Source organism: Telopea speciosissima, chromosome 8 (assembly GCF_018873765.1).
Source record: "Telopea speciosissima isolate NSW1024214 ecotype Mountain lineage chromosome 8, Tspe_v1, whole genome shotgun sequence".
Classification (NCBI taxonomy): Eukaryota; Viridiplantae; Streptophyta; class Magnoliopsida; order Proteales; family Proteaceae; genus Telopea; species Telopea speciosissima.
In genome coordinates, this window is record NC_057923.1 from 39,665,327 (window position 1) to 39,737,415 (window position 72,089).

Sequence of the window (72,089 nt, forward strand, 5' to 3'; positions counted from 1 at the left end):
CGCATTAATATCAGAGTGCGGGAGATAAGGAATATTACATATCCAAATCAGACTAGTATTACGGAAGCGTATATTTAAATAGTTACAAGATGTTCACTGGATAATGATAATAAGTACTATACCTTACACATCACCTATGACTATCAAGTGACTACAAAATGGTATAACAGAAATGTTTATACAAGGGCATGATGCCACCAAAATAATAAAAAAGGGGAAACAAGTCCCACGCATCAGTACGACCTGTAGGCACAATCATCGTAAGGACATCCTTCGCCGTGCTCCTCAGTCACAACTTCTGGATCCTTGGCGCCAATGTGATCATACCCCGAGGTCTGATCCTCGAGACCAGCAAAGTAACCACTATCTGCATTGTAATCTAAAAAGTGTGTACACAAGGGGGTTAGCACCACTGAGCTAGTGAGGGGATGGGGAGTGCACATACAAACAATTCAAATAGTCCATGATGCATGTAATTATTGTTCATTTTGCACCTAACACTCAAATCTAAGTTAATGGAATGTACTACTGCAATAACTCAGGAGACACTGTGGGTCCTTCCATTTTTGCCACAATGCAACCTCAGTTATTACCATGGGGACTGCACTGGTCGAAGCTCCAATACCACCCAGAGGCAGACCCTGATAACCATCACAAACCTTGGCCTAGCCTTTATACTTTCCATAGGTGGCAGGTGTTTTGGCTACCCAACACCTAAACCCCTGTTGGTAAGGGTCGTAGTATAGGGAATCGAACCTAACCACAGATATACTACATGCAAATCCTATCATCCCAAGAGATATTTTGGGTGTATCAACATCCCATACCATCTAGTACCTAGGTACCAGCACGGCACAGCACATACAGGCCAATATACCAAATAATAGTAATTTATTCTATGGGCTCCCTGTACCAGCACACTCGACACTGTAACCCGGCATAAGTAATAATATACAAAATTCACATAAATTTTGGTACAATGTTAAAGTAAAACACATATCCACATTCTTATCAACTCATAAATCAAGAAGTAATATGCAAACATGCAACATGCTTGATAATGATGCAATAGCATGAATAGTATATGTTTAGTAGTAAACAAACTCAAACAATTGCCCAAAACACACTCACCTTTTCTAGCATTTACCTGTTCAACTGGTTGTTGGTTCTTGATCGTACTCTAATACTCTTCGATGAGCAAAGTGCTATATCTTAAGATTGATTGCATAAAAAACAAGTATTAAAAATTGTTTAAGTGGACATAGGGTCCAAGGGTACCCTTGGTCTTAAATATAAACCAAGGCCAAACTCAAATTGGAGAAGACAGCAACAGTGATCGATTGGAGTAGTTGATCCAATCGACCAATAGTGCTGGAAGCAGAAAAACTGAAAGGGATTTATGGAATTTTACATGGTTTCTCACCACAGGGTTTTCAGGTGATGTGCTAATGATTCCTACATAGTTTGGTTAGGTTTTCATTCAAGGGTTTTGCACTAGTTGATTGGATTGGTTGATCCAATCAACCCGAGTGAATCAACCTGTCACCCAAGGATAGCAACAGGGCTGGAAGGTCATGGGTTCCTAGTTGACTTACACAAATAGCCCTCTAAATGATGCCCCGGGCCATAGGGTGGTTTCGGTTCAGATCTGGCTCAAAGTTCTATCAGTGGTTGATTGGAGTGGTTGATGCAATCGACCAGTAGGAATCGACTAGTACTGTACAGCCCGAGAAATTTTACATGTAATCAATGTTTTGGCTTGGTTTTACTGATCTAACACTGATGAAGATGATCAGGGATCACAGGTAAGCTACATCTATGCCAAATTTCATGATCCATAGGGAAGATTAAACATGCATGGGGGTTTGGGGGTTTATGGCTCACATAGCCAACACGAATGGGTTTCAACACATGGGGTCTATAAAGTATATACAAGGAAGGATTGGATTAAGTCTATATTAGTTCTATTATAAGCTTTAGGTTAAGGATTTAACATGCATGCAAGGAAAACATGTCCTACACCATAAAGCTACACTCTAAGCTTATTATATAGTATGATAATTGATCACCTACAAGCTGGAATGGTAGCCATAGTAACCTGGACATGGGAAGAATTAAATGAAGAGTCTAGAATGACAAATTTTGACATGCATGCATAGATCTCAGTTCCTAAGTGGGTATACTCATGAATTACATCACATAGGTATGGTGGATCATGGCTAGATAAGACAAATTAGTAGAATGATCATAATCTGATCAAGAGTACAGCATAAACAATCAGAGGAGAAGAACTTATGGAGTGTAAGAATTTCCCTAATGATCCAAGTGCAAGAAGTAGAATCCAAGCTTCTTCTCCTTCCCTTCTTCTTCTTCTTCTCTTCTTTTCTCCAACGAAATGAATAGGGCTAAATTCAGAGGTTTAAGTTAGATTATATAGGGGTTAGGCTTAGAGTCTGTTTGGCTAGTGGAAGTCTTATGAAAAATACATTCTATTGCCTTATTCTTAAGCACAAGATCCTATAAGGGGGGCCCCACAAGGTCATATTGCCGGGGCAATATTTCCACAACTCAATTTAGGTGTGGGAGATGATTCAAGGTGTGAGACACTGGGCCCCACACACTAGGAATGGAATTCACACAAGACAGCAATACTGGTTAATCGAACTAGTTGATTGGATCAACCAGTGTGGATCGACCAGAGACAGCAATAGCAGGAAAATTTGGGTTTGAAGTGGAATTTCAGCTCACTTGGAGGTAGAATTGGAAAATGGTTTCTTCTAACAAAATGAAGTCCTATGACTCTAGTTTCTAACAACTCAAGAACCAAGGCAATTGAGGTTCATATGATGGAGTTATTTAATTTTATTGAACAAGGGTCAATCTACCAGAATTGAAGGATTCAATCCATTATAGCAAGTTGAAGTGAAATTCAAGATCACTAGGTCACTGCACCACAGGTTGGCCCAGAGCCCCAGAACTTTGAGTGGCTAGTATCAAGTAGTAAATAGGGTCAATAACTTAGCCTTCGTCCATCAGGGTTTTTCCTCCGTGACCTAAAAGAGTTTTCTCACAGCGATGCTAACTTCATCAACAGACGAAGTGTCGATATGGCACGACACGGGTGTTCCTTTTGGTACTCCCCACTCTTAGGACTTGTACTAGGAGAATAGTCGGTGAAGTCACCATCGACGAATTTCCCCCATTCCCGATTGAGGAACCTCTCCTTGATGGGATAACCCGTGTCAAAGTCAATGATCTTATGGCTGGGCTTGACGACCATCGCAAAAAGCTCACCAGTATACATGGTAGCACCCTGTACACATCACAAAGATAAGGATAAATATTTAGGATCTCCGATGCGGTTATAACATTCCCTAACCTTACAAGAAATTTTGTCCTTGAAATTTGATGTACCTTCAAGGTCACCAAGGAAAGGATACTTCGCCGCATCTCCGCTTCGATTCCCAAGATGGCTCTTCTTCTGGATGATTGCACCATTTCACCTTCATATAGAAGATAGGCCGGTTGTGAAGGTGAACAATCTTGTTGTCCAGAATCTTCTGGGGCTTCTCTTTATAGGTCATGTTAGCTGTGAGTTTTGGTGGTTCTTAAGACAGAACATGACGCGGGTCATTAACATACTTCTGTAACATGGATACATGGAATACGTCATGCACACTTTCCAAGGAGGGAGGGAGTGCCAAAAGTTATGCCACTGGCCCGATTCTTTCCAGAATCTCATAAGGTTCGATGTACCTCGGGCTCAGCTTACCCTTCTTATTGAACGCATCACCCCTTTGGTGGGCGATGCCTTAAGGAAAACCTTATCACCGATAGCGAACTCCAAGTCCCTATGCCTCAGGTCTGCATAACCCTTCTGTCTAGACTGGGCTGTGTTGATTCGTTCACGAATCAAGTCCACCTTGTCATATGTTGCCTGGATCAACTTGGGTCCAAGAATACACCGTTCTCCCAACTCGTCCTATTATAAAGCTGTTCGACACTTCTTCCCATACTGAGCTTTAAACGGTGCCATACCAATTGTAGCTTGGTAGCTGTTATTATAAGCAAACTCAATGAGCAAGATCTGCTCATCCTAGCTATCTTGCATGCCAATGGCGCAGGCTCGGAGCATGTCTTCCAATGTCGTATGGTCCTCTCTCGCATCGTCCGTGCTGCCGAGGGTGGAAAGTTGTACTAAAACTCAACATCGTACCCATGGCCTTTTGGAATCCACCCCGAACTTGGATGTAAACCTAGGATCATGGTCGGTATGATACTAACTAGGACTCCATGCAAATGGACTACATTATCAATATATAAGCGAGCCACTTGTCCATTGTGTAGGTGATCTTCATGGGGATGAATTGGGCTGTTTGTCAACTGTCTACAATAGCCCGTCGGTATCAACACCTCTAAGTGTACAGGTTAACCCGGTGAAGAAATCCATGGTGACATGCCCCCACTTCCACTCTAGGACGGGCAATGACGTAATGTGTCATGCCCCCATTCCAATAAGGAATAAACTATAAATAAAGGGGGTGACTAGGATGACACGCGTTGTCCTACCTCGACCAGGATCACGATACAATGTAACCATAGTCTTAAACCAATATTAAATTACTACAATAATTTATAATGTACCACTTAGTCGATTGAACATACTATAACTAGTGTACGAATGCTTCCGCTTTATTCGATCTTGGAATGTAATATTCCCTTTTCTCCTGTACTCTAATATTATTGTGTAATTTAATATTGGTTTAAGACTGTGGTTGGGACACTGTATCTGTGATCCTGGTAGAGGTAGGACGACGCATGTCATCCTAGTTACCCCTTTAATTGACCTTTATTCTATGTTGGAATGGGGGTGTGACAAGATGGTATCGAGCATGATACTACTGCACCAAAGCACAATCTAGCGGTCATATTTGATTTATTCTACACAATTAGGAATCAATATAAAAGCTTTTAAGAGAATAATTGGAATGTGTGCGAAACCTAGGAAGAAGACTAGCTAGGGTGAAACCCAAGAACGATAGCAAATAATAAACAACCTGGGAAAGAAAAGACATATAATTAACCCAGCTGAGTTTTACTTTTGGACCTCCCTTGGAGGTGAGTACCATGTTCAAGGTCAAAATACAAAATTTTCAGCTAAGATATATAAGTTTCTACATACTTTACACTGAACAAAAAAAAAAAAATAGAGAAACTGAAATTAAATTGTTCTGGTGAAATAAGGAAACTAAAAGTTATCATTTATGCTATGGAGCCTAGTCCTCCATCACGCCTTCATATTCCTCCCCGTAGTCTTCCTCATCATCACCCTCATAAGTCACATAGCTGTAAATGTCATGGATGTCCTTCTTCATCCTCTCAAAACAGCTGTCATACTATGAAAACTGTCCCTACATACCAGCAAATCCCTGCACCATGTTGGTGTTGAGCTGGGCCATGTTGAGGCTCAACTGCCCAATGGCATCTAGAACAATATCCATACTTTGGGAAGGGGCAGCCGAGGAAGAAGCACCTCTAGTGTGTATCTCGGGCTGGAAGTCCTCATCCTGAATCATCCCCTCTTCTTGAACATCCTCTAGAACAATTGGTTCACCATCACTGTAGTTCTCTGGATCTAGTCCCATCCTTGCTATAGAAGTAAAACTAAAAGCCTCCTCTATGATAGTCACCCGCTCTTCACTGGTAAAGCTAATCCCAAAATGAGTAAAGACCTTGGTCAAGAGCCTTCCATATGGTAAAGAAACATGATGCCTAGGAGAAGTCATGACCTGAGCCATAGTCATGATAATGGCAGAGGGAAGACACAATTCCTCGCCAACATAAAGAGAACTCACCAAGTAAGCCACAAAGATAGATGGCTCTATACTATGCCCCCCTTGGGCAGCAGATTGGTCTCCACCAAGCGGCTAAGGACTCTCTAGGACAAACCAAATCTGGTCTCCTTCACCCTGATCTGAAATCGATTGTTAGTGAGAGACTGATAGAGCTCCATGTAACCTTGGGGGGGAAATCAGACTGTTTGAATCCCTAGCTTGTGGCTTGTAAATCCTATCCGCTCCAGAAGCTCCTCAAGTCCAAAATGTGGTGCCAGTTTAGGCAGATGCCTCCAAACTCTCGGAGAAATTCTAGAAGCATCGCCCTCCTATCTTCTACAAAATGGCTCACGATTCTATGTTTTCAGCTACATGGATTAGGGATCTGGAAAGGATCTTTGAAGTGCTGCAATGTAATGACACTGACAAGATTAGGTGTGCCACTTACCAGCTCCGAGGCGACACCGATGCTTGGTGGCGTTCCTCTAAGGAAAACTTTTGAGCCAAGTACTCTAATACGACTTGGGCACAGTTCACAGAGGCCTTTAAGGACTACTTTCCACAAAACTTTCGTGATAAGAAAGAAGCCAAGTTTAGGAACCTCAGTCAAGGGTCCAAGTCGGTCCTTGAATATCAATAGACCTTCGAGGATCATTTCTATTTTGCTCCAGAGCACATGAAGACTGAGGAAGTCAAAGCAAGGAAGTTCGAGAGAGGGCTGAGGGCCAATCTCAATAATTTTGTGGTGCTGCACAAGTACCCTACTTATGCAGAGGTGGTCCAGGCTGCTAAAGTTATCGAGGACTAGCAAAGGGAGAACTATAGGGCTATACAAGCTAGCAAGAGGCCCATGTCTTCTTATGATTCCCGAGGGCTTAGCAAGTTCTAGAAGAAGGGACCCTATATGGCTACATTTCCTATTCAGTCCCATAGACCTGATGTGGCCCAAGCACCCAAGTCCACACCGAGTCCTCACTATGGGACCCAGACCCTAATATGCTACAACTGTAAGGAGTCCGGCCACATGATCAAGGATTGCCCGCATCCACGTCAAACAAGTTCTTGGCCAACTGTGTCCTCTCTAAGGCACCCCAAGCAAAGGTAGCTATTTGCTCTCTTCTTCCCTCTCCAGCCAATAGAATTCATGGGCGAGTGTATTCTGTTACTAATCAAGAAGCTTAGGCTGATCCTGGTGTCGTCATAGGTATCACACTCGACTCTTCATAACTGCTTTTTTTATGTTGTGGTTTTTATAATTGGTTGTTTGGTGTCTGTCAGGTACATTCTCTGTTTGTTCTCTACCTACTTATGTGTTGTTTGACTCGGGGGTGTCGCACTCTTTTATATTCCCTTCATTTGCCAAGTTACCTATCATACCGGCAAGTATGGTGTAGAAGTTGCTAGTCAGTACACCGACGGGTAGCAAGGTCGAGCTTGACAAAAATTTTAATTCTTGTCCTGTGCGAGTGTGTGACCACGGGCTAGAGGCTAGTTTGATAGTCCTGGACATAAAGGACTTTGACGTAATCATGGGAATGGATTGGTTGTCCACTCATAAGGCCATCCTAGGGGCAATCCTATAGGGGACCTTAGACACTGGAGCAGAGCCAAGGTACTAGATCTATCATGAATTCCGTCTCTCGATCCGGTGGTAACCATGTGAGGTCCTTCAGAAAGACGTCTAGGAAATCTCTCACCACACCTATCTATTCCATATGTATAACCCTTGCTTCGGTATCTACCACAGAGTCTAGGTAACACTGACAACCCTCTTCCATCAACTTTTGGACTTGGAGAGCGGAGATGATGGCCTTCTTGGGCTTCTCACATTTGTTGCCTTTGAACACAAATTCCTTGCCTTCCCTTGGCTTGAAAAGGACTTTCCTCTCTGCGACAGAGGTAAAGGAACTATAGGAACAACTTAATGACCTGTTAAAGAAAGGCTTCATTAGACCCAGTGTTTCACCATCGGGTGTACCTATTTTGTTTGTGAAGAAGAAGGACAGTAGTATGTGGATGTACATTGACTACCGTGATCTCTACAAACTTACAATCAAGAATTGGTATTCGTTGCCTAGGATCAATGACTTATTCGATTAACTACAGGGTGCTAAGATCTTCTAAAAGATCGGTCTCGGGTCGGGGTATCATCAGTTGAAGATCAAGGGTAGTGAAATCAATAAGACAGCATTCAAATCTTGTTATGGTCACTACGAATTCTTGGTTATGTCCTTCGGATTGACAAATGCCCTAGCAGCCTTAATGGAGTTGATGAACCAGGTGTTTCATGACATTCTAGACAAGTATTTTACCGTCTTCATTGATGACATCCTGGTCTAATCCAAAAGTGAAGAAGAGCATGCAGACCACCTCCGCCTCGTACTGTAACATTTTAGAGAGAAGTAATTGTACGCCAAATTCAACAAATGTGAGTTTTGGTTGCAACAAGTTGCATTCCTAGGACACCTTGTCTCTACCAAGGGTATTGAAGTAGACCCCGACAAGGTGAAGTTTGTAGTTGATTGGGAGACACCCAAGAGTGTCGCAAACATTCGTAGCTTCCTGGGTCAGGCTGGCTACTACAGGAGATTCATTGAGAACTTCTCAAGAATTTTAACTCCTATGACTCGACTGACCTGGAAGGGAGTGAAGTTTGAGTGGTCCGATGCTTGTGAGAAGAGCTTTCAGGAGTTGAAGCAGAGGCTGATTTATACTCCGATACTCACCATTCCAAATGGTACTGGAGGGATGGTAGTTTATAGTGATGCTTCAAAAGATGGGTCTTGGTTGTGTTCTAATGCAAGATGGGAAGTAGTAGCCTATGCCTCTCGTCAGCTGAAAGATTATGAGAAGAATTATCCAACCCATGACCTGGAGCTTGCAACTGTGGTCTTTGCTCTGAAAATTTGGAGACATTATTTATACGGTGAAAAGAACAAGATCTACAGTGATCACAAGAGTCTCAAGTACTTTTTCACCTAGAAGGAACTTAACATGAGACAGAGGCGATGGTTGGACCTAATGAAGGACTATGATTGCACCATCCACTACCATCCCGGTAAGGCAAATGTAGTGGCGGATGCCCTTAGTCAAAAATCTCAAATCTTATCCCTAGCATCCTTGGTTGTAAGTAAGGAACTCATTGAGGAAGCGAGGAGGATGGATCTAGAATTACTGGTAAAGGGTGTTACACTATCTTTACCAGTCCTATCGATGCAGCCAACTTTAGTGGAAAGGATTCAATTTGCCCAGGCCTCCGATGAACATTTCTAGGAGATTATTGAAGCTATTCAGGGAGATACATAGTGAGATCTAGACTTTACATTGATCGAGGGTGGTGTCCTCATGTTTAGGGATCGATAATGTGTTCCCAAGGATGATCACCTAAGGAAAACAGTTTTGTCAGAAGCCCACGACTCTCCTTATTCGATCCACTCAGGTAGTATAAAGATGTACAGCGACTTAAAAGGGACTCTATTGGTGCAGTGGAATGAAGAGAGATGTAGCAGAATTTGTGGCTAGGTGTCTCACTTGTCAACAAGTGAAGGCAGATAGGCAGCGGCCCCATGGCCTTTTACAGTCACTGCTCATGCCAGAATGGAAGTGGGAGCATGTTACAATTGACTTCATCACTGGGTTGCCCTGTACACCCAGGGGTGTTGATGCCTTATGGGTCATTGTAGATAGATTGACAAAGATAGCTCATTTTATCCCCATTAAGATCACTTATTCGATGGATAAGCTAGCTCGCTTGTACATTGATAATGTGGTTTGCTTGCACGGAGTTCTAGTTAGCATCATCTCGGACCATGATCCCAAGTTCACATCCAAGTTTTACGGCAGATTCTAGAAAGCTATGGGTACCTTATTGAAAGTATGGCCTTCCATCTGCAGACGGACGGACAGTCAAAGAGGACCATACAGACATTGGAAGACATGCTCCGAGCTTGTGCCATTGACATGCAGGGCAACTAGGATGAACATATCTCGCTCATCGAGTTTGCCTATAACAACTGTTACCAAGCTACCATTGGTATGGCATCATTTGAAGCTTAGTATGGGAAGAAATGCCAAACACCCTTGCACTGGGATGAAGTAGGTGAGTGACGTATCCTTGAGCCCGAGTTGATCTAAGCGACTTATAAGAAGGTGGACTTGATTTGTGAATGGATCAAGGCTGCCCAGTCCAGACAAAAGGGCTATGCGGACCAAAGGCAAAGGACTTAGAATTTTCCATTGGTGACAAGGTGTTTTTCAAGGTGTTGCCCACCAAAGGTGTGATGCTATTCAGTAAGAAGGGTAAGCTGAGTCCAAGGTTTGTTTGGCCTTATGAGATTCCTGCAAGAGTCGGACCGGTGGCGTATCGATTGGCACTTCCCCCATCCTTAGAGGGCATGCATGACATTTTTCACGTGTCAATGTTGTGAAAGTCTATTTATGACCCAAGTCATGTCTTATCGCAAGAACCACCGGAGCTTGCGCTTGATATGTCTTACAAAGAGCAACCCGAGAAGATTCTCGACAGAAAGGTGGTAAATCTTTGCCATGGATCTATTCACTATATAAAGGTGAAATGGTGTAACCATCCGAGGAAAAAGCATGTTGGGAAGCCTAAGTGGAGATGCTAGCAAAGTATCCTACCCTTGGTTTCTTACAAGGTACGCCAAATTTTGAGGATGGGATTTCTTGTAAGGTGGGGAGAATGTTATATCTGCACCCGAGTTTCTAATTAATTATTAATTTCTTGCTCATGATGTGTAGATACTGCTGCCTTGTATGCCGGTGAACTGTTCTCAATGGTGGTCAAGCCAAGTTACAAGATCGTCGATCAGTTCACAGGTTTACTGATCGAAGAAAGGTTCCTCAATCGGGATTAGGGGAGATTTGTCGATGGTGACTTCGTCGACTATCCTCCTAGTAGGAGCCCTAGGAGCAAAGAGTACTGGAAGACTTTTTCTGTGTCGCCACATTTAGACACTTCACTCAGTGATGAGCTTAGCATTGCGGTTGGGAAACTCTTCGGAATCACGAAGGACACATCGTGACGATCGAGGGGTAAGTTACTGACCTTGAATGTGCTTGTGCATCCTCTTCTCTATGACCTTGAGGTGTGGGTCTAAGTCCCAAGGCCTCCTTGTGTGTTCCTTCCCTTTCAGCTACAACAGATTTACGAACAGACCCACTACTGGTGAGTCTGTCTAATAATCCATTCGTGCTGATTGGCCTGTGGTGTGTTCCTATTGTGTGGGACCTACATACGCATGTCTCAGATACAACAACCATACTCCCAGACATGGTGGGACCTACCCTTAACCTCCTCTATGTTGTTGGGCCATGGTTGTGGGCCCATAAGGCCCAAAATCTATTTTAATATGTACCTTGAAGGCCCAAGCCAAACAAGCCTTAAGTGACTACTTTCTATAAATAGAACCTAAGCCATTCATTGGCCATTTACTATCTACACCAACCCAAAACCAAGCATTCAAGAGGAGAAGAGAAATAAGAGAAGGGAAGAAAGAGAGGGAAGGAGGAAGGGATTTGCCACTTGGAGAAATACCATTCGCTTCACACCTTGTTTAGGTAAGCACTCTTACCACCTCTTTCTCCTTCATCTCTCCCCATTTAAAAAGTCTGGGATCGATGGTGACCTAGGGTTCCATTGAGACCAAGACTGAGCTCAAGGCCTTATGGTAGTCCCCACCTCAAGCCCCAAGAACTACATCTAGCAACCCAAGTTGTTGTCCTGCTATCCCTATGATCTAACCTTATGAAATGGACTTTGGAAGGATTCCAATCCTTCCATTCTTAAGACCGAGCATAGGAGAGATCATGGTGACCCTATGGACATAGGAATTAACCTTTTGAAGCCCTAAGACCCTAGGATAACTAAGCATTTGGATTGGGAAGCAAACAACTTAAGGAATTCGTATGTTGGTTCAAACAGATTCACGAATGGACCCAGGCATCGGTCCTCCGTTCAGCCTTTAATGATTTGAAAACTTAACTTTGGCCTGAACGGATTCACCAACGGACCTAGGGTCCTGCCTCCGTTCAAAAATCCGTTCAGCCCATTTTCACTCTTTACTCTCGGGTCTTTATTTCTTGAGAATGGATTCACGAACAGATCCACTAGGAGAGCCTCCGTTCGAGGTCTTTTGTGTTGTCATGAATGGTAGCTTGTGGGAACTCTTTGTGGGGCCCACCTACACTTCTCTAATACTTTTCTCATGCATCCCTAGGCAATCTAATTTGTTCGGGGATATGTATCTGGCAACCTCTTCTAAACACCTGAATATTACATGAATCTTCGATGTGTGGGTATTGGGAGATTGTTTGGGTTTGTTTATTATTAAATATACATTTATCATGCTACTTGTATCATCAATAAGCATATTGCATATTTGCATTATTTATCTTGATTATGAATTGATACGAATGTGGTTATATGTTTTGCTTCATTGTTGTATCGGGTTTTGGTGCTGGGTGTATCGGTATCAGAACCCCAAGAATGTTTATAAACTTTTATTGCTTGTCATTTTGGCCTGTATGCGCTGTGTCGTGCTGGTACCTGGGTACTACATGGAATGGGACGTTGATGCACCCGGAATACCTCTCGGGATGATAGGATTTGCATGTAGTAAATTTGTGGCTAGGTTTCATTTCCCTTATAATACGACCCTTACCAATAGTGGTTTAGGTGTTGGGTGATTAGGGCTCCTTGCTTGTGGGGGAGAGAGGCTAGCTCAAGGATGACTCCTGATCATCGGGGTCTACCACTGGGTGGTTTTGGTGGCTTCGACCGGCGTAGGCCCCCATATGATAATTATGGTTTTACTGTGACGATAATATAAGTGACCCATACTAATTCTCGAGTTGTCATAGTAGTATATACCTGGACTTAGAATATGTGCTAGGTGGAAAATCTATTGACATCTACATTCATCTTGGACTATGTGTGATCTATGCGTATGTGCATTCCCCATGCCCCCACTGGCTCAGTGGAGCTAACCCCCTTTGTACATCTTCTTTGATGCAGATGATGGTTACTTGGCTGGTCTCGAGGTCCAGTCTGCTGACTACGATGGTACTGGTACCGAGGAGCCAGAAGCTGTGTCAGAGGAACACAGTGATGGATGTCCTTGCGGCGATTGTGCCTACGGGCCGTGCTGATACTGGGGATTTATTCCCTCTTTTGATTCTTTTTGGGGCTTTTTGCCCACTTCTAAACCTTGTCTATATTACATTATATTTTTCTGAGTAGTTATATGATGGCAGTCGGATAACTGTTAAGACTATAATGTACCACTTAGTCGATTGAACATACTGTAACTACTGTACTAATGCTTCCACTTTATTTTTTATCTTGGAATGTAATATTCCCTTTTCCCCTGCATTCTAATATTATTATGTAATTTAATATTGGTTTAAGACTGTGGTTGGGACACTATATTTGTGATCCTAGTAGAGGTAGGACAACGCGTGTCATTCTATTCACCCCTTTAATTGTACTTTATTCCTTGTTGGAATGGGGGTGTGACAATTATGATGAGATGTGATGATCATTTATATGGATTTGAGTTTCATTGCTTATGCCGGGTTACGGTGCCAGGAATGCCGATATTGAAACCCCTCGGAAGAAGTTGCTATTGTTTGTCATATTGGTTTGTTTGCACCGTGTTGTGCTGGTACTCGGGTGTTAGATGGAATGGGACGTTGATATACCCTGAATACTTCTCGGGACGATAGGCTTTCATGTAGTATAACTGCAGTTAGGATTTCGTTCCCTATTCTATGACCCTTACCAATAGAGGTTTAGGTGTTGGGTAATCAGGACACCTGCCGCCTGTGGAGTGTGAGAGAGCCCTGGAAAGGGTTGATCACTGGTTATCAGGGTCTACCTTTAAGTGGCATTGGAGCTACGTCCGGCATGGGCTCCATGGTAACAATTAAGGTTTCCCTATGGTGATAGGTTAAGTGACCACAGTGTCTCCCGAGTTATTACAGTAGCATATACCTATTAACTTAAAACTGTCTGCTAGGTGGAAAAATGGATAATAATTATGTACATCAAGGACTATATACGAAATGTTTATATGTGCATTCCCTATCCTCTCGCTGAGCTCAGTGGAACTTATCCTCATTGTGCAACCCTTTTTAGTTATATGCAGGTGATGTTTTGATCGTGCTCCTCCTTTTGATGTGAACCGAGTGGAGTCGGTGATCTAGGACCTGGATGTTGGTGTACACATAAGGCATATGCCACTGGGGCATAGGTTTATCTTTTGTTATTTTGTTTATCATTTTGCATTGTATAAACCTGGCAATACTATAGCTATTTTAAGTTCAGTTTATCTTTTGAGATAAAATGCAATATATTTAATTATCTATCACTTAGACTTGAACCCTCATGTTATTGTAAACACTTCCGCACTCATGTTTCTATATTTGCTTTTATTGTAATAGTATCTCTTCCGCACTTTGATATTATTGTGATTTAATATTGGTTTATGATTGTGAGTTGGTCATTGCATCAAGATTCTGGTAGTGATGTGGGATGACTCGTGTTGTCCCAGTCATACCCTTTTATTGTACTTTATCCCTTGTCAAGATGGGGGTGTGACAGCTTGTGTTGTGTAGGTATGGCTTACCCGGTTGATCCAACTGGACCTTCTTGTCAATGCCACAAGTCATACCCTTATGGGGTGGCTGTTATATGGTATATATAACAAGTAGCATATTAGTACCATAAGTGTTTTATTATTGCCAATTTTTTAAAAAGTGTTATTGTCAACTGCCTATTTAATTGCCTACAAATCCCTACCTGTTTTATTGCCTTTCCCGACCTTACTAAGGTTGACATGAGTTTTGACTTTCTCCATTTTGAATCTCCCTCTCTCACTCTCTCTCACTCTCTCTCGTGAAGAATAACTGCTTTGCAACTCCGCTTGTTTGCTTGTTTCTTCTTTGCTTGTTTGTGTGTTTCGTCCTCCATGATTCTTCTTCCATGTTTCTTCTTCCATGATTCTCCCTTGATTTTTCTTACAGTTTTCCAACTTATTGTTCTTTGAATTCATGGCTTCTACTTCCTCATCTTCCCATCTCTCCCATGACCGTTCTGTGGAGCAATCTCCATGGACATCCTCTACATCCCTTCCACCCCTACACATCTCCTCTCCATCCAATAATCTCCATGGACATCCTCCTATTTCAGATTCTCTTCAACCGATCCAAGCCACCAATCTCCATGAACATCATCCTGTTTCAGATTCTCTTCATCCGATCCCAACCATCGATCAACATGGACATCCTCCTGTTTCAGATTCTCTTCAACCGATCCCAGCCATACCATCAACTATCTCCTGCCCACTCCATTCCCTATTTCTGCCTAAGTGTGGTCTGTTTGAGTTAAAATAAAACCGCAAGCATACGGGTCAATCATAGCTACGGGTCAAACACGAGGAGATATACGCCACTCTATTTAACTAACTTAAAAGTAATGCAAAGCGAACCAAACTAAAACATTAAATTAAACTAATTAAACTAACAAAAATTAATGCATCCTAACTCACAAGCATCTAAGGGATTAAATTGGCACCCTAACACATTAGCATCTAACCTATCAATCGAACGCAAATTGAAAAGAATAAAAGAAACCTATCAAACTAATGCAAATTGGAAGTAATAAAAATTTGGAAGTAATAAAAATGCAGCCAAACATCCACAACCACATAAACAAAATAACCACATAAAAAAAATAAAAGAAATAGAGGGAGAAGAAGAAGAAGAGAGAGAGAATGAGAAAGAGGAGAGGGAGAATAAGTTTAAGAGTTTAGCTAGTAAAACCTGGATGTGCTTGCATGAATGTAATTGAAGAGCTTGAATACTTACATAAACTTACCATGGCTTCTTCTTCTAAATCTCCAAGTTTTGTCATCAACTTAAGAGCTTAGACTAGGAAGCTTAAAACCTATACTAAAATTATTACAACCATATTGAAGACACGAATTGAAATCAAAGCATAAACTAAACCTATTACAACCATTAAACTAATCCTATGAAACCAAAGCATGAATCAAAAGCATTACAACCATAAAATAAATATCATAAAAGCAAACTAGAACTAGAAAGCCAAAAATCACTAATTGAGAGGAGAAGAAGAGAAGAAATTTCACTAAGTGAATGAGCAATTTTTTACAAGAGAGGTAGGGGGTATTTATAGGGGGAAGGGAGGAGAATAGAGAAGAGGGAAGTGTAGGAGAAATATTCCCTAAGAAAAGAGAATATTCTCTTCTCCTTCCTCTTCTACAATGCTTGACTCCCAAGAAAAAAAAGAAAAAATGGAAAGAGGGAGAGAAGAGAATATTACATAAACCTTCTATTTCTAGAAAAGTAAATTTCTAATTCTAACTTGTGTTTCCTTTTCTTTGTAGATATCTTCTCCAAGCAATAAAATCAAAGCATCTTTGATTTTTTAACCTTCCATAGATGAGAAAATATCTTTCAAAATAAATCTATCCCAAGTGAAGTTCCAGGAGTGCCCTTGAAAAGTTGGAGGAGAGAGAGAGAGCGATGACTAGGATTCCACTCATAATTAAAGAAATACCAAATCTATCCTTCAAAAAACGTGAAGCATGGGGTGGTTATATAGGCCTCACCATTGTGTTCCTTCCGAAAAATCACCCAAAATAGACCCAAATTTCGTCCAATTTGGAGTTGGGGAGCCCAAGATATCTCAAGTTGAAGTTGGACTGTCCAGAGCCCTCCAAATGGAATCATTCGGGTATAGAAAAGTAACTTCTGATAATTATGTTGAGGCCCCTGGAATCTGACCTTCCGCTTCACTTTGTCCCTGGCCGACTGTCAATAATTATAAATAAACCCCTGTAGACCATTTTCGCGCGTCGTTACGGAAACGGCCGTAATTTCTTCGTTTCAACCCGGAATCAAGTGCCTTTTGAACCGTTGCTAAGCTGACTCGATGGGCTACGCATCCATACTATTAACACCTCTAAAAAGGTTAAAAACATCTCCTTAGCATCATCTCCTCCATTTTTATAAGAATTCACCTAAACCCTGAAAAGCACAAGGAAGCACCAAGTAACCCTGTCCAATGTGGTAAAATGTATGTTTTATGCCCTAAGATTTCACACATAAATGTGCTCATCAAATATCCTCACACTTGAACGTTACTTGTCCTCAAGTAAAGCAAAAGAAAAACTAACCTATAATACAAAAAATCCTAACTCACTTTCATAGGAATCACGGTTGCACTTAGCATGTGCAACAAGCCTTTCAACCCCTAGGTTACCCCTAGTGGACGAGTTGTGTCTCGTGGGTGTTTGCAGTGAATATACACCCAAAATTCAATAAATAAAAAAGAATGATGTAAATTTTTCTCATGGCATAAGTAAGATAGCGCACACAATCTCAAAGAAATACTCAACTAAAGATTAAGGAGCCAAAGGTTCCCGCATAATTGAATTTTATCACCCAACATCAATTCAAGTAACAAGCATGCATCAAGGTCAAGGGATCTCCTCATATTTTCTGAACACTATTCACCTTCAAGTAAACCACTCATAGCACCGATGGAACCAAAGACTTAGGCATCGAGTATTTTTTACCATACTTTCTTTTCCAGGCATTGAGGCAAAAGCTTTATTTTTTTTTTTTTCTTTCTCAACAACACCTACTCCACTACTGTTCTCTGAATGACATGGTGGAGCATTCACCAGACACCCAAATACTTGGTAGCTTCATTTTTGCATGTATCCATAAGGCATTGAGACATTGATCCAAGAGTTTTTTTTTTGAGTTTCCTTCCAAGGAATTTCGATCAAGTCACCCTGCTTCATGAGGCACAGTGCCCTGTCTAGTCCCAAGGAATTTCACTTTTCTTTTTGTTTCGCTCTTTTTTTTTTCATTTACTTTCACTTTCATGCCTTGCCACAAACAAATTGGTCTCAACTACTAGCCAAAAGATCAAAGGGGTCCATAAACACATAGGGGAATCTAACCATCAAATGAAGTAATACTCATATTTTCAAACTCAATCTCCATCACCGGATACAAATTAACTACCGTCCTTGAAAATGGATTTTTTTATTATTTCACATGCTAGGGCACCTAATTCCCTCTCACTCTCACTTTGTAAATCGAAGAGACTTAAAGTCCAACACCCCCCCCCCACACTTAATTCATGCAGTGTCCTCAATGCATGCAGAAAAGAAAGAATAAGGACAAGGGAGGTGATACATACCAGGACATCAGGGGTCAAGGTAAAGAGGCTCATGGAGATCCATGACCTCTTCGTCAAGAATTTGCTTGATCTGCCTATTTGAAACCTCAACCTGGCCACTGGTCTGGGGATGGCAGAGTGTGACCAACTTATGGACGACACCATACTTTTTCATGAGGGCCTCAAAAGGTCGATTACAAAAATGCTTGCCCCGATCACTAATGATAGCCCGGGGAGTACCAAAACGGGAGAAGATGTTCTCCTTCAGAAATTTCACAACCACCTTATAGTCGTTGGTCTTACAAGCAACTGCCTCAATCCATTTGGACACATAGTCCACAGCAAGTAATATGTACAAGTTACCAAAAGCGTTAGGGAAAGGCCCCATGAAATCAATACCCCATACATCACACACCTCAACCACCAGAGTTGGGTTGAGGGGCATCATATTCCTCTTAGTGAGATGCCCTAAGGATTGGCATGAAGGACACGCCTTGCAATAAATAAAAGCGTCTTTAAACAGACTAGGCCAACAAAATCCACACTGTAAAACCTTGAACGCTTTCTTATTGGGCCCAAAATGGTCTCCACAAGCCTGATCATGGCAAAAAGATAAGACAGATTGTTGCTCATGATCAGGAACACATCTCCGGATTACCTGATCCGGACAAGTCTTAAAAAGATAAGGATCATCCCAAAAGAAATATTTAACCTGTGAAAAGAAACGATTCTTATCTAGGGTGGACCAATGTGCAGGTGTCACACCCATAACCAAATAATTAAGAATGTCAGCAAACCAAGGTTCACTAGACACTGCCATCAGATACTCATCAGGAAAGTTCTCGTTGACTGGAGAGTCGACAGTCAAAGAATTAGGTAGCCGGGATAGATGGTCTGCAACCAAATTTTTACACCATTTCTTATCCCTAATTTCAAGATCAAATTCTTGCAACAAAAGGACCCACCTAATGAGGTGAGCCTTGGCATCTTTCTTCTGCATAAGATATTTGATAGCTACATGGTCAGTATAAACAATCACATGTGATCCAATCAAGTAGGGCCTAAACTTCTCTAAAACAAACACAACAGCTAAAAACTCTTTCTCAGTGGTGGTATAATTAAGCTGTACATCATTAAGAGTCCTACTTGTATAATAAATCACATGGGCCAATTTATTGATTCTTTGCCCAAGAACAACCCCTATAGCAAAATCAGAGGCATCACACATAAGCTCAAATGAAACTGTCCAAATTGGAGCTTAAATAATGGGGGCTGAAGTCAACACTCTTTTCAATTGCTCAAAACTATCACGACACTCAGAAGAGAAATCAAATGGGCAGTCCTTTGCCAAAAGAGAAGTGAGAGGTCTAGCTATCTGGCCAAAATTCTTGATGAATATTCTGTAAAAACCTGCATGACCAAGAAAATATCTAATGTCCTCCACACTCTTGGGTGGTGGTAAATTGGCAATAAGGTCCACCTTAGATCTATCAATCTTTATCCCTTCTTTGGATACAATGTGACCAAGAACTATGCCTTGCTTCACCATGAAGTGGCACTTCTCCCAATTTAGGACGAAGTTCTTTTATATGCATCTTTTAAGAACCAAAGAGAGATGATGCAAGCAATGAGAAAAGGTAGAGCCATGAATAGAGAAATCATCCATAAACACCTCTAGGAAGTGCTCTACCATATCAGAAAAGATATTCATCATGCACCTTTGGAATGTAGCAGGGGCATTGTAAAGCCCAAAAGGCATACGCCGGTAAGCGAAGGTTCCATAAGGGCATGTGAAACTGGTCTTGTGTTGGTCCTCTAGAGCAATAGAGATTTGGTTATAGCCTGCATAGCCATCAAGAAAATAATAATATTCATGACCAGCTAGTCTCTCTAACATCTGATCAATAAAAGGCAAGGGGAAGTGGTCCTTCCAAGTTGTCGCATTCAATTTCTTGTAGTCAATGCACACTCTCCATCCTATTTGGATACGGGTTGGAATCAATTCATTATTGGTATTCTCAACTACAGTAACTCCTCCTTTCTTAGGTACAACCTGCACAGGACTCACCCATTGGCTATCAGAAATAGGATAAATGATGCTATGATCCAAGCATTTTAGGATCTCTTTCTTGATTGCCTCTTTCATCATAGGATTAGCCCTCCTTTGGGGTTCCCTAGAAGGTGTGGAACTCTCTATCAGATGTATATGATGTTGAACCATGAAGGGGCTAATACCTTTGATGTCAGACATGGTCCAACCTATGGCTTCCTTATGGTCCTTTAGAAGCTTAATCAACTCTTCTTCATGAATAGAAGTCAAATCAGAAGCAATAATAACAGGAAGGGTATGATCATGTCCTAGGAATGCATAATTGAGGTTGGAGGGCAATGCCTTCAACTCTAATGTGGGGGGCTCAATAATATAGGATTTGGGAATGGAAGTGGATAGGGGTCCAAGGGGCTCCAAAGGTGGTTGGATGCTCCAGACCTCAGATAAGGGAGTATCATCAACACCCTCCAATTCCTACATATATTCTTGAAATCCCGAATCAAAATCAATCTCAAAGAACGTATCAATATCATCGAAAAATCCTTGAAGCATATGCACCTCTTCATCCATGTCATGCTACTTGCCCAACCTAAACACATTGAAGTCAACAGAAGTATTGCCAAAAGATAATTTCATGAGACCATTCCTGCAATTGATTAAAGCATTACTGGTAACTAGGAATGGTCTACCCAATATGATTGGGATTTGGTCCTTGAAGTTGGCAGTGGGTTGGGTATCTAAAACAATAAAATCCACAGGAAAAATAAATTTTCCAACTTTCAACAGGACATCCTTAATCATTCCCTTAGGAACTTTAACCGATCGATCTGCAAGTTGAAGAGTAATTTTGGTCAGTTTCAGTTCTCCCAATCCCAGTTGTTGGTAGACATGAAAGGGTAAGAGGTTCACACTTGCACCAAGGTCCAATAAGGCATGATTAATAGTGGTATGGCCTATAGTGCAAGAGATGGTGGGGCTTCCAGGATCCTTATGCTTGGCTGTTACTAGCTGTGAGATTAGAGAACTAATGTTAGTAGCCAAGAATGCCTTTTTGGGTACATTGGTGGTCCGCTTTTGGGTGCATAAGTCTTTGAGGACTTTTGCATAAGCGGGGATCTAGGCTATGGCATCCAATAAGGGGATATTCACCTGAACCTGTTTGAACACATCCAATATCTTCTCCACATAAGGAGACTTCTTGTTAACCAACCTATTTGGGAAAGGGGCCGGTAGGGTATAAATTCTTTTAGGGTTGGTCTTTTTAACTTCCTCAACAGAATCCTCTTTGGTTTCCTCAGCCAAATCATCTGGAATATCTTCAGGTTCATCAGACGAACCTAGAACAGTAGGCACTTCAATGGCCTCTTCAGAAGAGGGAGAGTCAACAAGAGTATGAGATGGTAAAGACTGAGGTGCACTAGCCTGTTGATACTCATGGCTACTCCTTAAAGTATAAACAGCATTTACCTGTCTGGAGGGCCCTTGGTGCTGTTGGCCTTGTGCAATATTGGTTGGAGGAGCTTGGGTACCTTGCTGAATATGAACCTGATGCCTAGGATTTGGCTTAGGTTGGCTAGGTAACTTCCCTGTTTTCCTCTCATGCAGGATCATAACAAGCTGGGTGAGTTATTTTTCTATGTTATTGTGGCTTGTCATGAGAAGAGCTATCTTGTTGTCCATCTCATTCAGTCTTGTTGCCTCTCCTGTATTGGTAAACCCTGGGGGTTACTGATAAGGTGCAAGAAGAGGAGGCCTAGTAGAATTAATAGAAGGTCCTGGATGAGGACGAGGGGGAAATGGGTTAGGAGACATTCCTTGGCTTTGTGGTGCATAGTTGGGCCTTTGGGCACCAAGCTGGCCTTGATGGTTAAAGTTGGATGGGCCTGCTTGCTTCCCTTGATTCCAAGAGAAATTAGGGTGATTTCTCCATCCTAGATTGTAAGTATTGCTACATGGGTTATTTTGGTAGAGAACACTTACATTCTCAGTGCTGGAATTACCCACCAAGGTGTTGGGGGCATTCCTTAAAAAGGTGTCTAGGGGTTTGGCACCAACTGCATACCGACACATGGTTGACCTGATTCATCGGATTAACTGGTATAGACTTTTTAAGAATTATGGACTCCAACCATTTTATGAGGCTGTCAAGTTTGGCCTCCTTGGCTGGCATACCCTCAATGAGATACCCCTTAGTGGTCCTTTTAGCCTCTTGGGAAGATTCTCATTCCCTAGTCTTATCAACCAAGTTGGTTAAGAATGTCCATGCATCATTCTCCTCAGAAAAATAAGTAAAGCCTGCTGGACTCATGGACTCTATAAGTTGCTTGGTCTGATAATCAATACCCTCATAAATAATTTGACATAGCTGCCACAAGTCGAAACCATGGTGAGGGCATTCTAAGAGGAGGTCCTTGAATCTTTTCATGAATTTAGAAAATGACTCAAGTGGTTTCTGCCTGAATTGGAGTATGTCACTCTTGAGTTTATTGGTCTTGTAAAGAGGGAAAATTTTTCTCAAGACGACAATGGTAAACTGACCCCATGTGGTAATGGAATTAGTAGGTAGCCCATAGAGCCATTTCTTGGCCTGATCTTTCAAGGCAAAGGGTATAAACCTAAGCTTAACTGCATCATCAGTCAAATTCTGGACCTTAATTAGAACACAGACCTCCTCAGATTCCCTAAGGAAGAGATATGCATCCTCATTAGCCATCCCATGAAAATGGGGTAGCATGCTGATGAAGTTGGTCTTGAGTTCATAGTTATTCCCTGTAACAACAGGCAGACTAATGCATGAGGGTTGTGCAGCCCTGGTAGGGTAGAACCTATCCTTAAGAGTCTTGGGTTGGTCACCCATGGTCAAAGGTGGGGTCAAAAGTGGTAGAGAAGTTGGTCTTCTAATAAGACGATTACTTGAATCATGAGTCCACACCTTAGCCACTTAAACAGATATGAGGTCTCCTTTAGAAAAATTAAAGAAAAATAAAAGACAAAAAAAAAATACTAGAAATAAGAGGGAGTCCAAGGTAGATAGTGGATCTATCCCTCAAAAAGTGAAACAATGGTTCAAAAGCTGTAAGGATGCCATATAGGTTGACAGCAAGGGAACCCGTTTAGTCTTCTATAGCCACCTACGTGCGACTCCAATGTGGATTCTGATGTAGAGTGGAGGTCTACTATACGTTTATGTTTCCAATGCTCTCACTATATTATTTTCCTGCTATCAAGAGTGGTCACCTCCAAAGATAAGTCACATGTCAATCTACCCAACCAAGTCAAGATGTAGCATCATAGGTAACTTAATCCTATGAGGGACACTAAAAGATGGAGGGTTGAAGTATATGAAGGACTTTAGATTGGGCGCATACTATTTGAAATAGAAGAGAAACAATAAGAGGTTTTCAAAAACTGATTTTTTTTTTTTCAGAAAAAGAAGAGGAAATAATAAACTAAAACACTTCGAACTACTTAAAAATTAGAAAAATAAAATGGACTATAATCTCCCCGGCAACGGCGCCAAAAACTTGTTTGAGTTAAAATAAAACCGCAAGCGTACGGGTCAATCATAGCTACGGGTCGAACACGAGGAGATATACGCCACTCTATTTAACTAACTTAAAAGTAATGCAACGTGAACCAAACTAAAGTGTTAAATTAAACTAGTTAAACTAACGAAAATTAATGCATCCTAACTCACAAGCATCTAAGGGATTAAATTGGCGTCCAAACACATGAGCATCTAACCTATCAATCTAACGCAAATTTGAAGGAATAAAAGAAACCTATCAAATTAATGCAAATTAGAAGTAATAAAAATGCAGCCACACATCCACAACCACATAAACAAAATAACCACATAAAAAAAATAAAAGAAATAGAGGGAGAAGAAGAAGAAGAGAGATAGAATGAGAAAGAGGAGAGGGAGAATGAGTTTAAGAGTTTAGATAGTAAAACCTGGATGTGCTTGCATGAATGTACGTAATTGAAGAGCTTGAATACTTGCATAAACTTACCATGGCTTCCTCTTCTAAATCTTCAAGTCTTGTCATCAACTTAAGAGCTTAGACTAGGAAACTTAAAACCTAAACTAGAATTATTACAACCATATTGAAGACATGAATTGAAATCAAAGCATAAACTAAACCTATTACAACCATTAAACTAATCCTATGAAATCAAAGCATGAATCAAAAGCATTACAACCATGAAATAAAAATCATAAAAGCAAACTAGAACTAGAAAGCCAAAAATCACAAATTGAGAGGAGAAGAAGAGAAGAAATTTCGCTAAGTGAATGAGTAATTTTTTACAAGAGAGGTAGGGGGTATTTATAGGGGGAAGGGAGGAGAAGAGAGAAGAGGGAAGTGTAGGAGAAATATTCCCTAAGAAAAAAGAATATTCTCTTCTCCTTCATCTTTTACAATGCTTGACTCCCAAGAAAAAAAAGAAAAATGGAAAGAGGGAGAGAAGAGAATATTGTTTACATAAACCTTCTATTTTTAGAAAAGTAAATTTCTAATTCTAACTTGTGTTTTTTTTTTCTTTGTAGATATCTTCTTCAGGCAATAAAATCAAAGCATGTTTGATTTTTCAACCTTCCATAGATGAGAAAATATCTTTCAAAATAAATCTATCCCAAGTGAAGTTGCAGAAGTGCCCTTGAAAAGTTGGAGGAGAGAGAGAAAGTGATGACTAGGATTCCACTCATAATTAATGAAATGTCAAATCTGTCCTTCAAAAAACATGGAGCATGAGGCGGTTATATAGGCCTCACCATTGTGTTCCTTGCGAAAAAGCACCCAAAATAGACCCAAATTTCGTCCAATTTGGAGTTGGGGAGCCCAAGATATCTCAAGTTGAAGTTGGACTGTCTAGAGCCCTCCAAATGGAATCTTTCGGGTACAGGAAAGTAACTTCTGATAATTGCGTTAAGGCCCCTAGAATCTGATCTTCTGCTTCACTTTGTCCCCAGTCGATTATCCATAATTACAAATAAACCCTTACAGGCCATAACTTCTTCATTTCAACCCGGAATCAAGTGCCGTTTGAACCGTTGCGAAGCTGACTCGATGGGCTACGCATCTATACTATTAACACTTCTAAAAAGCTTAAAAATATCTCCTTAGCATCATCTCCTCCATTTTCAGAAGAATTCACCTAAACCCTGAAAAGCACAAAGAAGCGCCGAGTAACTTTGTCCAATGTGGTAAAATGTATGTTTTATGCCCTAAGATTTCACACATAAATGTGCTCATCATGGTTCGACCCCAAATTCTGAGGAATCTATGCCGCCTGTAGTGCATGATAATGTGCCACCCGCAATGAATGAAACTGTGTGATCAGATGATGATACTTTCTCTCTGGGGGATGAGTTAGAGGATCGGATTGTTGCCGATTATGCTTTCTCCCTAGTTGGTAAGATAAATGTTGATAAGCCGTATCGCAAGCAGTCTGTCTATGAGGGGTTACTTCGTGCATGGAATACGGTTAAGGATGTCCTAGTGCATCCTTTGGCCACTGATCACTATTTGTTTAAATTTGAGCATGAGATGGACATGAAGAATGTTCTTCAGAATGGCTCGTGGTGTGTGAATGGGAATTTATTGGTTCTTGAATAGTGGCATGGCACTTTGGATAATGCTTTCACCCATTGTGATTTTTGGGTGCAATTTTTAGATGTTCCTGTTGATCTTAGAAGTACTGAAGTGTTGTTGGGCGTTGCCCGGAAGATTGGTACTCCACAATTGTTAATGGAGACTAATTATTATATTGATGGTTTGCGAACGATTCTATACCATGGATATTCAGAATTGTCTGCGTCCAATGATTCATATTAAGAGGAGGGGTGGGGTTCGTATTTCAATCCCCATTGCTTATGAACGCCTGCCGCACTACTGTTTTTATTGTGGATTGATTGGGCATGATGCCCAGAAGTGTATTCGTTACTATGTTGATAGGAATGCACATTAGCAAATGCATGGCTGTAACGATGTGGAGGTGTGTGCTTCTGGTCCGCAGAATCGATATGGAGTCTCCATGAGGGCCCAATAGATTTCAGTTTGAGGTGTGTTGGAATATAACAGATTTTGGCATGCCTTCTACGATCTTGCGCCTTGATATTTCATAGGTCGGTGTTGGCCCTGAAACTCTTTAAGATTTGGGTGATCTGTCTGAAATTTAAATTAATATCGCAAGCGCACGGATCATGTTTAGTTACGGGTCAAACACGAGGAGGGATGTGAAATAGAATTCAGCTCAAACATAGGCAAAGTGCAACTAAAAGATGAGATTGCCAATATGTTAAACCTACCCCAGACTGACTAGGATTTTGAATGAAGGATAGGGACTTGTAACCAGTTACTCAAACACACTGTGGAGCATCACCCCAGTGGTTGAATTCAGTGGAGAACCTCTGAGGATGTCATCCAGCATATTTGTGAGAAGATGGGTTGTAGACCCATGCAGTTGCTCTGCTCACAGCCTGATGTACAACTCCAGCTTCACGTAATTTCTCTCCTACCCAAATATGTGGGGCCCACACCTGTTCAGATGTGTGTTTGGTCTTGGAAGGGGTGTTGGTGCAGTGCCAAGTGATAGGCCTAACACCTGTGCAAGCCTACGGCAAAAATAGCAAGATTGCATTCTCTGGGCGATGCACTGGGCCATTGACCCAAAGGCCCGGTGAAACTCCCAGAGTGTCTGAAACTGACTTATTGGACTCCAGACACCTAGTAACCATGCATATAGCCTGTGAACACCCTCTAGGGGTAGATGGGAATTTTAGAAACCATTACCCATCTCTGGAATCATGTGGACCCCACCTATGCAGCCACAATGGCCCAGAATGCACTAAAAAAAATGCATTCTTGGGAGTAGGGACCTATGCCAAACAGGCCTTAATTGCCCTATAACTACAAATAGGAAGGGACCAGCCCTCCATTCGTCTCTACTGCTACTATTGAAATAGAAAGAAAGAAAGAGAAGGAGAAGGAAGAAGAAGAGAAAGAAAGAGAAGGAGAAGGGGAGGAAGCAGAGACTAGGGCTGCCTTTGACATTGATCTCAGCCTGCATACAAGTTGAAAGGTAAGATCTCTATCCCTATACACTGCTGTTCACTATGATAGACCCTAGTTCTCAGGTCAGACATGTGTGTCTCTGACCAGTAGAGCTCAGAGCACCACTTGGATGCCTAGGGTTGCTTGGGATCTTGCATGCATGAGCATTGCATGCAAGATCTAACCATCAAATGGGTTTGATCTATTGTTGCTACTATAGTTGAGACTGAAGTCAGTCTCTGAGAAGAGCTGCACTGCAAACTTGCACCCAGAACATGTTGTATGGGCATGGATCTCTGCATGCAATGAGATTCTTTCACACCTTAGCATAAGACCAGACTTGTCTCATGTAAATATATGTAAATCAAGCCTTGCATACAGCCAAAGCCGGATCCAAAGCCTGAGCTCAGCCTGGACAGCCATTCTCTGTGTTGTCAAAGCTCACCCTAGCTTCCAGATAGGTAAACCAACCTTGAATCCATTTGGACCAATGCATTTAGCCTTATTTTTGGTCCATGATCATCCTATTTGCATCCTTGATCGAAACCATGGCCAGGTTTGCTGTAGAATTCAAGAAACCAAGCTGAAACTCATGTCGAACAGGCTCTGGGCGATTGGCCCAAACGCTCAGAGATGGTATTTGGGCTTAGATATGATTTTTGCTTTTTGGACCTTCACCTATAGGCCTAGGACAGCATGGGGAGGATGTAAATGACCAAAATACCCTTCCCCATTGATCATTGTTGTCATCCATACCTTGGATGCTCAAGTGGGCCCCACAAGGCCAGGTGGCTATGCACAGAACTAGTTCCTGTTGGGCTGTAAACCTTGGTACTAGTTTATGAGGTTGATAGGGCCATGCATGGGCATATCATGCTATGGAAACATTGAACTGGTGAATCCCACACTTTTTGATGATGCACCAGGAGATAGACTCAAAAGCCCAGTGCAAGACCCAAAGAATTCTAGGTTATACCTGTATAAATACAAAGCCAATATAATTAAGCCTAGACCAACTCTAAGACACTAATGTAATCTTAAATTGTATTTGACACACTTTTATGATTTGGCTAACTAGGTTTAGATCCCGAGTTCGAGGTGTTGTGTCAGCTACCAGCCGGGACTGAGCCAACAGCTAAGCCAGTAGGACTAGAGCAAGGTGAGTGAAATTACACCGTGTGTGTAAATGTAACATGGCTAACGAGTCATGACAATTACAATGATTCTATTTACTCTGTTCACTTATTTCAATTATTGTATATTTTGTTAAGTAAGGAATGCTTGACTGGTGAATACTGAGAATGAACAATGAATGTTTGTATGTGAACTGCTAGACTAGATGTCGTAGCCTGCTTGGACATGAGGCCTGTGGTAGCTCGTAGAATGGGATGCGGCTGACACCACCCGACTCATACTATGCCATATAGAATGCATTGGGCTAGAGTATCATCACCTGTGCTACGCACCCTTGCGAATAGGGGTTAAGGTGTTGGATGCCTGTGGGAGTACCCATATGAAAGAGAAAAAGAAAAAGAAAAGAAAACGGAAAAAGAGAAAAAGGAAATGAAATGTTTTGCACCGAAAAGGAGATTATATGGTTATAAGCCTGCAAAAGAAATATGTTATGATGAAATGAGGATGGGTGCCTCACAGGTTAATCCCAGAGGGCTGGTCGGGCTGACCTTGGTGACTGATGTGGGAGCTGATCGGTCCTCTCCGACAACTCAATGGGTGTATCACGGGAAGGGGTTAAAAGCCCACACCAGGGATACATGTATTGGAGATTGTAGTAGCACTTAGCCACCTTAGTTGTGATGTTAGGTGGCTAATAAATAAAATGAACTGCATTTCATGTAGGACTCATATGGTTGTGCTTGCATGTGCATGCATGATTATATTTCATTCACGGGCTCGGTTAAGCTCACACTCTTTTGTATATGCTTTTGTTAGATGATCCTGCAGGTGGATGTCTCCGTGGCGGGGAGGCTCATCTTGTGGAGATGGGCCATGGTTATTATAACAGTATTGGTGTGGACCCGAACGGAGGTCATACCTCTGGTGTGAGTCTTTTCAGTGATAGTTGATGATGACCCGTGATGGGTGGGCAACTGGCTTTATTTCTAACTGTGGGATTCTTTTTTGTTATACTAGGGATCCCTCTTTTGTATAGCTTTGTTTTGGGGCTCTAGTTGCCTTGCCCTATTTATATTCTTTTGTAAAGCTTGGTCGGATAGAGTTGGGACTGATGATGTTCAGAGAGAGAGAGAGAGAACTAAAACAATGATGGTTGTATATATGCTTTCCCTTTTGTTTCCTTAACAGCTTAATGTAAATATTAGTTTTCCGCAACACTTTGTGTTTTACATCTTGCATTATTGTGGATGTGTGTATTTGTGAATGGATTAACAGCTTCTAGATCCTTGGGGTTTGGCGGATTGCTACTGTGCAATTCGGGTCACCTACCTAATCCTCCCAGGGGGTGGTTTGGGGTGTGACAGAGTATGGTATCAGAGTGAGAAGCTCTTCTTAAATTCACAAACAACGGAATAGGATTAATAACTTGCAAGACGCTAAACACATAATAATTAAATTAACATAAGACAAAATGTAAATAATTAACCAGGGGGGAAGACAGGACACAAGTAAATTAGACTCAATAAAATTTAAAAATATGGTGGACGCCATTACATTGATTTCCAAGTTTGGAAGTACTACTTCCAGTTACAAACAGTAGAAAAAAGAAAAGATAGAGACTGAAAATAAAGAACTACATAAAGCACGACAAAAAAAAAGAAGCAAGGCTGAAATAAAAGACCAAGTCCTAACCGAGACACCGAAGCTGGAAGAACTACTCCTGTGGAGGATCATCGTTCTGTGGAAGCCGAGCCTGTCGTGAGTCAACCTGATAGTAGAAGTCCTAGAAATCAAGTCTCCCCTCCAGGGAAGTGAAACCATGGTCCATCTATATAGACATCTGGGCAAGCTGAGTGTGAAGACCTCAGAATTGTACCATCATGTCTGCCCAACCATAGGACTCAGGCGCCTGAGGTGGCACTTGTGAACTAGAAGCTCCTGTGGGCTCATAGGGAGGCAGACCTCCAAACAGTGCGCCAGGATCCACTGGGTCACCCTCCTACTCACCCGCTCTAACCCCCTCTGCTACCTCGTGTCCCTCCTCCATCTCCTCTTCCTTGAACTCTGAATCGCTCTCTAGCTCCCCTAACATCCTCATCTTCTTAATGGAAGTTTTGTTGATAGGCTTCAACCTATCTCCTCACTCATACTCACTACCAAGAGAAACCATGAATTGCAGGAACACCTGGGTCAGGAATCTCCCATATGGCAGATTCCCATCAGTAAGGTTCTGAGCATGATAGAGCATAACCTGCATAAGTAGATAAGGAAGGTTGATCATTGGACCTCCCTTATCTGGTCTCAGCAAGCAGTATGTGATATACGCTTGAAGCATAGAAATGCCACCCCGGTTCCCACCCTTGGGGTAGATGTTGTAGGAGATGCACCTACTCAAAATCCTCGCAGTCGGCTTGTAATCCCCCTCAGATTTTGGAGTCCTTTCAACCCCAGTCAGAGCTTTGAAGACCATTCCCTTAGTCTCCAATGAAAACATGTCAGAAATGTCAACCCTAGGCTTGTAATAACATCTGTCACCTGTGTCTGGTATCCCCAAAATCTCGGCCAAGGTAGTTGGAGTAAATTTCATATCCACCCCTTTGACTCTGCTCTCTAAACCAAATCCTTCAGGTGTCGGGCACTAGGACCTTAGATACAATAATGACGTTGGAAGGCTTAAAAAACTAGGCATTAGGACGTTGTGCAGGGTGACTAGGCCATGGGAGACTTCGGGGGTTTGGGAGGAAATGGGTTAGGAAAGGCGGATTTGGGGGACCTAGACTCTGGACAGAGGGACGAGGCTCGAAGGCTCAAAATCGGACTAGGGCAGGGCCCCGAAACTAGGAAAAAGCGGAAAAAAGGAAAACTGGAGCTCTGGGGGTCCCCCCTCTCCTCAACTTGGAACTTGTTGAAATGAAAGGTGGGGGTATTTATAGGAAAAAATCCCGTCTGGTGGCTCGGTCGGGCAAAGAAAATAGAATTTTGGGTCCCCCGCAGCACCGTTTGGTTGATTCTTAGCTGGGTGCGGCACTGCCGTGCGGTGTCGTGGCTATACGCGGCGCTGCCAGGCCGTGGCTTTGGGCGGGGGCGTCATGTGAGGTTATACCGAGGATACAGGGGACTGTAGGGGGAAACGAGGTGGAACAGGGGGTGTTCGAGTCACTCTGAAGAAAAAGAGCGAAGTGGGCATTGCTAGTCTTTTGCGTCCGGTTGTCGTCATCGCTGGTGGGGTGGCAAAATTCAGCATCTACAGGCTTGATGAGAAAAATGGCTGACCACGGGAGACAGATGTTGAGAGACGACTACGAGAGATCGGCGAGCAGCTTGAAGGCTTGAAGCAACGGTCGGCAGGAGATACCTACTGGATGATCGGGCAACACCTTATCCGTCGGAGATTATGAACACTCCTCTTCCTGTGAGGTTCAAGCAGCCTCCCTTCGATAGGTATGATGGGACCACCGACCCTATTGACCTTATTAATTACTTCAATTCTATAATGAACATGTGCGGTGGAACGGAGATTGTCTCATACTGAGCCTTCCCCTCATCTCTCAAAGGTGCTGCTACATCGTAGTTCTTGTGGTTGCCGCCAAACTCCATCACCAGTTTCTCCCAGCTTTGTCAAGCCTTCGTTACATGCTTCTAGAGCAGCATGAAGCATAACAAGACGACGGTTAACCTTTTAAGCGTAAGGCAAAAGCCTGACAAGTCCATTCGAGCAATGGCCTCTCAGATATGGATCTCATCAAAGATCTAGCTCGGAAGCTGGCCAAGAATATGATCAAACTCTTAGAGAGGTGCAATGAGTTCGCCAATATGGCGGAGGTACTATAGGCTCGGAAGGCAAATGAGGGGAAGAGTCAGAAGAAGAGGTCTGCGATGGATGACCATAAATATGAGGAACGCCCAAAGAATGATCATCGATCTGAGAAGACGGACTGACCCCAAAGGCCCGACTACACATCTTTGAATCCATCCCAAAAAGAGGTTTTGATGCAAATCCAGGATGAGGGGTACATCCCCCGACCTCAGCCGATGTAAGTAGGGTCATCTCGGAACCCTAATAAGTATTGTCAATTTCACAAGGACACTGGCCATGACACCGAGGATTGTTTTTAGCTAAAGAGAGAAATCGAAGAGTTGATAAAGGCAGGACATCTAAAATGGTACGTGAAGGGAGGGCGCGATGAGCACAGGGTCGGCGAAATGAGGACCAGGGTCAGAGGAAGGACGAGCCGAGGCGCAAAAAATAGGAAAGCCGACGGCAACAAGGCCCGGCCAAAAGAAAAGGAAGACTATTCAGGGCTGAGCAACGCCAAAGGGGTGCCCATATACACCATCCTCGAGGGCCCGGGGTAAGAGTCAACAAGAAAAGCCAAAGCCAACGCCCGGTTCGTGGTGGTTGCGGAGATGCCGAACAAGATAGTAAAGACCGAGACCGTGATCTCCTTAAACGACTCCGATTTTGAAGGTATATATTTACCTCATGACGATGCCTTAGTTGTGTAGGTGGAAATAGCTAAGTGACCCGTCCATCGGGTATTGATAAACACACGGGGGCCTCGGTCGACTTGATGTCGCTTGAAGCGTACAAATAATTCAGATTCGGAGATGACATGCTCAAACCCAAGGAAACCTCCATACACAGATTCTCGAGAGCCTCCGTAATAATCACAGGATCAATTGAGCTACTGGTCACACTCGAAGAGTGGCCACCCCAAGCAACAACAAAGGTCAAGTTCATGGTGGTGAGGTTGGTCATGGCCTTCAACGCAATACTCGGGCAGCCGACCCTTACTGCTCTCTAAGTTATCATCTCACCGATCTACCTAAAGATGAAATTTTTGACCAAGAATGGGGTTGGAGAAATCCGAGGCACCAGAAGAAGGTAAGAGAATGCTATGCGACGTTCATAAAGCAGAACTAAGGTAACACCCGAGGGATGGCCATGTTTGTGGGAGATCTCCTCGGAGACCAAAGAGATGAGTTGGCTGAGCACCGTGGAAGACTTGTGGAAGACCTCATCCCTTTCTCACTCAACGAGGATGACCCCACAAAGACAGTCCAGATAGGTTCACTGTTAGGCAAGGAACAAAGGACAAAGCTCAGTAACTTCCTAAGGGAGAACTTAGACATGTTTGCGTGGTCACCCTCGGACATGCCAAGGATACCGAGGCACATTGCTGAGCACCAACTACATGTCGATCCAACCCAAAATCCCGTTCAATAGAAGTGGACGAACTACTCCCTCGATCGGTAGTCGACGATCAAGGAAGAGGTAGAAAAGCTCCAACGGTCAGGCTTTATTAGGGAAGAGAAGTTCCCAGCTTGGCTAGCTAACGTTGTTATGATACCTAAGCCGAATGAAAAATGGAGAATGTGCATCGACTATACTGACCTCAACAAATCATACCCCAAGGATGAGTACCCCTTGCCTCGGATCGACTTGTTGATTGACGCCACCGTCGGTTATGAAATGCTTAGTTTCATGGACACGTTCTCGGGTTACAACCAGATCCTAATGCACAAAGAGGATGAGTCGTACACAGCCTTTCGGACCGACCAGGAGAATTTCTATTACCGAGTCATGCCTTTCGGACTGAAGAATGTCGGAACCACATATCAAAGAATGGTCAATCACATGTTCCAGGATCAGATCGGCCGAAATATGGAAGTATATGTGGATGGCATGCTGGTGAAGAGCCTCAAGGCTGACCACCATTTGGCCGACCTAGAGGAAGCATTCGGAGTATTGAGGAAAAACCAGATGACTCTGAACCTCGCCAAGTGTGCTTTTGGTGTGTCCTCGGGAAAGTTTGTAGGTTTCATGGTTTTGGTCCGAGGCATCGAGGGCAATCCAGCAAAGATCCGAGCAATCCAAGAGATGACCCCTCCTAGAACAATTCGAGAGGTACAGAGATTAAATGGGAGGATAGCAGCGCTGATAAGGTTCATGTCTCGAGCTGGAGATAAATGCTTGTCGTTCTCCAAAACATTAAAGAAACTTTGGAATCCGAAAGATTTTGTGTGGATGGATGAGTGTTAGAACGCTTTTGAAGAGCTGAAGAAGTACTTGGAAAATCCGCCCCTCCTTGCCCGACCCGAGCCAAATGAAGAACTAATGCTATACTTAGCATCAACAATGGTGGTGGTCAGTGTCGTACTATTGAAGGAAGAGGCCAAGCAGCAAAGGCCAATATACTATGTCAGCCATGCACTAATCGACGCGGAAACACAACACTCCAAGTTCGAAAATGTGGCATTTGCCTTAGTAACATCGACGAGGAAGTTGAGGCCGTACTTCCAAGCTCATCCGATCGCAGTACTCACCGATCAACCCCTTAAGAAAATACTACACAAGCCAGATGTGTCGGGTCGACTGATCACGTGAGCAGTTGAGCTGAGCGAGTACAACATCAACTATAGACCTCGTATGGCGATAAAAGGACAAGCCTTGGCTGACTTCATTCCTGAGTGCACCATAGCTGGCCTTGAGGATCGAGATGTTGAGCCATCAAGTGAAGAGACCGAGGCCGAGGCCGAGCAAGCATGGATCATGAATGCAGATGGCTCAAGTAATGCGGCCGGCAGTGGCGGGGGTTGATGCTGGTCACCTCGGAAGGATTCTACATCCAATATGCTTTGAGGTTCAAGTTTCCAGCCTCCAATAATGCTGCCGAGTACGAGGCCCTACTAGCTGGACTCCGAGTTGCCAAGAGTATAGGCATTACTTGACTGAAGGTACGTAGCGACTCACAACTTGTGGTCAATCAGATCAATGGCGAGTATGAAGCGAAAGACGATCAGATGGTAGCCTACCTCGGCCAAACCCAAGTTATGATTGCTGAACTCGAACAATTTGAGATGACCAGGGTACCGCGAGAGGAAAATGTCGTAGCCGACTCTCTCTCAAGGCTCACCGAGGCCGAGTTTTTGAGTCTGGCAAGCTCGGTGTACATTGAAATTTTGGATGGACTATCACTCCAAGAAAAGAAGGTCAATCATATAGAAGAAGAGGGTCCAACATGGATGGACCCAATCATCAATTATCTGGAGAATGACCAACTCCAGGAGGATCGGGATCAAGCTAGAAAAGTCAAAATCCAAGCTGCCAAGTACACCATGATTGACGGAGTTCTATACAAAAGGGCAGCCTCAGCCCCACTACTCAGATGCCTCGGACCGAATGGAGCTGAGTTCGCTTTGGCGAAAGTACACGAAGGGATATGTGGCAGTCACATGGGTGGCCGAGCACTCGCGTACAAAGTACTTCGGCAAGGATTCTATTGGCTAAAAATACAGGAAGAGGCCAAGAAATATGTGAAGACTTACGAGAAATGTCAGTTGTTCACTCCAGTCTCACACCAGCCCGTGACGTAACTGACGCGATGTTGAGCCCAATACCCTTTGCGATGTGGGGGATGGACATACTCAGAGATTTTATCCCGGCCTCGAGGAATAGGAAATTTCTGGTGGTTGCAATTGAGTATTTTACTAAGTGGACTGAGGCTGAACCATTAGAAACCATCACCGAGAAGAGCATGGAAAAGTTCTTCCGAGAAAAAGTTATCTATTGATTCGGCCTTCCCAAGGTGCTGATTACTGATAACGGCAAGCAATTTAATAACCCAAACTTTTGGGAATTTCATAAGCATTTCTACATAGACTTTCGCCCGGTGGCAGTGGCTTACCCAAAAGCCAACGGACAAGTTGAAGTATCTAATAGAACCTTACTGGCAGGGGTAAAGAGGCAGTTGGATGAGGCCAAAGGAAGATGCTTGGAAGAGCTGTCAAGTGTGCTATGGGCCTATCGGACAACTATGAGATCATCGACTGGCGAGAGCTCATTTAGATTGGCATATGGGACCGAGGCACTAACTCTGGTAGAGGTCAAAGCCTCATCCCACCGAACACTAATCTTCAACGAGAGAACATACGAAGACGGCCTAAAGGCAAACCTAGACTTTCTAGATGAAGTAAGGGAGAACACAGTACTAAGGAATATGGCGTACCAGCAGAGAACGACCAAATATTATAACTCTAGGGTGAAAGAACGACTATTCCATCAAGGGGACCTCGTCCTAAGAAAGGCTAGTGAATCTCAATCGAGGCAACAAGGAAAGCTCGTGCCAAATTGGGAAGGACCGTACATAGTCTCCAAGCAGATCCGACCAGAAACGTATCGCTTGAAGACTCCGGGGGGCAAGAAGATACCCCGACCTTGGAATTCTGAGAACTTAAAGAAGTTTTATCAATAGAAGATTGTTAGAATTTATTTTGGGAAAGTTTGTTTTTCATTTTGAAAATTATTAACATAAATAAAGAGAAGATCTCATCCAAGATCCTAGTTTACTCCAAATTGTTTATTGCTCAAAGTCACAAGACCAATCCTCATAGATTGGCCAACCCCAAAGACCGATCCTCATAGGTCAGCAATGCCAAAGTCATAGGACCAATCCTCATAGATTGGCCGACCCCGAAGATCGACCCTCAAAGGTCGGCAACACCAAAGTCATAAAACCAATCCTCATAGATTGGCCAAATCCAAAGATCGACCCTCATAGGTCGACAACACCAAAGTCATAAGACCAATCCTCATATATTGGCCGACCCCATAGACCGACCCTCATAGGTCAGCAACGCCAAAGTCATCAGACAAATCATCATAGATTGGTCGACCCTGAAGACCGACTTTCATAGTTCGGCAATGCCAAAGTCATAAGACCAATCCTCACAGATTGGTCGACCCAGAAGACCGACCCTCATGGGTCGGTAAAGCCGAGGTCGTAGGTCCGACCTTTGTAGGACGGCTCCAATCAACGTTAAGGCTTTCCGAAGAATTCAAGGAGCAAGACTCCAAAGTTGCGGACCAAACCAGAATGTGATCCTTAGAAAGAAATCCTAAAAATCTCTAAGGCATATAGGTCGGCCTCAGGGTCGGCCCCACGAATCAGCCTCAAGATGGGCCTTATAGGTCGAGTATACAATCTTTATATGGAAAAGCACTAAGGCAAATGGCTCAACCAATTCTGATCTGTGTCAAAGGTCGAGTCCCCATTGATTTGAAGAATTATGTTATGTGCAAAAAAGAAAAGTCGATGTAAAACACTTAGAGAAATAAAGGGACATTTCGTTAATGAAAAGCCGATAGGTCGGTCACAGTACAAAAGGCCTTGGACTTGCGAGGCAATACACAAAAAAGAAAAAAAAAGACCTTGGAAGGTCGACCATACATTCGTCCAAAAAGGAAAAAAAAAGAAGTCTTCAGGAGGTCTCTTTGGGGAAGTTATCGGCTGGAAGGTCAGACAGCGCAGTAGGAAGATCAATAGTCGGCACGAGGATTTGCTCCACCTCTATGCCATCCTCGGCAGCGGCAGACTCAACAACAGTCATACCATTCTCGTCGAACTGGGAGAGATATAAGTTGGGATGAGATTCTCGAAGCTCATTAAGGATCTCTGCTCGGCCGTCATTGAATCCTGAGGCATAGGTGGACTTGTTCATCTGGTGGAACAACTCCTAGAAGTCCGCTGACTGCAAATACTCCTCCACGGCATCCTTTTGAGCCTTCTGGAGGTCAGACACAGCTTTTTTATTCAGGCCGTCGAGCTTGGCCTTCAGATCCACAACCTTGTTGGCTGACTTCTCCTGTTGGACCTTCATCTTTTCCTTCAAGGCCTCAAGGTCAGACTCGGCCTTGTTCCTCTTTTCCTTTTCCTCTTGGCGTTCCCGGATGCCTGCTTTGGCCGCCTCGCTAGCCTTCCTAGTCTGCTCCTCGAGAGAAGTGTTGTTCGAGGCCAGCTGCTCAAAACGAAGGGTGGCCTCGGTGGCCTCGGTGGCCTTAGAGAGAAACCCTACAAGAATGAGAAGGCGATCAGCCAGAACACCACGATGGGGCAAGTAATGAACATACAATTTCCATATCTCGAAAGAGTGAGGCCGAGAGCTCGGCATTGCTCAGGTCAAACAAAAAGGCTCGGTCAATGGGTAGTCGACCCGCGTCCAGCCACTCTCGAGCGTGAACTTTTGACTGCAACGCCGAGTTCCCCTTGAACAGCCGCTGGAGAGGACAAATGGGGAGATTGCTCATCGAGTCCTTCCCTAGGGTGGGGTTAGTCGTAGCACCCTCGGTCATTTCCTTTAGTTTGGAGGAAGAGCTGAGAGGAACCCCTGGAGGAGCGGGACCCTTCAGATTGACCAAAATCTTGGGCTTATACCGCTTCTCCCCTCTCAAACTCAACTTATCGTGTTCCTTTCTTTTGTGGCTGGTTGCCACGGCCTTGATGCCGAGGACAACATCCATCTTACTCAGATTGGCCGCCTCCTTGGTCTTGGACTTCTCAGCCTTGGCCTTGGCCTTGTCGACCGCCTTCTTCCTCTTCTCCTCCAATATCTCAGCCTTCATCCGAGCCGAGTCAAGTTGAGGAAGACCGCCTGCCACTACAAGAAAAAAGGATGAATCAGACGATTATAGAGCAAAGTATGATAAGTATGAGAGGTCGGTACGGAACACCTACCTGGGGTAAGCTTCCATAGTTGGAGGAACTCCTCCCCTAGGAGCCACATGACATTAAAAGGCTGACCCGGAAGGATCCAGTCGTACGAAGGTTGTAATCATTCAGGATCGGTGCAAGATTGACATATTTTAAATTAATCTTCTTCCACTCAGTCCTAAAGGGGCAGTTGGGGATGGAAGAAAAGAAGAACGGAGGCTTCCAATATTTATTGGAGCTCGGCACTTGGGCAAAAAACTTGTAGGCGTTTAAAGTTTTGTTCCTTTGGAGTTGGCGGGTAAAATAATATCACCTAACCTCCCAGAATTTCTTCAAAAAGTAGAGTTGGGCAAAGAGGGCCACAGTTGCGATCCGACCCATCTTGTAGAAAGAAAATGTAGAAGCCATAGAGGATCAGCCAGGCATTAGGGGTCAGCTGACCCAGCACCAGATGGAAGTGGTCCAAGATCTTGTCCACCAAGCGAAGGATCAGAAAATGAAACCTATACTTGAAGGCAATCTTGTAAAGGGCCACCTCGTCTGGTCGGAGGAAGCAACCCATCTCTAAAGGCCAGGAGACTCGGAGTCGGATATCCTTGGGGATCCCATATCTCACCTGAAGTTCCTCAAGGTCGGCCTCGATCACATTACTTTCTACCACCCTGACGCTACCTTCGGCCGGTCTGACAGCTTGGACGAACCTGCCGACTTGTTTCCCTCCTCATCTGAAGAATCTTCTTTTGAGGACGACCCCGAAGGCCCATCTTCATCAGAGGACGGTCTTGAATCCCCTTCACGATCCTCGGGGATGGGCTGAGCCGGATGGTTAAACTCTTGAGGAATAGGAACCTCGATGTCTACAGAGGGATGGGGATCCACTAATCGTGTTCGTCCGAGCCCAAGTCGAGAATGTCTACTACAGGCGGCAGTACGTCTAATTCTCGGCCCGGGCTCGCGATATCTCGCAGCTTAGCGAGAACTTCCTCTTTTAACCCCCTACCAACTGACATAATTAAGGGTTAGAAGATTTATTGGATGTCGAGGCTGAGGGAGAGTTGAATCACGAGGGGCTACTGAGAAAGAGGGCTCGGACACGCTCTAATGACAGAAAGGAAAAGCTGGGAAATCTAACAACAAAGAGCCAAGCGCAAGGAGAACCGAGTGCTTAAAAGACCGAGTGCTCTAAGTTATCCTGGTGCTTTAGAATTGAAAGCAAGTGCAAATGAAGAACTGTACTCACCCATTTATAGTGACTAGGGGGCAATTGAAGCATCAAGATCCGACAGTTGAGAAAAAATCGAGTAGATCCAACGGTCTGGATCATCTGACGCTTGGTCTACCCGAGTGCAATGATGGCACTGAGTGACATGTCACACGAAGGACGAGGGGCCACCAGGCGTGGCGCTGACAACACCCAATGTCTAATCAAAGCGTCTGTACAAATTTTCTGAACATCCTTGGCACAGAGTGGTTAGGTCGGCACACTCGAAGAAATACTCACCAAGGTCAACCGAGCTTTGATGGGTGGGGGGCAAGTGATGAGTCATATAAATAGTGGTCGAACCCTCGGGGTCGTCCATGCCTGGCCAACCCCTCAGGGTCATCCGCACCTAGCCGATCCCTCGGGGTCATCCGCGCCTGGCCGACCCCTCGGGGTCATCCACTCTTGGCCTACCCCTTAGGGTCATCCACGACTAGCTCAGCCCTCGGGGTCATCCACGCCTGGCCGACTCCTCAGGGTCATCCGTACCTGGCCACCCCTCTGGGTCATCCGTGTCTGGCCGACCCCTCAAGGTTGTCCCCTCGTCTCAGCCGGCAACCGAGCCGACCACTCCAGTATCAGCCATCGGTCACTAAGGCCTCTCACGAGGCAATGTCCATAACCCACCCGAATTGCGAAGCCACGTCGGCACATCCCGATGATCACGGGATATGTTGAGTCAGCCGAATCGGGACATCATCCAACAACGAAATCGTATCACACTCAAATGAGGACTCTTACCAAGTGAAGAGTCCCCTCCCGAATATGACTCCGCCTGACAAATTCCTACTAAATATAAGACTCTTGACATACGATGACTCTTCTCCGCCGCCCTATTCTCACTCTATAAATACTCAGGTATGAAAATCAAACACTCATCTCACTTTTTACTAAATTGAAACGTTGTTGCTTTAGAGACCTGACTTAAGCATCAAAGAATCTTCGACCGAAGTCACACCGACTCTCTTGTGCTAATTTGATTTTCGCAGACTCATCCATGGGCGAACCGAGGGAGAAAGGTTTTCAGACGCAACAAGGTGATTAGAAAGGGGCTCATTGCTGCCCGTACCCATTCTTATTTATTACTTATTTTTACTTGATCTATCTCGAATGTCATTGAACCACACGGGAAGCCTATGGAATGGGCTGCACATAGTTTAGCCAATTTTTAAATTATCCTTTACGCGATGAAATCAAATTTGACTTCTGGTCTACCATATATGGTTCCTCAGTCCTCTTAGGGTGGGGTCGTTAAGCTTAAAATGTTAAATGCAGATTTTCATAGAATAGTCAACCTTCCCAACTTATCTACATCACTTGGACGGTTAATACTAACCCTACTAGAAGAAGATAGACGATCAGAAAGTGGTCAATCAATGTAAGCGCACTACGCTATCATAGTCCCTTGTTAAGCTTATCGCCGAGTCCGAGGTGGCATAGCTATCCTTCTTTAACCTTTTGCTTCCCCAAAGTTGCCATGAAGTAGATCGTTTCGACACGTAGCAAAAGTATATTACAATTAACGAATAAAAAATACCACTCACTCTCTGTTAAAATGGATAGAGCAATTTTATCCGTTCGTGTTCGTGTTCGTGTTCGAATCGAAGCGTCACTACTGTTAAACTTACAATTGTAGCAACCGAGGAAAGAATGCAGAAAGCTATGGAGACGAATGGCAAGAACTGCAAGGCCATTAGCGGAGCGCAATGGTTGAGGGAGAAGAAGGTAAAGGATTTAATGGTGGAGAAGAGGAGACTGGTAGAGGTTCCCTACACGGCCTCCCTGGCCCACACCCTGAACGCCCTGGTGGCCAACAGTGTGGTGGCGATCCCTGTGGCTGCGCCGCCGGGTCAGTGGATCGGCGCCGGTGGATCAATGATCATGCTGTCTGACAAGAACACCGGTGCAGTACGGAAGCACTACATCGGCATGGTCACCATGCTTGACATCCTTGCTCACATCGCCGATCAACTCTCCGATTCCATTAATGGCGACGAACTCGATTTGGATAAGCGTATGTCTGTTCCTGTCTCTTCCATCATCGGCCATTGCCTTGAAGGTCTCAGCCTCTGGACCCTCAATCCTCATACCAGGCATGGAATTTCCTTATTTCTTCTTCTTTTTCTGCTTTTGTTTTCTCTATTAATTGTTCTAGTTAAGAAGCTCAATTCGTGCACAGTGTTGTAGATTGTATGGAAATGTTCAGTAAAGGAATCCACCGTGCTCTGGTTCCAGTGGAGAGTCACATGGAGCACATCTCTGGAGTGGAACTGGCAGAGTCTGCAACCAGTTATCGAATGCTTACTCAAATGGATATCTTGCGTTTCTTAAAGAGACACGCAGCTGAGGCACAGGGAATTCTCTCTCGCTCTGTTGGGGAATTGGGAGCAGTTCCTGAATACGTTTTTGGTGTAACTAATCGCACCAAAGTCATGGACGCCATTAAATGCATGAGGACTGCTGCTCTACATGCTGTCCCCATTGTTGAGGCCTCAGCAGAAGACCTCCAAGAAGATCACAAGCAACTCATAAATGTATGTATGTATATACTAATTTCTCAATTTCTGATCAAGTCCTTCATATTTATTTATTATTATTTTTTTTGATGAAAGTGAATCACACAAACCACTCACCAATCCCAAGAGGTTAACCGATTTTTATGATTGTAGAATGACAGGATATACACAACATACACCACTCCTTTCTCTCTTTTTTTTTTTTTGTTTTGTTTGTTATGTGGTTAATTGGGTTCCATTTAATGTATATGTGTTAATTGTGTGAGCTTAGTATCGGCAAGGTTAAATGGCTTGATTTAACGCATTTCATCAATTCTGAAGTGTTTGGGGTATCAGTAATAAATGAATAATATTCATTTTATGATGCAGGGAAAGGGCAGGAAGCTAATGGGGACATTCTCTGCAACCGATTTGAGAGAATGTCCAATCTCTTTGTTGCAGTCCTGGTTGTGTATCGATGTTATGGAGTTCACTGAGAATGTATCAACAACTTGGACCGTTAATGCCTCAGGTGAATTGGGGCATTCACCAAAGGAGTTGGTGACTTGCTACCCAGACAGAAGCTTGGGCGAAGTGATTGAAAAGGCTGTGAATGGACAAGTGCATCGAGTCTGGGTTGTGGACAAACAAGGATTGCTTGTAGGGATTGTTTCCCTCACTGACATTCTTCGAATGATAAGGGTCTCACTGTCATCCCTTTAGTGATCTTGAGCTATGTGAACTTTAATTGTAGAAGCTCCTGTACTGCTGTACATTTAATCGAGTTCTTATGAATGCTTACATTTGAACAACTTATGCAATAGTTAGCTTTGTGAATAATTTGGTAAGAATTAATTCAAATTATTTTGAAAATTTGGCCTCTAAAGTTTGGACTCCAGAAATTCACTTCAATATAAATAATCTTGCAAAAAATTCAAGAACTGAAAATGTTGGTTCATAAAATTCAGAATCTTAATTACAAAACTTCAATACATGTATGGAGTATGGTCACACATTTTTAAAATATAGATGATGTTTAAAACCCAAATTTATTCATTTTCAATTCTTTGCACAATTTTTTACTGTATTTGCCAATTTTGGAAATTTAATTAACCTTCTTTTTCACATTTTTTTTAATTGTTTCCGTGTCCAAATTTTATTAACTATACCTATATGCCAGGTCACCTATTCTCCAACTTAGACAATGATCAATCTGTCTGTCATTATGATTAATGTTTCTAGCAGAAACTATCGTTTTCTTCACGAACGATCCTCGGGACCTGAAACAGAGAGAGTAATGGGCCGGAGTTGGTCTCCGGGGGAACTCTTCGACGATCAAGTCAGAACAGAACCAGAATATCCACACCGACACCTGAAGCATTTCCTTCGATGTCGGGATCTGTTCATTGACAGCCACTTGATGTCGACCTAAACCCTCGATGTTGACTCAACCCAGTTCAATGTCAATTCTATGCAAATCCAAGAAGCCCAAACTTGCCATGTTTAGCTCCGATTTTGATTCCTTTCGCTACCAAGCCCAATTTTGGCAACTTGGATGTGTATTTTAGCTTCCTTAGGCCCCAAGAAATTTTCCCTTTAGAAATAATACACATGCTCACACCCCATTGGCCATAACCTTGACCAAACAACCACCGTCAATACAAAGACATGCCTTAGCGACGATCCGGATCAAACCCAGTATCCTTAAACGAATTTGGTAGTGCACATACTGCTCTACATCTATAAATATACCCCTGTCACATTGAGGAGGATCCCTTGGCATCCTTTGAATGCTTGAACCCTTGGACAACTCTAAGTCCTACCTTGGCTAAATTTACTCATGCTGAGTGACCCTCGAGCACGGACGACGAAGTGTTGCCCGAAGCAGCGACAAAGAAGCCTGAAATAGTGACGATAATGTCTCCATATACTTCTCCCCCGAGTCACAAAAGGGAAATCTCCAATACTCCTTGAGTTTGAATATTCTAACTAGGTAAATCCCCTATTTTCTCGCTATTTCTCTGTTGTTTTATCGCTTTCTCCTTCATACTTGTTTTGCATCTCTTAGGAAGGTGTGTGATCCCATCTCTTTAGATGGTGATCACACGCAAACTCTTGTTGTTTTCTATGTTGTGTATTCTCAAACATGACCCCTATCCCTTGTAGTTTAAGACTCCCCCTCAGTGCGCCTCACAGATCCCCTGTAGCCTTATTTTATTATTTCTCTTGGGTGAGCGAGTAGCTGCTTGTCCTCGCCATTACATTTTAGGACTGAGTCCCCTGTTTTAGCTTTAGCTTTCTTCGCCTTTAGTCTGTCTTTAGGCTTGTTTGCCTCCTTTTTAATCCTCAATAAATTTTTTACGGAAAAAAAAAATAAAAAAAACAAGACTCCCCCTATTTCTATTTACCGTTTGTACTCCATGATCCTTCTATGTGATTGTGTGCTTCTTGTTTTTTCCCCTCTCATGCATCTTTTTAGCTTAGGACTTACATCTCCCTTTCTTCTACTACAATATTTCAAGGTTGTCTAATACATCTTTCATACGTTCTGTTTCATGCATCATGTTGCATTCCCCACAACATCCCTTTTTCTTTCATGTTTTAACCCTTTGCATACATGCACCTAGATTAGATTTTTCTCCATCATTTCGTTAAAATTTTGTCATGCTATCTATTCTCACTTCATCTTTTAGATCCTTTTATCTTTTTCTTGTCTTGATCACTCATGTTCATTACTCGCATAGCATGATCCTCATACGTTATCCCTCTATTTCGTCTCTTCCGTTATGTGCCTTTACTTTCCTGTATACTAACCCTTACCATGTAGCCAAACCTTCAAGTATATCCCACAACCTTCTATTGTACTTTACTCTATTTTATTTTTCTTTGCATTTTACATTCTTGCCCAAAAGCATGTAATAACCTTACCCTGCCAAGTAATAGAAAGACCAGTAAGTCCGGACGGACTGGGATGCCTAATACCGTCCCCGGACTGTAAATTTACCCGTAATCAAACCGACAAACCATTTGTCTCCAAAAGGGCATTGCATGAGAGTCATTACATTTACAATATTGGGTCCTAGACCCTCTTGTAGGTGGTGACTTCTACATACAATTCACCTCCCTCTTCTTCTCCCTCAAAGAGGGATGAAGTGGAGGACAAGTGGCGATCCCCCGCCATGTCATTTGCCCTCACAGTGGCAAATCCACTGGGGACACTGTGTTTATTAGAATAGGCTAGACTTTTGATGTGCTTGGCATATATGTTGTATTATTGTAACACTTTTTTTTTTCTCTTATTGTATGCTTCTAGATGCTAACTTTAGTAGGCTAAGTTAAATCATAATTTGTATACACTTTCACATACCGTTGGTCATGCTAACAATGCATGATTTAACCCCATCTTTACGCATCGTGGAGTAACCTTGGGCCCGATGTGAAGACATGCGGCTTACCCTTGGTGAAACCATAACTCTTAGCACCGTACCGTTTGGTATACCAAAGAGGCTTGCACCGTCGGACCATTTGATCATCTTACTCGTAGGAGTAGTGAGAGGTATATAGGAGCACCTTGCTCAGGGAATCCTTTATGTCCTATTATCCTTTAACCATCATGCATCACATAGGAATTTAGAGCCCAACGTTTAGGTGACAATACACTACCTGTAATACTGTTTGAAAACCGATCTGACACTTTGTTGACCTTGTTCCTAATTGGCCTGATTATTCTTAATCTTATCTTAGGTCCGTTACGCTAATATGCGGCCCTTGATGTGTGGGCCAACCTAGAACTTGATCAACTTAATGCCCACACTTAATAACTCATGTTTGGGCATGAAGTGTTTGTTGAGAATTGTTTGCGCATCATATGCATATCATCCTTCCTTTAGGGCGACGTATATGGGGTACGAGGTTCTCTTTAGGTCTATGTTCTTCCAAAATTTCCCTTTTGTTCTAATTGTGACCCTATCTTAAATAAGAATCATTACTGTGGGACAGCAGGATATCGATTCTACAACTAGTTGGACTAGGATTGGGAGAAGGTTAGTTTGTGTTTCAAGTCCCTCTGAGCCAGAGATGAGTGATTCAGATAAAAATCATACGGACATGGAAGAGTTGAATGCCCAGATGCAATTTTTGGTTAGCTTAGTGGCCACGTTAGTACCGAGTGTTACCGTACTAGCAACACCACAAGCCAGTATAGACCAGAGTCGCACACGACTCCATGGAGGTTCCTCACATGACCCTAACCTAACCTTGGAGGATGGGGTCATTACTTCTGGACCACGGCTGTCAGTTGAGTTAATTGAGACCCAACTATTGAAACAAATGGTCAAAAAATTGGAGCATGCTATGAAGAACATGAAAGGGGTACAAGACCAGATGATCAACTCTGAGGGACTTTGTTTCTTTCCTGAAGCACATTTACCCGAGTGTTTCAAGAGGAAATCCAAAAAGTTTGATGGAATTGGTGATCCACAAGCCCACCGTAGCGTTTATATAGGCTACATGAGGATCAAGAATTTTTCAGAATAGCAGATGGGCCAGGATTATTTCAAATGTCTCTAACTGAGCCTGCCTTAAGATGGCTCATGTCTTTGGATTCCTCCCAAATGCGTACTTGGGACGACATGGTGAAAGCCTTTAAGAACCAATACTCATACAATATTGAAATGGAGTTAACCCGACAAGATTTGGAAACTACTAAGTAGGAGGCTAATGAAGGATCATTCAATATCTGATGAGGTTCAGGTCAAAGGTTGTAATAATGTGTGACCGGCCCATAGAGAAAGAACAAGTTAAAATGACTATCAAGAATCCGCATATGACTTACAAGACCCATTTGTGTGCTTAGCCCTTGACTACTTTTGAGGCCCTATTCGAAGCGGGTCAACAAGTTGAAGACGTACTAAGCCCGCCTAATTTTATCCAAGGGAATCCTAAGCAAGGCATAACATTGAGCAACCAATGTACTGCGGTTAGGAAAAATACTTATCCAAACAAGAATATTGAAGTGAATGTGGTGACACCGACTATCGAGGCCCCACTTTTGATTGTGAATAATGTCCCTAGGGTTGGAACCACCCGACAAAAGGGACAGTTTACCGATTTAAGCATGCCATTGAGTCTGGTCCTTAAAAAGCTACTTTAGAAGGGACTTCTAACTAAGATTCAACCAACTAACTTGTCAACCCCCTTACCCAAATGGTACAAACTGAATCTCTATTGTGAGTACCATCAACAGAATGGGCATGCAATCGATAAGTGCTTCCAATTGAAGCATGTTGTCCAAGATCTACTAGATGAGGGAAAGTTTACAGAAGCCAAGCCAACCTAATGTGCATATCAATCCCCTTCCCCATATTATGGAAATTCTAAGTCCATTAACAACCTTAAGGATTAGGATCGGCCCATTAACTTATAAGTTTTTATCACACCAGTTGAAGGTTAACATGATCCGCCTCACACAATGGATGGAGGAGATGCTACAAACCCTAACCGCAATTGTTCTAGGGGAGGTGCTTTCTGATGATGCCATCATGATAAACATAGGGGTTGATGACGATGAAGACACTCATGATTCAAGCAGTGATTATTGCGACCATGAGAATGGGATCCCCGTCAGTTACTCACTAGAAGGTTTGTAAGATGATGGGAATTTGGGTAATGATTTCATAGACATAACCACTGATGAGCAGCATAATGACCAGCCTGAGAGCCCAGGTAGTACCTGTTGGAAAATTCACATCTCATTTAATCCCTTTATTGTAGTTTTGATGATAACAAACATATGTCAATACAAACAAACCTCTATACTAACAACTTGCAGGAATCTATAAGAAGAAGCAAGGTGTATGAAAGAGGAATTATAAGCTAAGAACATAAGCTTGGAAGCTCAAGACTGAAGACTTGCAATAAAGTAGATGCACACGCTATATACTTTGTATTGCATGAAATTTAATGAAAATTGCATAGCATACATTCGTGCATACTTAGAGACCTTAGGAGGTGTCGTACAGACCTTAGAAGACAAAGCATAAGTTGGGAAAAGTCCAGACAAAAGGCCATCAGGGATTGATAATCAAAATGTCCCAAAAAGTAAATGGTCATACGATCTAAATGGTCGACCGATTACAGAGCAATTTCGCCCACTTGGTCATAGTAGCCAATTGGTTACATCGTGGATAACTCAGAAAACACTGAGGGTCACTTATCCTATCGCCCCAGTAAGACCTCAATTATCACGAAGGGACCTGGGCCTGTAGAAGTCATCATGACCACCCAGTGGCAAACCCCGATAGCCATCACTACCCCTGCCCTGGCCTCTCCCACCTCCACAGACCGCAGGTGCTCAGACTATCCAACACATAAACCCCTGTTGGCAAGGGTCGTAGCATAAGGGAGCAAGCATCCAAGCCATAGATATACTATATGCAAGTCCTATCATCCCGAGAGGTATTTCGGGTGCATCAACGTCCCATTCCATCTAGAACCTGGGTACCAACACAGCACGGCACATACAAATCAGGATGGCATACATCAGTTTTCATAATTAAATAAATTTGGGTTCCGGTACCGGTACACCCAGCACCGTAGCCCGATACAATGGTGAGCATTATACTATCACATTCTTAATAATTCACAATTGAATAAAATGCAATGCGCACCATGCTTATAATTATATACTAGCATGCTTAAGATTTCATATTAATAGATATTCAAGCCCACCAAATCACCCAGAACCCACTCACCTAACACGGGCACCGCCACGTGTGGTTGACTTGAATATCACCTGGCCTTCCCACTCTCCATTGAGTTGGGTAGCCTAGGAATACAAAAACAAACATTAAAGCATGCATAGGAGGGTCCCATGCTAGGCCCTTGAGGTTAAAATCAAGTTTCAACAAAGACAGCACGAGCAGACTCACGGGCGGTCTCAGCAGTGGTGAATCCGCCCCTGACTCCGTTCAGGCCAAAAGGTAAAACCAGAGCGAGCAGACTCACGAGCAAAACTTCTTACTTGAGTCTGGTGGTTCATCCGTTCGACACCTGAGACAATCATAAAAGGGAGCGGATCCACGGGCGGATGTGCTTCTGTGGTCCGCCCCTGCATCCGTTTATTTTCCTGAGACAGACCCGAGAGCAACAGGCTTCGGGCAGAGGCAAACATGGTGAATCCGTGCCTTTGTTTGCTCAGGCCATTACACAGGGTTTGTACTGGGCGGACTAACGGGTGGTACCACGATAGATGGATCCGATCGTTCGTCCTTTGGCAGTCTCTTCCAAGATTGTAGAGGGCTTTTGCTCCAGCTTGAAGCTTGGAGCTCCATAGTACCTCAGGGACAAGGGGAGGTGTCTAAGCCTTCCTAGGGTCACTAGGTCCTACTCTCACCTCAAGGATCCATGATCCTACAAGGTTTGGGTCTCACATTGGTCCATGGGTTGGGATTTAAGGTTCAAATCAAGGGTTCATTGGCCATGGCTGCAATTGCAACACTTAGAGGCCTAGGTCACCATCCGTTAGAGCTCCCAACTAGGGCCAAGCTTCACCTTGAGTCCCAAATGGAACCCTAGGTTAGCCCTAGCTCAAGAATCCAACAAAATCAAAGAGAAATGAGGGAGAGCTAGGTTTAGGGAGCTTACCTTGGTGAGCTTCCTTCTTCCAGCCACTCTCTCCATCTCTTCTCCTCCTCTTTCTCTTCTCCCTTGGGTCCAGCCAGCTGAGGAGGAGGTGTAGGGATGCCAACCATCTTTGCATGGCTTCCATCCTCTTGCCTTCCCCTCCAATTCCTCTTCTACTTCTCCTTCTTCTTCCTTCCTCTTCCTCTTTCTCTTTTCTCTTGTCTCTTCTCCTCCACTGTTTATGGGGGAGGGGGAGAGATAAGTAAATGAGAGGGGTTCTTTTAGCTTTAAGGGGGGTAGAAGGGTCCTTAGGGTGTGTTTGGTTTAGGTACCCCCAATCACTTAGTGGCCCTAGGTCTTTACAAGGGTTTTAGTTTAGGTCTTAGGGTTTGTTTGGCTTTAGCCATACCCATTAGGTCCATTAGGTCATGTTTGGGGTGCACCCTAAGTCCATTAGACTTAATTGTCCACTAGGGTCTGTTTGGTTTAGGCTAGGGTGTATAAAACTCATTATTCACCCAAGTTAAGCCTTGTGGGCCCCACTTCATGGTCCACTTCAACCAAGCAATGGTGAGGGAAGGGGTCCATATGGTCCAAAGGTTCAACTAGAGTGTTCGGGACACGAGTATGTGGGTCCCACAAGAAAATAATCCAAAAAGGCTGATGACAGCATGAGCAGATCCTCGAGCGGATTCATCAAGAGTGAGTCCGTTCATAATTCCGGTGCTACAGTCATGGTCCAAACTTCAAGAAAAATGGCGGGGCTTTGTCCCACACTTCCAAGTCTTCGAGGGGGTTCTTTTTATGGTATTTCCAGCTCAAGGTCATTAGGGTTGACTATGGTCATCGGGCATTACCCATTAGGTAAGGTCCAAACTACCCTGAGTATAAGGGAATATCTGAGGTGCAGGTGTAACATCCCCCCAACCTTATAAAAAATTTTGTCCTCAAAATTTGAGGCAACCTGGGTCTCACGGTATAAGGGTTCACTGAGTTTTACCATGTCTAACTGTCCACAACTGGGACCAAGTCAAAGGTCAGGTCAAGGTAAGGCAGTGTCTACATACCACAGCAGGTCAGGTCATTCAATTCTCTCTTTTTAGGGTCTCATCACCACAAGATGTGGTTCATAGTAACCCAAAGCTCCATTGGGTTAAGGGTCGGTAGTTACCACATTCCAGAGGCAACCACACTGTCTTCTACACTAAATTGTGTTATGAAGAATAGGGAGTTCTCTAGGTCTTCCAGATCAAGTGATACCACTCAGGCCTTTACTATCCTGGTTACCATTAGGTTGCAGGACTTAAAATGCCTAGTTCCCAGTGTAGGGTTTACATTTTGAATGCTTTCACTTTAGGTTATATCATTACCTATCCCATCTTCAGGATGATTTGGAATATTGATGGGACCCCCATATGTGTCACTCCCAACACAGAGGGAACACATTGGTGACCCATTACTCTCTTCATATCTGGTGTTGGAAAAGGTCTTGTTACATCCTTCAGTTTCAGCTTTCACAACTTTTAACCCTATCTCACGATTATCCCATAGGGGAAAGTCCATACTAGTCCTCTCTCGAGAACCACACAATCATCTCACGGGTTAAGTCTGAGTCAATTCCTTTAAATAGGGTCCATTACTAGCCTACCCGATTATTATTAAATTTACCCCCTACTAACTTAAGATCTAGTGGTCCATGGTCAGGGTTCAAATAGCTATCATGGTAAGGTCAAGGCAGAGTCACACTTGTGGCTCAGGAGAACAATTCTACCTTACACCAGGATGAAAGAAACACATTACTTTATTTATTATCACGCCAATCATAAGTATAAGTTTAATCATTACATTCACATCCCTATGGACATATCTATAACCTGAGTCGATCCATAGGAACTAGGGTAACTCTAGGTATGATATACTAGGTCTCTTTGGAAACCAGGTCACGGTGTAGGATTTCCTCTATGAGTCTATACCAAGTTTGGATGAACCAAGTACAGTACATATAGAGTCGTCACTAGCTTGAGGTGTCATGACTGATTCCCAAGTACACGTGGCCTTCATTGTTCACTCAGGCTGAGTTATTATGATCCAGCCTAAGATCTCATCTTCTGGTCTAACTAAGGGTTGGGTTCTATACACCCCATCAAGGGTTTCTACACCACAGGGTTTTGGCTCACTCACTAACAGGGTCTGGGATTTGCATCCACACGGGTAACTCTCCTTCTCTCACATAGGAGGGGAGTCATAGCGTGCACTGATTCCTGCCATCTCCTTGGCTAGCCCAGTCGGGTATAAATCCTAATCCCTTTCAATTTCGAGGCATTAGATAAAATTGAGGTGGTCCCCACAAATGGGTCACACAACCAGGGTGTCCAACCAAGGGTATAGGCACAAAATCATCATACATAGGTGGGGTTAAAAAGGTCTCCAAAATCTGGGCTCAAAATCCTAAAATAACTCGGGCGGACTCACGAGCGGTGTCAATACTCTAGGTCCGTTTGTGGCTCCTCCGCGAAAACAGGGAGAGCGGACTGACGGACGGATGCAGAATGTGAATCCGTTCATTTGTCCATTCTCAGAAGGTCAAAAGGCCGAGAGAAGATGAATCGATCGGATCTCGGGCAGACTCATAACTGTGGATCTGTTCGTTGATCTGCTCAGACTAAAAATCCAAAATTTCAAGTTCTATGCGGGATGGGTAAATGGGCGGAGTCATGATAAGTGGTTCTATTTGTGCGTCCATTCGCAAAATTAACAAAACAGAGCCGTGAGTTTTAAAACTCACTTTGGCTCTAAAAGAGGGGGAAACGAAACCGCAAGGGGAGAGGGCTCTATAAGCATTTTCAGTTGGGCTTCCTAGCACTCCTTTGGGTGGATTTCTTGCAATCTTCAAACCTCAAGGTTCCTTCTCTCATTCTGAAGGTAAGATTCCTCTTTCCTATTCTCTTCTTTCTTCCATTGTAGGATTTGCTTGTCTCTACTTATTTCTTTTCCCATTTGTAGAACTTTTGGTTGTGTCTCTTTATCTTCTCTTACCTTTTCTTCTTGCATTTGGTATGGATAAGCCTAGGTTGTGATGGAATTTGATTTTGTTTGCACTTTCATGGCCATGTATGCCAAGATCATGCCCAAAATCGATTTTAGGTTAGGGTTTTGGGTGTAAATCAAGTCCTAATCGATCAATGGCACTATATGGTTGGATTCCTTGTTGTGCATTGTATTCTTTATAAATTTTTAAAGCCTTTGCAACATTTGAAGGTTGTAATCTATGATTGTCAAACGTAGGTAGGATCTGCTTGGATTGGTTCTAGGTTTAGATTGGGTAAAACCTCAATCCTTCAATGCCATGGAATATCTTCAAGTTCATGCTTAGTTCTTTATGTACTCTAGAATCTCATAAAAACTATCCCATTGTCTTATCTCCAAACATCTCCTCTTGTTTGTAAGATTATTGATAGGACTCTTGAAATCCATCCTTTAATTTCCAATAATTTATTCTCTTGGTGTATCCTCATTGCATTACTTACTTTTGTGATTGTTTGCATAATTCTCAATGCTTATCCCCTTTCCCTCTATTAAATAATCCTTGTCTCTTGTTGGGGTTTCTCATTCAACATCTTACTTGCTTGATAGTAGTTGAAATGTATAGTAGTTAAAGCACATACATTGTTCACTTCTAAGCACACTAGGGATCTCATGTAGACTCTAAACATGAATTTACCTTGTTTCTTTTCTCCTCACATATCTCAAATAGTAGCCATATTCCACATTCTATATCCCCATCATTCACATATGTATATTTGCTTTTCCTCATCATGCATAGCCTTCTTTTCAATTCACTCCACTCCATTTAAGCATACCTTTTTCCTATAATTTATTTGCCACTTGTATGCCATCATTCCAATTTAGCTTACATTTGCTATCCTTCTTGGGTTGGTACCTTGTGTGTAGGAAATTCGATCATGGCTCCAAAGAGAAGGAGAGACTTATCCATTGTAGCTTCTGCCCCTACAACTTACAAAGTGCACCGCTTCATCTCTGAGAAGACCGAGGGGATTTATCGAGAGCATCTCTTCAACAGGAAGATTCTCGTAGAGAGAGACGTCACTATAGAGGAGCTTCTAGCTTACAAGGTGGGGGCTAGATTCGAGAGACTACAGTCGACCAACATGCTCATCCAGCCGGACTTCTACTATCTTACTTTGGTTAGGGAATTCTATGCAAATCTGGTCCTGACCAAAGAGGAAGATGATGAGAACAAGCTGAATTCCTATGTGAAGGGAGTTATTATTGGTTTCACTACAACTGAGTTGGGGGTTCCTCTCAGCGTTCCTTCAGAGGGTGAACACGTATACTATCCTCCAGGCAGTCATTCGGACTGGTATATTCCTCCAGATGAGAGGCAACAATTGTTTAAAATTCTCTTCAATGACAGGTTCGAGGAGAACGAAAATCTCTCCAAGTTCCCTCCTTCATAGCGCGTTCTGATCTTCATAGCCAGGATCAATCTGGCTCCTTTTAAGGCTCACAGCACAACACCTCCTTTGATGTCTATAGTTCTGGCTCATTCTCTATACACTGGCTGGGCCATTTGTCTACCTCACGTAGTTATGCAATACATGGCCCACGTGGTGATGAATCCTGCTCGCAACAACACATTGCCCTATGGTTGCCTGATTACTAGGATCTTCTTATTCCTTAGGGTTGATCTTGACCATGAACCCAAGGGAACATGTACTGAGGGATCCATTGGCTTTAATGCACTGTAGAAAATGAACTTATATTATGATTATGACAGTGCAGGAGAGCAGGTGCAGTACGAGGAGGGGAGAGGTGGCAGGGAGGAGGATGAGGATGACAGTGATGATCTAGAGTTTATGGGCTCAGGGCCTTCTGCAGCAGGTACTTCTAGTGCACCCGGGGGAGGTAGCGATATCATGATTGCCATTCGGCGATTGACCTTGAGAATGGTGGACGGCTTTGACGATGTCAAGAAGCAATTCTCAGACCAGGCTCAACGCTTAGAGGGCATCAAGCGAGAGGTGAAAGATCTAAGTGCTTTCATGGGTCGCGGTGGCAGAGGTGGTGCACATGCCTAGCTCAGTTCGCCTCCAACAGTTCTTTGGAGTTATATCATTTCAACTCTTGTTGATCCGGTCCTTGATGGATCTTTGTGAAACTCTTTATATTTTGCTCTTTTCCTTTAGGTTTCCCTTATTTCCTTTTCTTCCTTCTGATCAGATGGTTGGGTGAACTATTTGAACTTCTAAGAACTTTCTAAATTGTGGTGGATGAATGTAATCTTAATTCTGGATGGAATAAATCAGATGGTTTGAGTTGGCATAGGTGAAATCTTACTATTTTGGGATGAAAGGGGCAAAATCGTGCACAAGCAGGAATGTAAAACAATTGGGAACTTGTAATTAATTATGCATATTCATATCTATATATATATGTATTACTTAATTCTTCTTGTTCAGATCATTGTGGATTATTGTGGGTTGATTATATTTAATTCATTATAATGTGTGGATGATAGCATACATTTACCCGACAAATATCTACATAGGACCCAACCAAGCAAGTATACAGTTATTACTCGATAGCCTATGTTCCAAATCTAAGTTCCATGTTGCCTATTATTATCTAAGTTCTGGTTTTCACTCCAATCAGTCTTCTCCCTAAGTCTACATACAACAATTTATGTTTATGAGATTTTTATTTTAGTTGCTTATCCTTGAGGTACTACTTGGATGCGCACCGTTGGATGCGAATCAAGTGGGACCAGCGGCTGTAACTTGGATGTAGATGTACACCCAAGATTGGTGCCCTTGTGGTGATTGTTTATTTTTATTTTCCGTCTTCATTCCACATTTATGTATAAACTGTATGTTTAATTTAGGGAGAGTAATGATTGGTTACTTATGATTAGAATTGTAATATGTGTTACCATTAGAGAATCGATGCTTTATAATTTCACATGATTATTTTAATTTCGCTTCCGCTAACTCTGTATCTAGAACTATTTATTCCTTTTTGTACGTTCCTTTTTGTTATCAATAAGTGATGATAGGGTGGACTGTGGCTCGAGACACTGTATCCGCAATCCTGGTAGGTGTTGGGATGATGTGTAATTGTCCCAGTCATACCCCTATGTGGCAATATTTATTACATTAGGATAGGGGCGTGTCAGAGTGGTATTAGAGCGTGATGCTTTGCATCGACCACGGTCCAGTGTACACATCACACAATCAATATCAAACAGAATGATGCATGCTAATGTTAGATTCATTTTCCACCTAACACACAATTCTCTCAGTCAAGTATATGCTACTGTGATAACTCGGGAAACACTGAGGGTCACTTATCCTATCGCCCCAGTGAGACCTCAATTATCATGAAGGAACCTGTGCCGGTAGAAGCCATCATGACCACCCAGTGGCAAACCCTGATAGCCATCGCTACCCCTGCCTTGGCCTCTCCCACCTCCACATACCACAGGTGCTCAGACTATCCAACACATAAACCCCTGTTGGCAAGGGTCGTAGCATAAGGGAGCAAGCATCCTAGCCACAGATATACTATATACAAGTCCTATCGTCCCAAGAGGTATTTCGGGTGCATCAACGTCCCATTCCATCTAGTACTCGGGTACTAGCACGGCACAGCACATACAAATTAGGATGACATATAGCAGTTTTCATAATTAAATAAATTGGGGTTTCGGTACTGGCACACCCGGCACCATAGCCCGATACAATGGTGAGCATTATACTATCACATTCTCAACAGTTCACAATTGAATAAAATGTAATGCGCACCATGCTTATAATTATATACTAGCATGCTTAAGATTTCATATTAATATATATTAAAGCCCAACAAATCACTCAGAACCCACTCACCTAACATGGGCACCGCCATATGTGGTTGGCATGAATCTCACCTGAGCTTCCCGCTCTCCATCGAGTTGGGTAGCCTAGGAATATAAAAAGAAACATTAAAGCATGCATAGGAGGGTCCCATGCTAGGCCCTTGAGGTTAAAATCAAGTTTCAACCAAGATAGCACGAGCGGACTCACGGGCGGTCTCAGTAGAGGTGAATCCGCCCCTGACTCCTTTTAGGCCAAAAGGTAAAACCAGAGCGAGCGGACCCACGAGCGGAACTTCTTACATGAGTCTGATGGTTAATCTGTTCGACACCTGAGACAATCATAAAAGGGAGCGGATCCACGACAGAATGTGCTTCTGTGGTCTTCAATTCAATTTTCTGAGACAGACCCGAGAGCAACAGGCTTCGGGTGGAGGCAAACAGGGTGAATCCGTGCCTTCATCCGCTTAGGCCATTACGCAGGGTTTGTATTGGACGGACTGATGGGTGGTACCACGATAGATGGATCCAGTCGTTTGTCGGTCGACAGTCTCTTCCGAGATTGCAGAGGGCTTTTGCTCCAACTTGAAGCTTGGAGCTCCATAGCACCTCAGGGACAAGGGGGAGGTGTCTAAGCCTTCCTAGGGTCACTAGGTCCTAGGCTCACCTGTAATACCCTGATTTTGGACTAGGGGTAATTTAGTCTTTTACCTAATGCAGGATTAGGGCAAGCTGAAGCGTAAGAACTTGGACTAGCAGGAGGGGCACACATGCATGTATGGTAAGTAGTGTGTCCTAGTGTAACACCCTCATTTTGAGTTTATTCCTTGTCTAAGTGTAGAATTAGGGTTTTACTTATAAAATATATAATTTGATTTGAAAAATAATTCACAGTTAGTAACCTAGACTAGTGCTTAGATGTTTACTTTAATTTATTAGAGGTCTAAGGTTCTATTCTTTAGAGGAGTAATTTAATATTTTATTTTTTTTATAATTTTATGGGGCTTAGAATGGGCTTCCACGATTCTAACTTAGGAGGTCTTATATTTTAACTAGGGAAGTATTATGGATTGATAAGGAAAGGTGAGGTGGCAATCTTCAATTGGTTAGAAATCCAAACTTGAAAAAAGAAAGTCTTCATAAAATAAAATCCTAACAAAAAAAAAGAATTTTAGCAAAAATTAAATTACCTAATCTAAAGTCTTAAATTAAAAATCTTAAGTCAATATTCCTTATAAAATATTTTCATTGGAGGACAAGTAAATAGATGTAGTTAGAGACAAAATTGGATTCTTCCCACCTTCTTTCTTATTAAGATTAAATCTACATAAATAAATCCCAATCCTCATTCCTTTGATCATAAATAGAGAGAGGGAGAGAGGAAAATTCGTGGACTATAGAGAGGAAGAGAAGAAGAAGAAGAAAGAAAAAGAAGGAGATTCGGACTGTGCAAAACCAGCAACTTGACATCCAATTTTGACTATTTTTTTAGTCGAATTGGGAAAATCTTATTTCATAATAAAATGTAGCGACATCTCTTAGCTTCATAACCCAACTTGAATCAACCCAAATGAAGATCGGAGCAGAGAGATATCATTGGTTTACTAAAGGTAGGTCATTCTGTCAAAAAAATCTATTTTTTCCAAATCCGAGTTTATGCAATATATTGATGTTGATTTCATCATTACCTTAATCATAGGATTCCATTAAAGTGATTCTGTATTAGGGAGACATATATAAACATTATTGAAGTGTTGATTTGAGGTCACTTATAGAAACCCTAGTTGCTTCACACAATGTGAGTGGATCTTCAACCATTATACTTGATATTTTCTTTTCATATAAAATTTGTTTTAAAACATTGTTTTAAATCTGAAAATTAATTTTAGATTGAGATTTATCATGCCAAAAATATATTTCATTCATGCTTTTACTCAAATAAATTGTTCACACATGATTGCTTGCAAGGAATAGTGATTTCCTTATGATTTAATTCACATATGTGTGCGCAAAATTTTTAATAATGTCGTATTTATAGACTAATGAATCAAATGCCTATTTGTTGATAATATGATCAAGGTCTATGAATGATTCTTCATGATTATAACCTAATGCATGATGTTTTTGGATGATGCATAAAAATCTGATTTTTGTTTAAGGATTACTTTTAATTTTCATAGACGTTAATGTTGGATAAGTGATTGCGAAGATTTTGCCCAATCTTCCCTATTATTGTTCTTCACTTTATGTATTGATATGTTGACGAAAGTTACTGTTTTCAAACTTTATTTTCATTCTTTTCAATAGCATGTGTTAGGGTGGAATTGGGGAGTTGCTAACCCTATGTTCCGAACTTGGATGTATAGCTTTAAATTATAAGCAAACCTTGATTGTTATTTTGTCGTTTACCTTACCGGCATTGGTGAATATGTTGGGGTAAGGATAAGTTGGCGAGTCTTTGAGCTACGAGCTTACCCTTATTGGAGCTATATGGACTACTAGAAAGAGGGATGATGATTAGAAACTCTGTAGGAGGGAATTGCTAGTAAAACCTTCAGGGGCTTTGACTCGGTTTGGGGCAAGTTTCGTCACTAGTTTCACCATTAGTTTCTTGATGTTGAGAGGGGACAGTGGTGTTGTAGTTGATCAGAGTTGGAGTTCATACGTTGCTATCATGAGGCCTTTGACCAGTGTATGGTAACTAATTCACACTAGTCCATTAGGGAGTGATGCGTTTGTTATTTTACGTTCTTTCGATATTTCTTTTGTTGATTGTTGTCATATATACTTTTCATTACAGTAGTGGTGATAAGCAAATATGGTTATGATCATTTTGTTTTATTTTTTTTTTTTGAATTTATATATACATATTATTGTATGTCTTTACATCTTGTATTACTTGTGCGTGTTTTCACACCTGTATAGTTGTTGTGGATTTACTTGCTAAGCTTTTTTCGAAGCTTACCCTCACCATTTTTTAGATGAACAACTTTATGAATGTGAACCTGGATGTGAGGATGTACTAGAGGAGGAGGTACAAGAGGACAAAGCATTTGGAGTAGAAGATGACCACTACTATTAGAAATTTTACACTTTCTTTCAACCTTAGAAGAACTTATTATTTGTTTGAGTTTAATTAATTTTTAGAGATTGTAACCTTTATTTAAGAATTTTAAGTTTAATTTGGAAGTTGTAATAGCTTAGTTTAACTATCCTACTTTATTTGAAGTCTTAATATATACATTTAGACATGTGTTTGTGTTTTGGTTCTACTCCAGTGCATATCTCCTTGACATAAACGATCTTGTGGACAGTTAATGTCCCTAAACCGCTATGGTGGTTTTGGGGGCGTTACATCACCTCAAGGATCCATGATCCTACAAGGTTTGGGTCTCATATTGGTCCATGGGTTGGGATTTAAGGTTCAAATCAAGGGTTCATTGGCCATGGCTGCAATTGTAGCACCTAGAGGCCTAGGTCACCATCCATTAGAGCTCCCAACTAGGGCCGAGCTTCACCTTGAGTCCCAAATAGAACCCTAGGTTAGCCCTAGCTCAAGAATCTAACAAAATCAAAGAGAAATGAGGGAGAGCTAGGTTTAGGGAGCTTACCTTGGTGAGCTTCCTTCTTCCAGCCACTCTCTCCATCTCTTCTCCTCCTCTTTCTCTTCTCCCTTGGGTCCAGCCAGCTGGGGAGGAGGTGTGGGGATGCCAGCCATCTTTGCATGGCTTCCATCCTCTTACCTTCCTCTCCAATTCCTCTTCTACTTCTCCTTCTTCTTCCTTCCTCTTCCTCCTTCTCTTTTCTCTTGTCTCTTCTCCTCCACGATTTATGGAGGAGGGGGAGAGATAAGTGAATGAGAGGGGTTCTTTTAGCTTTAAGGGCGGTAGAAGGGTCCTTAGGGTGTGTTTGGTTTAGGTACCCTGTTTGAGTTAAAATAAAACCGCAAGCGTACGGGTCAATCGTAGCTACGGGTCGAACACGAGGAGATATACGCCACTCTATTTAACTAACTTAAAAGTAATGCAAAATGAACCAAATTAAAGTGTTAAATTAAACTAATTAAACTAATGAAAATTAATGCATCCTAACTCATAAGCATCTAACAAAATTAAGGGATTAAATTGGCGTCCTAACACATGAGCATCTAACCTATCAAACTAAAGCGAATTGAAAGGAATAACAAAAACGTAGCTACACTTCATAATCATATAAAAAGAAATAAGGGAATAAAAGTGCATCCACATACCACAACCATATAAAAAAAATAAAAGAAATAGAGAGAGAAGAAGAAGAAGATAGAGAGAGATAGAGGAAAGGGAGAATGAGATTAAGGGTTTAGAGAATGAGATACCTTGATGTGCTTGAATACTTGAATAAACTCACCATGGCTTCCTCTTCTAAATCTCCATGTCTTGTCATCAACATAGGAACTTAGACTAGGAAGCTTTAAACTAAAACTATTACAACCATTAAACTAGACTTATGAAATCAAAACTAAGAACTTAAGCCAAAAATAGGAAAAGAAGAGAAAATTTCACTAAGTGAATGAAATAAAAATTACACTAAAAAACTGAATTAAAATTGAACTAGAAACTAACTAAAAACTGAACTAAAACTACTAACTTCCTACAACCCAAAGGGCAAGGGGTATTTATAGGGGAAGAGAGGAGAAGAGAGAAGGGGGAAGTGTAGGAGAAATATTCCCTAAGAAAAGAGAATATTCTCTTCTCCTTCCTCTTTTACAATGCCTTGAATCCTAAGAAAAAAAGAAAAAAATAGAAAGAAGAAGAAGAGAAGATTATTTACATAGGCCTTCTATTTTTAGAAAAGTAAATTTCTAATTCTAACTTGTGCTTCCTTTTCTTTGTAGATATCTTCTCCAAGCAATAAAATCAAAGCATCTTTGATTTTTCAACCTTCCATAGATGAGAAAATATCTTTCAAAATAAATCTATCCCAAGTAGAGTTCCAGAAGTGCCCTTGAGAAGTTGAAGGAGAGAGAGAGCAAGGGTGATGACTAGGATTCCTTCAAGAATAAATAAAATACCCATTCTGTCCTTCAGAAAACGTGGAGCATGGGGTGCTTATATAGGTCTCACCATTGTGTTCCTTGCAAAAAATCACACAAAATAGACCCAAATTTCATCCAATTCGGAGTTGGGGAGCCCAAGATATCTCAAGTTGAAGTTGGACTGTCCAGAGCCTTCCAAATGGAATCTTTCGGGTACAGTAAAGTAACTTCTGATAATTCTGTTAAGGCCCCTGCAATCTGAACTTTCGCTTCACTTTGTCCCCAGCCGACTGTCAATAATTACAAATAAACCCCTATAGACCATTTTCGTGTTTCGTTACGGAAACGGCCGTAACTTCTTCGTTTCAACTCGGAATCATGTGCCGTTTAAACCGTTGCGAAGCTGACTCGATGGGCTACGCATCCAAGCCATTAACACTTTTAAACACCTTAAAAACATTTCCTTAGCATCATCTCCTCCATTTTCACAAGAATTCACCTAAAACCTGAAAAGCACAAGAAAGCATCGAGTAACTCTGTCCAATATGGTAAAATGTATGTTTTATGCCCTAAGATTTCACACATAAATGTGCTCATCATACCCCCAATCATTTAATGGCCCTAGATCTTTAAATGGATTTTGGTTTAGGTCTTAGCGCTTGTTTGGCTTTAGCCATACCCATTAGGTCCATTAGGTCATGTGTGGGGTGCACCCTAAGTCCATTAGACTTAATTGTCCACTAGGGTCTATTTGGTTTAGGCTAGGGTATATAAAACTCATTATTCACCCAAGTTAAGCCTTGTGGGCCCCACTTCATGGCCCACTCGACCAAACAATGGTGAGGGTAGGGTTCCATATGGTCCAAAGGTTCAACTAGAGCGTTCGGGACACGGATATGTGGGTCCCACAGGAAAATAATCCAAAAAGGCTGATGACAGCATGAGCGGATTCATCAAGAGTGAGTCCGTTCGTAACTCCGGTGATGCTGTCATGGCCCAAACTTCAAGGAAAATGGTGGGACTTTGGCCCACACTTTCAAGTCTTCGAGGGGGTTCTTTTTATGGTATTTCCAGCTCAAGGTCATTAAGGTTGACTATGGTCATAGGGCATTACCCATTAGGTAAGGTCCAAACTGCCCCGGGTATAAGGGAATATCTGGGGTGCAGGTGTAATAATATGAACCTTGGTTCTTGGGTGGTCTTTGCACTCTAAGTGGATTTCTCCTGTTTTGACCATTGAAAGATCTTTTAGGAGGTTGGCCATTGAAGGGTCTTCTAGGAGGGCGAAAAGGTTGCTTCATATGATAGCATTCCCAAACAATGTGTCTCTTCTTGTTGTAATTATTGCATACAACAGTTTGAGGGATATACGTGGTCTTCTCTTTGGGATTGGGTTTTCTAAATTGAGGACTTTTCTTTCTTAAGTAGCACTCCTAAATAGAGTGACATTTCTTCTTACAATAGTTACAAATCTTCTTCTTTACTTTCTTACTTTCCATTTTACTTGTACTTGGCTCCTTTGATTGATTTGAACCTTTGTTCGCATCATAGCCTACCCCTTCTTTGTTAAAAGGTATTTTGGAGGCATTTCCAAGTAAGATGTCAAGAGTTCTTTTTCCATTGGTAAATGATTCTAAGGCTTTACACAACTTCTCTTTTTCTTCTTCCAAGATGTTAACTTGAGAAGCTAGAGTTGTGTTTTGGTCTTTAAGGGTGTTTATCTCTTTCAAGAGATTCTTTTTGGTAGTGGCTAGCTCTATACTACCTTGGTAGAGGTCTTCAAAAGCTTCTTCCAATTCTAAAAAATTCTTATCTTTATGAGATGGAGAAGTGGGGGTTACCTCATTTTGGATTTCTTCATCTTCAGTAGCCATGAGTGCCAAATTAGTTTGTTCTTCTTCTTCTTGAGATGCTTCTTCATCATCCTCTTCATCACTTGAATCAAAGGTGTGTTCAGCTTTGTAGGCCTTCTTGTATTTCTTCATTTTAGGACAATCTCCTCTAAAATGTCCAGGTTTCCTATATTCATAACACACAATATCTTTTGAAGAAGAGTCAGTGTTATCTTTAGAAACATTCTTACATTTTTTATCCTTGGAAAATCTTTTCTTGTTGAATGAAGTTTTGCCCTTGTTCTTCAAGAATCTTGAAAATTTCTTGAATAGATAGGCAATCTCATCATCCGAGAGTTCTTCATCATCATTGCTAATTTCATAAGATTTAAAAGCTACAACTTTCTTCTTTGGTTCCTTTGGTTCATCCTCCTTGGTATCTTGTTTGAGTTCCATCTCATGAGTTTGGAGTAATCCCAAATACTCATCTAAGCTTAGCTTATCAATGTCCTTTGATTATTTTATTGCTGTAGTCTTAGGTCCCCATTTCTTTGAGAGAGATCTCAATATTTTTTGAACGTTCTCACCGTTGGAGTAAACCTTTCCTAAACCTTTCAACTTATTCACAATGTTAGTAAAATGAGTGAACATAGTATATATGTCTTCATAATTTTTCATTTTAAATAGCTCATATTCATTTACTAACATATCAATTTTAGATTGTTTGACTTCAGACGTACCTTCATAGGTAACAATAAGCTTATCAAACATCTCCTTAGCGGAGTCACACATGCAAGTTCTATTGTACTCTTTTTCTCCTAGAGCACATTGAATATAGCTTATAGCAATAAAATTGAATTGGATCTTAGCTTTTTCAGCTGGGGTCCACTCTTCTTTGGGCTTGTCTATGGTATTTGGTCCATTTTCAATTACTTCTCATGTCAAACCCTGCCCCCTGACTGGCTGGAATCTGACTGAAGTGCAGGAACCCCTGGCCAGGCCACCAGGATCACTGTGGAGCATCACTCCACTCAATGAGATCAATGAAAATGCTCTGAACAAGTTTCCCTATATACCTATTAGAAGATGGATAGCAAACCCCTGCACTTGCTTAGTTCACAGACTGATGTATGATTTGGATCCCAGGTAATCTCTCTCCTCCCTAAAGTGGTGGGACCCACCTCTGAAAAATCATGTAAAAACCCATGGTGGGCATGTGGGGACAATACCTTGACCCAGGGTCAAACCCCTATGCAATTCCCCCTTGAGTTCAGCCAGCTGGAAATCACTGGGACATGCACTGGGCGATGCAGCAAGGCCCAGTGCAAGGCCCAGTGGCTGTTTTTGGGTATTTTTAAATTATTATAATTACGGGACCACCCAACTTGACCATGGACACTCTCTAGTGATAGAGGGGACTCGAGGACCACCTCATACCCTTGGTTCATGTGAACCCCACTGTGCACCGCACTGATCGAATCAGTTTAAAAATGAATTTTTAAAAGAGGCCTAACCAAACAAACAGACCTCAGTGGGCCTTAAGTCTATAAATAGGGGGCCATCTAGTTCATTTAGAACCCTTGGCAGAAATCAAATCCGAAAGAGAGAAGAGAGGGAAGAAGAGAGAGAAAGGAAGAAGAAGAGGAAGAATGAAGGAAGGGGGAAGGAAGAAGACCAGCTGCAGCCATCCCAGCCTGCAACCGAACCTCTCTCATCATATTTCAGGTATAAAAATCCCCTGAATAGCTGCTGTCCTCTTTCTTCTTTGTTCATGCTGTGTTTTGCAACCCTGGGCAGCCGAGAGCAACTTAGGTTTGCCCAATCTAGGTCCAAATCAGCCATGCAGACCTTGTGCATGATGAATCTATGATCTATGTTGAAAAATAAAAATCTGATATGCTGTTCCCTTGGCCGAATTCTGTTCATGCATGCATGCACAGCCTTGAGCCCTTTCTGGCTGTTGGATTGAAGCCCAGACAGCAAGCCAGGGCTGCTGAGACCTAACCCTAGGTGGGTATAGCCCTGAAACCTTGTCTGGCATATTGTTTCAGCCTTGCATGTGGCTGAAATGCAAGATTTCAGATCTGCAAAATCCTATGCACTATTCATCATGGTATCTGGACCCGAATACGACCGGCCTGGAACCCCGATGGTGAAATGGATTGGGCCATAAGGTAGACCACCACTAGGGCTCTGGACCTTCCCAAGATGCAGAGGATCCATTAAAGCCTTGGCCCCGCAAAGCCCAGCCTTGGAAACTCAGCCTGCATTGCCGACATGTGCACCGGGCGATGCAAGAAGGCCCAGAGCCATCGCCGATGAAGGAATCTTTTCTGGAATAAGGGGCATGTCTGTAATTTTTGGATGGCCTCGATCCCTGGACACTGTGGGATGTGGGAAATGATAAAAATGACCTTCCCCCACATCTGTCCATAGGCAAAAATTAGTTTGGAACCCTAAGTGGGCCCCGTAGGTGATTATGCACTACTGTGATTGGTTTTACTGCACTGTCCTGAGTTGGACAATAGTGTGCTATGTAATAAACTATGTTGGGACTAAATCTGACTTAGAGGCAGGTGTGGGCACTATAAATGACCAAATTGACCTTGTTCCCTAGACACTAGCCCATGCACCAGGACATAACCTAAGACCCAGTGCAAGGCCCGGTGTTCCAAATGAGACCAACTAAACCCTGGGTCAACCCAGTAAGTTAGGGAAACCCTAGGGCACGAATGTAGGGCCAATAACTGAATAAAATACTGTTTGGTTTCAATGTTTAGGACTTGATTCCGTGCTCGAGGACAACAATCAGACAATAGCTGGAACTGAATTTGTGACTGAGTACCTAGAGCCAAGTACTGGTGAGTGAATGATACTATCATATGTGCAAATGTAATTATGATCTAATACCGGCTATTAGTAATTGAATCTTGTCTGTTATGCTATTTACATACTTTCAATCAAAGTTACTCAAATCATTGCATAATGACTGTTGTTGATCAACACCGTGAAATGAATATGATGATTGTGATTGTTAGAATAGATGTCGTACTCGGCTTGGAAATGAGGCCTGCAGTAGCCCGTACTATGAATACGGTTGACACTGCTTGACTCATACTATGCCATATAGACATGGGGTTAGAGTTTTATCACCCGTGGTACAAACCCTTGCCAGTAGGGGTTAAGGTGCTAGATGCCTGGGAGGTAATTATCAGGGAGTGAATAGGATCGAAACACCGAAAGATGCAATTACCAGAACACCGGAAGGTGCATATATCGGAACACTAGAATGGTGCATAGAATCAGAACACCTATATGGTGCATGAGGGAAGAAACGATTGCATGCCAGGATAATCATCAGGGGGCTGGTCGGGCTGACCTAGGAAGGGATGCTGGAGCTGGCTGGTTTTCTCCGACAACCCCATGAGTGTATCTCGAGAAGAGGTAACCAAGCCTACACCAAGGATACATGCATTAGGATTGTAGTAGCACAGACCTGACTTAGTTGTAATGATAGATGGCTAATAATAAAACTGGACTTGCATATCATGTAGATCATGTGAATCTATGGATTGTGGTTGCATATGCATGCATGATGGATATTATTTGCTCACAAGCTCGGTGGGGCTCACAATCTGTTATATGTTGCTCTCTTCTTAGATGATCCTGTAGGTGGATGCAGCTGTGGCATGGCGGGCTATTTCGAGGAGGAGAGTTTTGGTGGTTATGATGATGTTGGTATGGATGCCGATGGAGGTCATACCGATTCTACGTACTTTCTCAGTGGTCGTGGATGAAGACCTTTGAGGAATGCTTCTGATGTTTTGTGCTGGGAACTCCTTTTTGTTGTGTTAGGAGGTCTCCTGTTTTGACCGTGGACCGATTCTAGCTGTTTTTCTTTCTTTCTTTCTTTTGGGTTTGGGAGCCCTAACCCTATATATAATCATGTATGTAGTCCTGTGTTTATCAGCTTATGTTTTCTTTTGTTGTGGGTTGTGTGTGCTGGGAAATGTATCAAACAAGTTTCTATATGTATATATTATCACCATTTCCCGTATTTCTATGCTTCCATTTATTTTTGATAAATTGTAGATGTCCTGCATTACTCTGATCTTACTTGTGGATAAGATGTGGAATTTTGGTTCACGAATGTAAGCATTGCTTCTAGATCTGTGGGATTTGGTGAATTACAGTCGTGTAATTCGGGTCACCTATCCATTCCTCCTAGGGGTGGTTTGGGGTGTGACAGAGCTTGGTATCAGAGTGTGAGGCTCTTCTTACATTCATGACTTGCAGACTAGGGTTAACAAGATATAACTCATAAAACACGAAATAAGTAAAACCCACAGGGGAGGTAGATGCAATTAAACAAAGACATGGAATTTTCATTAAATTAATAAAACTTACATAAGATTGATTGCATAAACTGCAATTCAACAAGTACATAAGCTGATAAAAAAAAATAAAAAAAAAAAACCTAGACTAAGTACATTAAGTAAAGGACTAAACTACATAAATTACTCAAAAAAAAAAGATGATCATAATCATGTACCCTCAAGTGTCTGGAAGATGCTAGGAGCTACTTTGTAGGAGGCTGAGGCTGGCGTGAGTCAACATGGAAGTAGTAGTCCCAGAAGTCTAGTCTCTGCTCAACTGCACCTACTCTGCCGCCCAAAGAAGTGAAACTCTGATCAACGCTAGACCCCAGGTCTGACATCTATGTGCCGAGGCTCTGAAGCTGTGCCATCACCTAAGCCAAATTTGGAGGCCCTGGAACCTATGAACTGGTGGCACCGGTCATCTCGTAAGCAGGTAAGTCTGTAAACTGTGTGTCAAAACCCTCGAGATCATCTGGACCTAACCCCTGCTCCTCTGTGTACATGCCCTGAGCGCCACCCCCAACGTCACCTTGCTCCTCTCCAATCTAATCCACATCCTGTGCATCACCACCCTACCCCTCGTCCTGCTACATATCCTCAGCCATCACCTGTTCCTCATCCACTATTGGATCTTCACCAGGCACCTTCATCTTCAGAGTAGAAGTCTTGTCTATAGGCCTGGATCGAACCCTGTCGATGTACTTGCCCTCTAGTGGAACTCCAAAGTATCAGGACGCCAAGGTAAGAAACTTCCCATAAGGAAGGTTACCATCGGCTGGATTCCGCGCATGGTAAAGCATCACCTGGAGTAATAAATATGGGAGGTTGATGATTGGACCCCCCTGACCAGCACCTAGTAAGCAGTAGGTGATGTATGCCCGCATCATAGAGATACTGCCCCTGTTGCAGCCCTTTGGGTAGATGTTATAGGTCACACATCTACTAATTACCCTAGCACTGGGTTTGTAAGTAGTCTTAGACTTGGGAGTATTCCCTAAACCGGTCAATGCAGTGAAAACTGTCCTCCTAGTCTCGAGGGAGAACATCTCAGATATGTCCATGCGAGGTTGGTAATAAACTCTATCACCTGTGTCGGGTAAACCCAGGATCTCTGCCACTAGGGTAGTGGTCAGCCTGATGTCCACTCCCTTCACCCTACTCTCCACCCCGAACTCCTGGGCACTAGAAGGCCCCAGGTTACGAGAGAAGCACTTGAACCAAGTTGGGATAACAAGGCTCGAGGAGATAACATCGATGCCCAGCCTAGGGCATTAAACTTGGCAAAAAGGCCACATTAGTGGAAGTCCTCTACTCGCACCACCCTGCCATTCACTATTTTTATGTAAATGAAAATTTTCCACTCCATAGCGTACTCATACCTAGAGAAAAGATGGTGATCGAAATCAGGTTCCTCTGAAGATGAATCCTCTCTGGGAGATGGAGGAGGAATCTCTGAGTAGGAAGAATCCTCAGACTCAGCCCGTAATCTCTTCCGGGCTACTGATTTGCTTGTAGTATGCCTGCTAGTGGACATTCTCTACAAAAGAGAAAGAAACCCCATGGTTAGGACTAACAATTTGGTGAAAACCAAAACCAAAACAAGAAGGAAGTGAATAGAGATATGTAAAAGACAAGTTTGACCTAGAAAGCTTACTGGAGAGCGTATGTGGTCGCAAATAGCCCGAGGAATCAACGAGAAATAGTGTGAAAGTGGTCCCCTTACCCTTCAAGAACCTTACCCTAAGGTTTAGAGAAGTTTAGAAGAGAATAGAAAGGAAATGGGGCCCTCTCGGACTTAAAAAGCCTGAGCCCGATTCTCTGGGCGATGGCACTGGGCGATGTGGCAACGCCCAGAGACATCGTCCACTGATCGAATCTTTCTAGAATTTCAGTATTTTCACATGGAAACCTCATATTTGGGCAAAATAACCTCATGGGACATGGAAAGGAAAAATAAAAAATAAAAAAATGTATAATTATTAAATTAATTATTGCTATCGAAAAATAAATAAATAAATACGAGACAAATTACAACAAGATAGAATCACAACTTGAGGACATTGGCTCAAGAAGTAAAATTTCATAATTAAGGACTAAGAAAGAGACCTATATGACTAGGTTTTAAATAGATGTGTATTATATGCTAATGAGTATAATTATATATAATTTATGATATAAATATAGACTATGGTGTGTATTATAAGTATAAAATATACTCGTCTGTTGCAGTGTATGAACCCAATTGTAATGTTGTGATGCAAATTGAGCATAGCTACATAGGTATGTTGTGTTACATGCCTAGTACGTATGGGAAGCGTAGACCTTATCCAAACTTAGGCCTAAGATAACTGAGATTTGGAGCTAATAGAGCTCCCACTCAATCAAAACACTTAGACGTTAAGGTACCTCGAGCCAACCCAAGAATTTGTTATGTTGGTGTTATGGTTAACTAAATTTCCATAGTTAGGTACTTAATTCTTTTAATTAAGTATGCCCTCATGCCTAGAACCATTTTGTGTGACAGGACCTATTACCTCATTCGACCTAGAGACCCCAGTACCATGCTTATTATTAGATATCTATGTAAGAGACTGAGGCGAATACGACTAGTATTACCCCGGGCTGAAAACCGACTGAACTTGTACTTAACCATTGCAGCCATTGGTGGACCCGAAGAGCAAGAGCATTTTCTGAGGTTAGCTGGAGAGGTAATAGCTGACATAGAATATTTATGGGCAGTGGAGTTCGAGACCGGGAAGAGGCTGGAGATGCTTGCCTGCTAGATCAAGTAATTAATTAAAAGTCTTTAATTAAAAGCTTGAAATTTTATATAGCACCATGCATAGCATATTGACACATTAAAACATGTAAGCAAGAGGAAACACAACACATTCAATGAAACACATCACCTAATGAACCAAGATAATGAATCTAATAATCCACCTTACTGGTATGACTAATGTTACTCATTAGAACTGTGTACTGGATTTGAACCTGCTTAAGTTAGAAAACAACTATTTGACCACATAGATGACATTGGAATATTGAGCACGCTCCTCTTTTCAGAGAAGCAACAATGGTCAACACTAGAAGTACTCGTGGAGGTCGTAAGGATAAACAACCTAGAATTGTATCGAAGTTGAACTGCCCAACCAAGCGAGGTCCAAAACTCTGAGGCATCGGCTGCTTCATCAGAAGCACCAACAGCTGCACAAGCTACTGTAGCAACACCTCAGCCAAGTGTGGCAGCCGGCGATGTGATTGCATTCATGACCACGATGATGCGAACCATGCAACAACAACAGGAGTTGCTTGGTCAGATGTCTACACAGTTTGCAACTATGATGCACAAACGCGCTGCACCACCACCACCACCTAATTGACCCGTATTATTTCCACCACCTGGGCCTCAGCACTTAGCGAAAAATTCTACCTCCAAGGTCATGGAAAGGTTCAAGAAAGTCCAACCGCCTGCATTTTCTAAAATAACATCAGAGGCAATGCAGCCAAAATGATGGATCAGTGCCCTAGAAAATTGTAGATGTCCTGCATTACTCTGATCTTGCTTGTGGATAAGATGTGGAATTTTGGTTTATGAATGTAAGCACTGCTTCTAGATCTGTGGGATTTGACGAATTGCAGTCGTGTAATTTGGGTCACCTACCCAATCCTCTTAGGGGGTGGTTTGGGGTGTGACATCTCATGCGTCAATGTTATTGGCACACACGAAGTTCTTAAAGCGATTCTTCCAATAGGAGAATCCTTCACTTTCAAAGAAGGGAGGTCAGGTAATGTTATATCCTTCAATCTTAC

At 42.5% G+C, this 72,089-nt stretch overlaps 1 protein-coding gene and 1 non-coding gene across 2 annotated transcripts; both read left to right on the forward strand.

The window, feature by feature from the left end:
- Positions 1–22,500: 22,500 nt before the first annotated feature.
- LOC122638470 lies at positions 22,501–22,607 on the forward strand. The gene has a single exon (XR_006329463.1). It is a non-coding gene; the product is annotated as a small nucleolar RNA R71 (small nucleolar RNA).
- Positions 22,608–41,730: 19,123 nt separating this feature from the next.
- LOC122670627 (SNF1-related protein kinase regulatory subunit gamma-like PV42a) lies at positions 41,731–43,329 on the forward strand. The gene is made up of 3 exons (XM_043867571.1): positions 41,731–42,155; positions 42,242–42,596; positions 42,948–43,329. Exons 1-3 carry the CDS (start codon positions 41,800–41,802, stop codon positions 43,278–43,280), a joined length of 1,044 nt encoding a protein of 347 aa, XP_043723506.1. The 5' UTR covers positions 41,731–41,799; the 3' UTR covers positions 43,281–43,329.
- Positions 43,330–72,089: the final 28,760 nt, after the last annotated feature.

Bases quoted from the DNA above. Each gene is read 5' to 3' on its own strand.
- LOC122670627 (XM_043867571.1), top strand. From the start codon at position 41,800: ATGGTGGAGAAGAGGAGACTGGTAGAGGTTCCCTACACGGCCTCCCTG. The intron at 42,156-42,241 runs GCATGGAATTTC...ATTCGTGCACAG, and splicing joins ACCCTCAATCCTCATACCAG to TGTTGTAGATTGTATGGAAA. The intron at 42,597-42,947 runs GTATGTATGTAT...TTTATGATGCAG, and splicing joins ATCACAAGCAACTCATAAAT to GGAAAGGGCAGGAAGCTAAT.